Source organism: Anas acuta, chromosome 2 (assembly GCF_963932015.1).
Source record: "Anas acuta chromosome 2, bAnaAcu1.1, whole genome shotgun sequence".
In the NCBI taxonomy this organism is placed as follows: Eukaryota; Metazoa; Chordata; class Aves; order Anseriformes; family Anatidae; genus Anas; species Anas acuta.
In genome coordinates, this window is record NC_088980.1 from 130,740,317 (window position 1) to 130,812,405 (window position 72,089).

The following is a 72,089-nucleotide window of genomic DNA, read 5'->3' on the forward strand; positions in this document are numbered from 1 at the left end:
TTACTTTGGACAGCTGTGGGCAAATTTTCTTGGGGATGGAAGAACATTTTCCCTGACACAAATCTTTATCTTGGCTCTGTAGTGCAGAGGTGTCAGAGTCACTTACTAAGGTCTCTGAACAGGTGGTCAGATGCAGAATGGTAACCGTAAGTGAGGGGAATTACTGTTAGCTCCTCACTTCAGAAATATGACCAGACCTTTAAAAAGGTCGACATGTCTGTGGTGTAGCATGGGAAGGAAGTCCAGCTGGGTGTCACTAATTCTTTTGTGATCTGGAATATCAGCCTTTCTACCCTTCTTTCCTACCGCTTTGCCACTCAGTTCCTGTGGACTGCTCTGCCCTCTAGTGACAGTCACCTTGTTTAATTGTGTCTCACTGCCAATGAAGTGACACTGTGGCTCAGAGCAAAGAGAGGTTGGGCGCCTCAAGAGCCTTCATAGCAGAGCCCAGGGCACAGCAGCTGTGATGCATCACCCCTGCACCTGGGGATGGTGGGTGCCTGGAGACAGAGCGAGGAGAGAAATATTGGGACGAGTAGGCTGTCAGGAGGAGCATGGCTTAGGGCTAGCTTTAGGGTTGAAAGAGGAATAAAGGGTGAACCTGCTGTTGGAGTGAAGCTGCAAAGCTTCAAATAGAAGGGGTAGGCTGTAAAAAGTTTTCTCCCTGGAGAACTTGTTCTCACGTCTTTGGCTAGGAAGCTCTGTGTGAAGCTCAATAGAAGCTAAGACCTAGGGTGAGGGTCTTCTGCTGCCTACATCTTTCTTGGCTGCTCCATTGCATCCTTACTCCAATAATCTATGCTTTGTCTCTTTCTCAGCCCTGCACCTAACCTGGCCCTAAACCTTGCACTTGGCTTAGCCTTTGGCCCAGACTACTGTACAAGAACCTGGACAAGTTGTTCTTGGAGAAAAAGAATATTTTTATGGTCTACAGCTTCCACTGGCATCCTCTAAGCAACTCCACTCAGACAAGAGTTTTAGACTAAGCCTATATCCTATCCTAGAGTAAAAATAAAAAGTAAATAAACAAATAAAAATAAAATAATAATAATAAACCTATCCTTTCTTTCTATCCCAAACTTAACCCTAACCTGAATTCTAGACTTTGTCCTTAACTGAGGCTTAAACCAAAACCCCATTATATGCAGCCCAGGTGAAAAAGTTAATTGGGAAGAACTTTATTTATTTATTTATTTGTTTGTTTGTTTATTTATTCAGCCTTCCTCTTCCATTGGCAGCTTCTATGCAGGCCCACTTCAACAGTATCTCTGCGCTTTTAATTTCCCAACCTTTACTTTCATCCTTACCAAGAACTTCTGTCTTGGTGCTTTTAAAAAAGTTCACAGGGAGAAGTCTTTTGGGTCCTTTGCACTAAGTCACTGTTTTTGGCAGCAAAAATCGTTCTCCCTCATGAACTTTTGCACTTGGGCTTTGGGTGAACAAATTACAGTGCTCAGTGAAGGCCAGAGTCTATAGCTATGGCTGAGAGAGAGACAAAGAGTAGACCTGCCATTGGAGAGGAGCTGCAAAAAAGCTGCCAGTGGAAGAGGGAGGCAGCAATAAGAGTTGTCTGCCTGTTATTTTTTTCATTTGGGCCAATGTTGGGTTACCTAGTAAGGCTCGGCCAGCTGAAGGTCTAGCTTTAAGGTGTTAGATCTAGGATTGGGATTGGATTAGGGTTAATCATAGGCCTGGGAGAGAGCCAAAGCCCATAGCTCTTGTTGAAGTGAGAGCTCTGCGTGTGTTGCTGCAGCATCTTCTGTATGTGGAGAATCTGGGACTCTTCAGCCTGGATAAGAGAAGGCTCAGGATGATCTTCTTATCAATGTATACAACTACTGGGTAGGAAGGAGTCAGATTCTTCTCAGTAGTATCTATGGACAGGACAAGAGACAACAGATACAAATTAAAACACAAGAATTTCCATCTGGACACAGAAGAACACTTTTTTACTGTGAACATGGCTGAACCCTGGAATAGATTGCCCAGAAAGGTTTTAGAGTCTTCATCCATGGAGACATTCAATACCTGCCTGGGCATTGTCTTGGACATCTTGCTTTAGCCAGTCCTGCTAGATCAGAGGGATTGAACTAGACGATCTGAAGAGGTGCCTTCCAACCTCAACTATTCTGTGAGTCTGTGATTGTTTGTTTTAATCACGGCTAAATTTATTAACATCTATTAAAGATAATTTATATCATCCCATTTTCCTGAAAAATTCTCTCAGCAGCATTTGTATGTATGTGGGCGCTTTTGACTTGGTGCGCGTGTATTTTTTGAGAGATTCCTTTTAGCCTTGGACCTTGTGTATCTATAGAACCTGTTCAGGTTTCTTTATTCTACTCGGTATGGATTACTTGGTTTTCTCTTGAGCTTTGTACTAAGAACATAGCAGTTTAAGAATTTTACTCCAGGATCTTAACATTTTTACTCCGGAGGCTGGAAGAATTTTTATTTATTTATCTGTATTCTGGGCACAATTAACAAGATGGCTTATTGCTATCAGCTCTTGGGACCAAGCTGTGGTTCCAGTATCTTCCACATTAGAAAAGTTTGCAGAAGGTGGTAAGTCTTCAACCTCACCTTTCTCTCCCTATGTCGAGGCAGTACCAGCAGCTGCCAGCTAGGTGTGGGAGGTCTTTATGAAAGTATTCATTCTTTTTTTCTCCACACACACACACACACAAAAAAAGACAAAATAAACACACATCCCATAGACCAGATGAATTGGATCTCACTGTCTAGGTATGATGTTCTTTTTTTGTTTGTTTGTTTGTTTGTTTGTTTTGTTTTTGTATTTGTTTTTCCTCCTATATCAGAAAATGGCCACAGCTGACGTATGATGACAGATGTGCTGAACTACCAGTGTTCTGGTGAGACACACAATTTCCAGTTTTGTCTCAAGAAAATCAATCTGAAGTAATTGGAATCTGTGTGATGATAATAATGTGTGAAACAATAAACCTGTAAAACTAGATGACATAATGTAACACCGAAGTCAAATTTGTAATAAGAAATTCAAGTATTTTATACCCAAGCAAAGCATTATTCTTAGACACAGGTCACAAAGTCACAAGCAAACTTTTATTGCTTCTGTCTGAAATCAAATGAAATAGGAGCCCATGAGGAGTAAACACATATGCAAAATGACTAACCACACAAATAGTTTGTATCATTGTTTATACTTGTTCTCAACAGTAAAGTTTATACCTAAGTCCTTTCATTTGCTTGCATGTAATCAGTGGCAAAAATTTACCCATTACCACAATGCCACGTGTTCATTTGTGTGACAAAGTTTATTATGATCCTTTGCTCCTGCTCTGGTTAACTATGATCCCAGTGCAACCAGGGCCCTGCTGAACAAGGGGAGATATAAAATTGTATTTGTTAGCTCCTTTGACATTTCAAGTTACTTTATCTTTACTAAACATTTTTTATAATAATTTTGGGAGACAAAGTGCCCCCTGTGTTCATAATTGCAACAAAAATTGTGGTGAGACAAATACTTACTCATTTCTAAATTTTAATTGTACTAAATTAACATTTTTTAACTCCTTTAAATTATCCTTTATCACATTGTAAAGGAGCAGTGCAAAGACAACATTGTATATGCTGAAGAATCATGCTGCTTTATGTGTGGGCTATCACCTCTGTCTGCAGAGCTAGTGTCTGGTGTAAGATTTAACACATTTCTGTGAGGACAAGAACAGATTTCACATCTATGCCTAACATCCTTCTACCACTGCCAAGCAATCAGTGAAGAGCGCCAAACAAAACTATCTTGTCTTTGTTGTTTCACCTTGATTAACCTTTCTTTTGGAAATATTGCTTTCTTCTGCCTCAAATGCCTCCTCTGGATGCTCAGAACTTCATTATGGTGAACACACCCTGAAACCTATAAGCAGCACTAACTTTGTTCTTGCTGTTTCTTTGCAGATCATAATATCAGTCATGTTGTGACTGAAATGAACTGGGCAGCAGAAACAGGTCTCAATTTTGCAAAGTAACAGATGGTCCAATATGAAATCTTCCTTTATTTTGCCACCAGAAAAACGACTGTTCTCACTATGCAATTATTTGTTTATATTTCTTGTTGGTCTACGTAAAATTATATGAATGTTCATAATTTCTGGAATTTACTACCACGGGAGTTAGACAAATTCATGGACAGAAAAGGACAATAGAAGCACTAGGCAGGGATGTGTCTTGTAAAATATCTTAGGAAATAATTGTGGATGCTGCCCACAATTCAGCTGTGGATGATGAATAGAAGGTGACCTGGCTCACATAAAATTTCTAAATAATATTTCCTTTGTCATTGTCTGAGACAAAAAGGTTAACAAAGATGGGATGAAGGATATGATCACTCACCATGCTCAGGGACATGATTTGTGGGCAACAGTTGGGGGAGTGAGGTTGAGCAAGGGAGAGGGGCTGGAGCTAGGTCTCCCAAGATACGGAAAGCTCAGGGACATTGTAAACATTCTTTTGAGATTTAGGGAAACACAAATGTTAGGGAACAACAGCTCTCACCAAGCCCCTGTGGAGTAAGTGCTAGGGGTCTGGATTAGGTGTAGTGTGGATGGAAAGACAAAGTCTGGAGTGCAGATTTCTATTGGACCATGGAGGATTAGAAAAGGTAGGATGAGGGATGCTTCAATATGAGCTGATTATTTTTACTCTCTCTCAAAGATAGGACAGGTAAAGTCAGCAGAAGTTAGGAATTGGGATCAGGAGGGTTAGGATTAGGGCTAGACAGGGGAGAGGGGACGTGGTTGGATTTTTCCTCAGTCCAAGAGGAAAAGAAAAGCCTGGAGATGGCTGATGTTCCACCTAAAATATTCCCTCCTACTAAAACACAGGGGATACACATTTTATTAGGTAAAATATTATCCAAATACTTTTGGAAATCACCTTAACTAATTCTAAAGAAAACAATGTTTTTGGGTGACTTTCAACCTGCTAATTGGGACAGTAGCACAATGGAAGCACTTGTTTTTGGTCTGTGCAAATATCTACTGTAAGTATACATAAATGGAAGAATTCAAAAATCACAGCTTCAACCTAGGGGTATTTAATGTCCTTCAGGAAAATGAACAGCGCTTAAGACAAAGTTTTATTATAAGTTATCCTAAGGCATACTGTTTCTCTTCACTGCCATTGCAAGGATACTGAAATTGTTGAGCTTCTGGCAGTCATTTCTCTTATTTAGATAATTCTTGTCCACATAAGTACCCAAAGTTTAAATACTCTTGCACAGTGAGAATGTGAACTTAAATTTGTTTTTCAACTAAAAGATGTTTCATATGCTTCTGTACTATCACACATATAAAACTTCTTAGGGGTTATGATGATTAATATATATTGCACAAACAAACTAGAATAAGCATTTCTGCCACTGCTTAAAATTATTGGCTCGCACTAGTATACAATATTAGTATGTCTGGTAATTGTTTTATGAAAAGATGGACAACAATGATATCACTTGCAAATATGATGTGATCCATACTCTTTAGGGTAAAGTTAACACAAAATATTGCACAGCTGTGTTTAAATATCAGCACTCATATAGTTCATTTGAATGTGAGGCTACCTGGAAACATCTTCTCCGTATCTTATTCTCAATACTAAAGTTATCTGATATTTGGAAACTTGTCTTTGCATTCAGGTGTGATTGCAGCAGCTTCTGGCTCCAAAACACAGGTCTGTGTTTCTGACCTAGCTATCTACGTTGCATAGCATCAGCTACAAATTTATCTGTGGCTCGGAGGAAAGCAGAGTCATTACTGAGTCACTGTTGCCTCGGGGATAAAAATGTCAACATGCTGTCATTTTGCCCACCTTCATATGTTCATTTTAGTATAAAATTCATTCAGAATACAATAGATAAGGGCTGACTCATTGGTTCAATTTTCTGCAGCATGTTTTTGATCTCAGCTGGAATTCAGGCAGTGCTCTTTTTTTTTTTTTTAATCTTTCTTTCCTTTTAGTATTAAGAAGGTGTGAAAGAGGAACTGATCATTTATCTGGCATCTAGCCAGAGTTACGCATAGTATTCAGCTGAACACTTGGCCTGATACAGAGAGTACAATGACCATTTTGATGGAAATATATATGTGTAGGCGGCACTATCAAATTTATTTTGGGTTTCGTTGTCTCCTGGAACAATGTCTTCACACCAGCCATGGTCAGCCATTCCAAGTGTCACTGCACCCAATCTCCAGGCTATATGTTGCAATTTCATCATTATGTGTGGCACTGGTGGCAATGGCAGGTACACACACTCGTGAATACCAGCTAAATATGTCTGCAAGTGGATAAAACAGGCATGGATTACACTGAGAATTAGACTTGAAAAAAATGTAATAAGAGTCATAAGAGAGAGATGCTCTTTCTGGCATCCATCATACCAGCTAGGGAAATTTACACTTTCCTGTAAAAATGAAATAAACTGGTAGCTCTGTTTACAGCTGCTCAAAAGCTTGATTGAATTATTGTTTTGCTTTAATGCTGCTGTCAGTAATACTGGATATATGTGCTACACTGCAATACAATAAATAAATTATCTCGGCTCACCACTGAAGTGAAAGATTTACTAGATAATTCTGGCTTAACCCTTCTTATATGTGAACAATATTTTTGTTTTCTGCTACTTCCTTAACTTGTGTCTTATTTTTGGGTAGAAAGAGAGCATAACAGCTAAGACAGTACATCCTGCAAACTCTATTTCTCATATGCCTCTAGAATTTTGTAGCACCATCCTACTAGATCTCATTCTTGAAGCAAAAACTGGAGAAAGCACCACTGCATTTTCATTGGAGGTCTTAGTAGTTCCAGGAATTTCCTGGATATTTGGTGTACAAGCATAGAAAGAAAAGACAGACCCTGCTCCAAAAAACCTACTAATCAAATCTCTAAAGAAAATAGTAGTTGTCTGCCTCATATAGTCATGGAAGTTTGTTTTCCCATTGATGTGTTTTTCAAGGTTTATCTTTGGTTTGGTCACAAGTAAAGTGTGTGCTCCAATTGTGTCATCCACAGATGTTCTCTAACAGATTCGTGTTCTTTGGGACCTCAAAAAGATTCATCTCACATTGTTTTTTTTTTTTTTTTTTTTTTTTTTTTTTTTTTTTTTGTTGTTGTTGTTGTTGTTGTTGTTTGTTTGTTTTTTTTTTGTTTTTTTTTTTTCCCCTTTCTCTGTGGGACTAATGGTTACCCTCCACAACAGAACAATGAATTTTTAGATAGATATGACTGGAATCAGTCCACTGGGTCAGACATTACTGCTGTGGAAAAGACAGATGCATATACAAAGGCTGATTGGATAAGCTTTTTATATGACACGAAGGATTTACAGGTTTTTCTCCAAGTAAATCCAGATGGAAACAACAACAAAATGATGGTAGAATATCAGAATTTTATGAAGGTAGTATTGATTACCCTCAAAACCAAGGAAGGCTGCACACTCTGTTATTTAGCCACTGTCAGCTTCTTTTTAGGCACCATAGCAAAGCAGAAGCTTGTAAAGCAATCAACGACAACTCTGCAGGTATTTCCAGGGAACTCCTTACAAATGTAGGACTAAATATAGGAGACAAGAGTGAGACATTTATGTGTGAAAGTGATGCAGACCAGTACCATAACCTCATGGCATGCTAGAGCTGGTGCTAGATAATGAATGAGGTGCAACAAGAAGCACAGCAAACAGTTGTAAATATGCAGACCAGTTGCTTATAGCTCATGAAACTGAAAAAAGTAGATAAAAGTAGTGATGTAGTGGAAACGACTAAAGTTAATAAAAAAAAAATCAGTAGAAGAATCCTTGCCTGTTCACTGTCATAGGATGAGTGCAGCATGCCTCACAGCTACTCTTTCATCATATACAAAATAACTGTCTTAAGAGTCTTTGGGCTATTTTTATTCATGAAATTTCATCTCTTATATAAATGCCATTAGTCTTTGTCAGTGATTATAATAGATGGCCTGAAAGGACTAGAAAATAATTGCATCTCAAATTCAGCTATATGGTGTTTGTTGTTGTTGTTTTATTTTTTGTTTGTTTGTTTGTTTGTTTTTGATAAATGATGCATAGCAATTTATCCTCATGAATTGTCATCTGCTTATAAACATACATAATTGCCAGCCCTTGAACCACACACATGTATTTTCATCTGTGGCTTTGGAAGAAGTTATTTACCAGAACACAAGCTCCACAATGAGGTGCTGAACCCTGCATTTGCCTACTGTGGCTTTTTTTCTTGTAGTGAAAGTGTTTCTTGCACTGATGCCTTACTGATGTAACACATTGAAGGTTAGGAGTGCATGTCCCAGGACTGTTAATTTTCAGCACTGAAATGAGCATCTACTATACTGCAATATGGAATTATAGGATTTATATATGAACATATCCTCCTGAGGAGTGGTTTTGAAAAAGAGTCAGTTTAATAAATGCAGATGCTTCATATGGCAAAGCAGCCCTATCTCTGGCTTAAAATGGTGGTCTGCCCCACACGAGGCTATGACAGTATTGAACAAGTCTTCTTATTCTTGATGATGTTCATTGCAATTTTTTTCTACCTGCTTATGCAGAAATATTTCTACTTATTTATGTTTGAATTTCAGAAATAAAGGTGTTGGTGCTCCTAACAGAGGTATCTCTGAGAGGCAGAATTTGCTACGGATCCAACCCAAAGCGGAGCGATAAATGACGGGCAGCTGGGAATCCCATCCTTCCCACAGAAAGAGATGCCATTATAGGGGTTTTCCTGTCACACCCCACTTCCAGAGCCCTCTGAGGAGCCCCGCTCGGGCTCCAGGCCGCGGTTGTTCCCCGGCGGGAGGGCAGAGCCGAGCTCCGCCCGCCAGGGGGCAGCAGCAGCCCAAGGGCCGCCGCCACCTGGGTCCCTGCCCGGCATGGCGGCGCTGAGGGAAGCCTGGGAGGCCGGGGGGGGGCCTGGTCCTGGCGCCTCCTGGGCCCAGCGTCACGGTGAATTGTTTGGTTAGCCTGCCTCACCCGCGGCAGTGCTCCCGACAGTCCGAAAGCAGCACCAGTTTCCCGTTATCACAGTCTATGTTGGTTTTGTGTGGACAAGTAAAGGCAGGGATCAGCAGATTGAGGTGCGAGTGTGCTTCCCATCTTGCACGTCTGTCAGTTTTCGTTGCGTGTCATGGGTTGCCTGATGCCGAGCTGTGCGATTTCATCGCAGTGGCAGCAGTGAACAAGCAGGATGTCCAAATCCCGGCCTGTGCTGAGGTACGGGCTTTGCCGTCTGCCACTGGTTTGGAAAGCAAAGTGATCTCCGGCCACGCTGAACTCAGCATCCATGGCATGGCCAAGCAGGCGGACTCAGAAATGTGGGGCATGAGGAGATGTAAATTCAGTTCTGAGCTGAAAGCAGGGAGCAGATTAGTGGGGATTTGAACTTGATAATGTGTACTGGCTGTTGCAATGTGTTTATGTTTGATATAATCTTTCATCTCCCCTCTATATGCAAGTTGGATTTAATTGCACAAATGTAGTCCTTTGCCTTCACCTTACAGAGAAACTTCTCAACATCACAGAAATTTTGTCATTGATACAGCTCCATACAAACACAAGACCCACCATAATAGAAAACCAACAGAAACTACTTTTATATGCACATTTGCAGTACAGTAATAATGCAGCCAGCATACAGGCAAATGAAGCTAATGTTCTGCCTTCCGAATACACCATAGTTTCAAGCTCCATTTCTGGGGGGCCTTTTTGGGTGAGCACTATCACGCATTTCCCTGTGAAGGGCTCTTCACATGCTTGCTCATAATCTGTATGCGTTGTGTTATGCATACTGCATCCAAGTAATTACATTTCCATGATGATATAAACCTTTTCAGAGGCAGGGGTAAGACTCACTGTTGTTAGATGCAACATGGAAAGCCTTAGTCAGTAGAACAGCTATCGAGTCCTTTCCAGTAAAGTTCAAAGGGCCAAAAAGTTTCAATAGTTCTGAAAATCATTCTGTAAGTCTTGCAGGGTGACGCTTCCAGAGGTGGATATCTGGCACGTCTGGCATGAAGTTCTGCTATGTTTCTGCTAAAAAACAAGAGGCAATTTTATCTGTCAAATTTATCCGAGTCCTTTTGTCTTTAGGTGTCTAAAGAGGGAAAAATGTATCAAGATGAATCCCAAAAGGATGAAGGAACTATTTTTATCTATACTAGATAGGTCATATTTTCTATAACCTCAGGAATAATTCTGACTCATCTACTTTTCATAATATAGATTAATTTAAACTTGATCTAAATTGAGGAATGTCCCTAGTAAAGAAGTAGGAAGAGTTTCACTCCACTTCTTCATTGGAAGACTCTGGCCTCAGTATCAGTGTGATCAGAGAAGCTGTCCTCATGTTACCTTTGCACAGCCCGTGGAGAAAATGTTCAAATGTTCTTTCATTCTGCGAGGTCTCAGGCAGGGACAAAGTAAGCCAAAGAGAGTTAGATAGCAGCCTGGGGCTGTTCAAGACACTACTGTTGTTTTGTTCTTGTTTTTCTATTATCAGGGGTAAATGCTAACATGCTGTAAAACTTAAGAGTTGGAGCTCTATACACTTTTTCTAATGTTGCATTTAATGACTATTTTTACAGAGCATGATTTCTTGTGGATAGTTTCTTAATCTACACAATGTCTCCCCTAACTCTCCTTAATCTGTGACTTTCTGCCTCAGTGTGCTTATTATCCCTGCTTTTACTTTCCTTGTCTGTGAGACCTGATGGAGTGTGTAGACCAATAGTTCTCAAGAGCGCACCCAAGATACTGATAGTAGCACTTGTTAAAGGCCAAGAACAGAGATAAGCAATGTAAGAGGTGTCACCACAAGTCTCTAAGTGACTGAATGCAAACATGTTTGTATTGTCAATGGACATCCAATGCATTATTTTATCTGTATGTTACTTAGGACTAGGCATGTCTTTCCATTCTTATGGCAAAAGGTCTTTTTTTACATTTATTTTGTATCTGCATATTACATTTTTTTTTGTCTACTATAATCAATTTGTGTTACTTTCTCTTACAGACTTTGTATATATTTTTTCCTTAAATTTTCGTGAAACTCCTATCTGTAAGTATTGATATTTATTTCTTTGTAAACTTAAAGCTATTCAGGAAAGCAAAAGATATTAAGCAAATCAATATAGCAAGAGCAGCCAGGGAAATAACACAAGCAGATCAGGACATACAAGAAATTTCAAAAGTGAAACAATTAACCCTAAGTTCATGAGACTGATGTTCAACAGAGAAAACAAAAGGCTTGCAGGCGGCCTGCCTAATAGCAGTTATATAACAGCCTGCCTGCAGAGCTCTTCCTTTTTTAACCCCAGTAAAATGGTTAGCACACCTTGTATAGCGCAGTAGGGGCTTGTGCTCGTGAGCTCATTGTTTTGTTGTTTGTACATCCCTTCCCCAAATTCCTGGAATTTCTGGTTACCCAGCAACCCCAAAGGCGTCCAAATCCTGTGCTGATAATGTCTGCACGATCTAGCATGATCTTAGGCTTGAAAAGCCACGATGCTTGGACCTGCAAAAAAAGAACAGAGAGTGAAGCCTGCAGAGGTTAATACCCAAATTGCATGAGAGTGGGTCTCAAGGAGCAGAAAAATTGGTCGTAGGGCACATGATCCTTGTAAGAAACAGGCATTTGACTGATGCCCTAAGCCTAGACCTGTAGACACCCAGCTGTGCCTGCTATTTCAAGGTCATGGCATGGTGATGCCTGGAGCATCTCCTGATCTAATCCTCCAAGGCTGCTCTTTCTATCTGTCTACTGGAAGTCTAGTATACTTACTATGTCACTTTCAGGTTGGGAATCTTCTTGATTTGAGAGGTCAAGAATTAATATTAATGATGGAAGTCTTTGATGAAAGTGAAGGTTAACCACCACTGCAGTATGGCTATACAATTTTCAGAAAACAGAAGAGCAGGAGGGAAAGGAATAACCAGTTTGTACAAGGCCTGGAGGACACAGGAATGTGAACATGGACAGCTCAGCCTAAGCCTTGTTAGTCCTCACTGTTTCATTTAACCTGAAAAATGATAGAGGTAAAAGGGCAGGTTTCACTTCTAACTCAGGTTGTCTTATAGGATGTTTTTGCCAATTCAGATCTTATTCTGTAAGATAAGTCTGCTAACTCAGGCTATTATCACTGTAGACATATAGAGACTCTGAAAGCTTAGGTGTGAGGATGGAGTACACCTGTCACCTAACAGGAAAAGTGCTTGTAATTAGACAAGTTGTTTATCTGAAGAGTTTAAATGTCCTGTCACCAGACTGAAAAGCTTCACAAGCACTGTGGAAAGTGTAAGGGAGATATGAGGGAGCAATCCATATTTAGTTCTCGCAGACTTCACTGGAAAACAGCCTGGAAGATCAGAAGCCATGCTAACGTTTGAAAAATAAGGCATGAACTGATATTATCACAAGTTCATCAAACCATGGTGCAGAACAGAGCAAGATGAACTGCTGAAAATATACAGAAAAAACAAAGACAAAAGGACTGGATGATTTGGATGAATTAGGCACAGGAGGAGAGGAAAAGTGGAAGAGGAAAGAGAGAGAGTCTTGAGGGAGAGAGGTAACAATGAAACGGAGAAGTTGGAAAAAGGGAAATCATTACTTAGATGGCTATGTCTGCTCCAAAAACGGTCCTTCTAGATTCTAGAATGAGGATAAAACACATCAGGAGTTCAGAAAGATTGATTCGGCATAGGACCAGGAAAAAGACTGTGATGCTTTAAAATAAATTTGGATATCTGGTGGATATCTGGGGGGGGGGGGGGGGGGCGACACACAACAACATTTACTGGAGTAAATATCATTTATAAATAGAAAGGGGGGAAGGGAGGGGGAGGAAACAACATTTACTGGAGTAACTATCATTTATAAATAGAAGAAATTTGGATTGAAGGACAATATTCATGGCAAACATGAAATGCTGCCAGTAGCTTGTATTTACATAGACCTGGTAGTTTATGAATGCTGGAAAGTAAAGTAGGAGCCAGATAGGAGAAAAGATAATTAAACATCACATTGTGTGTCTATGCTATTATGTTAGTAATACCGACTTTTATATTAAGGACACTAAAGCTAAAAACCTTGTTCATTCCTTGTGTAAATATTAACATAAAGCAGAAGATGTCTCAGACTGATACCACATCCTCAAGCTATTACATGCCTTGTAACCAAACAAAATATTTTGTTTGTTTCAGAGCCAAATCCTGTGCAGTCAAGTTTGTTTAGCATTTTATTAACATTAAAGGATACCCTATCTTTTCTTGACTGTCTTTTTAAAGGAAAAATAAATCTTTATTGTTTTTTTTTTTAATGAAGTCATTTCAGGCACGTGCTGTTGGCATCCTATAAACTCTCACTAGTATGTAATCATAGATAAATGTAGCATAACATTTATATGGGCTTCATGCTGGCATGAAATTCTAATATGCAGCTTGTAGAACAGGTAGAGCAGATGATTTGATGATACAAATTCCTTTCCTAAGTCTCATCTCAGTTCTGACCAAACCTAAGGCTGGCAACATTAAGTTATGCTCCCTTTTCTTAAGTCTGACATGTAAGAGGACATACACTTATATGAAATGCCTGCATATGAGCCATTGAATAAAATATACTTTCCCGTGACTACAAAATTCAGTGACCAGAATTTGACTGAAAACCACGAGACTGTTACTATATACATCTAATATATATCTAATTCTGAGCTATCCACACCTGCTACCTTATTCTTCTATACACAGAAGTGGGAGGGATTTAAGGCTGATGTGTTCTCCTGGAAAGGAGATTCTTTCCGAGAAAATTCAGTTTGTTTATCAGTTAAAGGTATTTATTAGCAAAACCTATACAAAAATACATAAAAATATATTCAGGCAGAAAGTTGAATGAAAGTTGGATGTTGAATTAAGTCTCATTTAAATTTACATTTTTTTTTCTGATAAAATTGTTTAGTGGTAGTTTTAAAACATTGTGTAAATAATACTTTTTATGCATTGAAATATCACAGTATGTTTTTGCCCTTAATACAGAACAGAAAGTATTCTCATTATATAACAGACATAATAAAAAATACATGGATTTTTTATTACAATTATTTGTTAAGCACAGTTAGAGATTATTCTACAAATGTAATGATAAGATCAGTTCATTATTTGTGTGGACCTGATGCTGCTGCTGGGATGTTGATGTCATTTGTTGTTGAATTTACTTTCCAGAGTGGTTTTCAGTTTCGTAGTTAGCTTCTTGGGTCTGGAGTAGTGTAACTGTCCACAGTGAATCCTGGTTTCTTCCAGAACCCTTTCTGTTGTGAAATATCAGGCTGTTGTCACTGTACATCACTGGTAAAGAATAACAATGAGGCAGAGCGGGTGGGTTAACGAGGTCAGTGAGTACACAAATGACTGTGCAGCTCCACATGCAATAAGCAGCCGCTATTGCACAATTTGCAATGGTGTTCAGAGCCCTTCTGTTTGCTGCTGCCGTTTCTGCTGGCAGTATTGATCAGTCCTTTGTCTTGTGTGCTTTCCAGCCCAAACGCAAGCTGTTCCTGCTCAGAGGAGTTTCTGCATCATCCTACTCTCCAGTGGTCTGTGTGCAGCAAATAATTCACATGAATTGGTAAGTGCACCTAGCCAAATGTGTGTTCAGGGCAGAGGTGGCCATACTTTGCCATATAAGCTCCTTGTAACATGCAAGCAATTTAAGCACAGCTTCCATGTTAGACCAGTATGTAATGTGACCAACAATGAGTCACTGCAAGCATAAGGTCTGATGAGTTGCTTCTAGCTGTAGGAAGAAGTGAGCTAGTACAGGCTCACTGAATCTGGAGTCACACCAGCACACAGTGTGCTTACAGCATGCACAGCCTGGCCCTGTCCACACTGAGAAGCTGTTGCCACCGAGAACCATCACCAGAATTATTCTTCCCTCAGCTTCTCAGAGGATCTGCTGCTTCTCATGGCCACAGTCAAGTAACATTTTGGGCTGTGGCCCACAACTGCTTGGAGCTCTTTCTTAACAATTACAGATCATCTTTTCACATTCTCATTTTCCCTAACAAGAGCTGCTTGGTCCTTCAAGCACGTAAACGTGTTTTGCTTCTCATGGTGGAACTATCATGAATAATGTCTTGATGAAAACACAATCAGTATGCTGTTTCATCATTGATTGCATTGTAAAATATATGATGTTGGTTGTGAAAAGATGTCTCTTCTGTTCAATAGCCAGGTTTTATCCTGTCCAACAGAGAGGTAGGTACAATAGCCGTGTATATCTTTACTCTAGCAGAGAGCTTGATACCGTTTGATGACATATTCACTGTGAGAGTCTGCAGGTGCTTTTAATGTAAGCAAACTCAGCATTGACTTAAAATTCAGTTCTATTGATGGATACAAAAAGGGAAGTACACTCCTGTCCAGAGGTTTCTAGCAAATAACGTTAGTAATTTCTTCAGAGCTGTTTCAAAGCAAGAATAGGCCTAAAATAGGCCTAAAATGTTGCTCAGAGTAGTCTGTCATTAGCACAAACAGTTTAATCCATCCTACAAAGCCATACAAAAAAATGAATTTTCACATTTTGAATTGAGTCTGAGGATCTGTTTTGGAGGTTACAGATCATCATGCCTCATGTCCTAAGGAGGACAAGCAGAACATTCTCTAGTATGCATCCTTTTTTTTTGTTCATTACAACAAAGAGCTAGAAAAGGCTTGACTGACCTTTACTCTACCGTACATCTCGTCATGGAGATGCTTCAAAGTTGATAGCTGCTGTTGGACATGAGAGACTTGCCAAGAGTCTTCGAACTCCAGATTTCTGATTTCATCACAGATTTTAATAATCTCATGGAAGCTATGTAAAATCTAGGTTTTACTGCTCCCTGTCAATGCCTCTATATAGTGCTACAAGTGGTATGAAAATTGCTCAATTGTTCACCTGAAAACTGTTTTTTTGATTTCTTAAAATAAGTATTTGCAGGATATGAGTGCATTATTTCTAGCTTTCCACTACAGAGATCTTTCATCGCCTGTAATTTGATCTCCATTCTTTGACAAACTGACCTTAATCCAATCCGTCAGTAGGTAAGTCTGACCAAGACAGACAACACAGTCTAAGGAGTGCTCCTTTCCCTTTCAATCACAAGCTGACTGGCTTGTGGTGGCTTATTGCCACCAAATCAGCTAGAATGCTCCCATTTCTTATTGTAAAACCAACACACACACAAAATGACAATCCTCATCTGGGCACTGTCTTTAAATAAAGTACATCTTATGTGACTATGCACAGCCTCACTAGCCAGTTTTATTCAGTGCAGCCATGCCAGTTGTCTTCAGTGCTACTTTTCATCCTGAAAGGCTGCTTCATAATTTTCTCCTCTGTGTGTAGAAATTTTAAATAGCTGCAGTTGACTGCCATAAGGCTGGTTTTTGACCACAGTAAGGAAGAATTCAGCAGACACAGCGTGTGATGTGTTGTAGGAAAACAACCAATTTTTAATTCTTTCCCACTGTGAAACATTGCTCCATGGTCCTAAATCACAATACCAAGTCATAAAACAGTGCTGTTGTCTTTTTATTAATTTCATTACAAAATCCTGTATTCTGGACTGCCTGTTATGCATCTTTATCCTCACATTAACACACTTCTCTCTACATCCCTTTCTACGAGACTTGTCCTCAGCACTGGCAATTTCAACACATCACTGCCACTGAAAGAGCTATAATGGCTTATGCAACACTACGATGGACCTTTTTCTGGGTCAATACACCATTGTGCTAAGTGTCTGCTCTGCTATGAACTTATTATACCGTTTTTTTTCAACATTTTCAAAACCATCAATTTGCATGTTAAAATTGAGCTTACTCAAAATATGTCAGCAACACATTCTGATGAAGCCACGTCCATAGTTTAACTGGTTAGGCAAGCCTTTTTCCCAGGGAATTAGCAACAGACAAAATCATGACTACCAAAAGTTATGTGCTTGATAATGGAATGAAATGTGGAAATCAGCTTTTGTAAGCAACAAGACCACGAAGATGAAGGTACAGCTGTTCTCAGTGCTGGTAATTATTTCCTAGAAATCTTTGTTTTCTTTCAGGGGATCAGGACTATTTCTCCTCTGAAGTCTGACAATGAGGTGTAATTAATTACTATGGTCTGAGTTCAGTTTGAGTTCCATTCTTTGAAGCATATTAAACAAGTGGTGGGAAAGAGTTTATGCCCTGTTGCCAGTCCGATATAAAAAGATACTCAGAATTTAAGGGCAAAAGTAGTTTACATAATAATTTGATTTAAAATAGGTAGTAGTTGCTAATCATTTACTTGTAGCCACTCTCTGTAATGGCAGACAATTTTGTACACAATGTATGGTTACTTGTACATTTGGAAATTTTTTTTACCATGAGCTGTGTTCACAAACCAGTTCTGTGTAGTGTATCAGTCCTGGGAGAATACTAATCCGATCAGAATCCTTAAGAAGATTGAGAGATGCTAATGCTTACTGCATAGAAATTTTCAGAGCTGCATGTTTGAGAAATATCATGAAAAACAAGATGAATTACAAAAATAGTAGCTACATTACTCAAATTGAATTTCTGAATTGAAAAGTCCATTTTGTGAGGCCTGTCATAAATCAAAATATGATAAATTAGAAAAATTCAGATGTGATTGTAATTTTCAATTTTGCTTAGTTTAGATAATCCAAATTCAAAACTTCTACTTTGTATTTGTTCTTCTAAAGGGCCAGGTGCTTGCATTCTGCCTCAAGTGGGGCTGTAAACCAGAAATAAATGTTGTAGTCATTCTTCATTTTCCTCTGTTGTCTACTTCTGAAAAATTAAAATGTATGGCTCATATCGACACAAAGAACAGTTAATGAACCACAGGAAGTCTGCAGAGGCAGTTTACTCTCCCTGATTTTGTAGACTGCCTGAAACATGACTGACATGAATCTTTGCATTGTTTTCAATGGGTTACTCACATAAAATGCTAAAAACACGAAAAGTCATGAGGAGTTGTCCTTTTCTGCATTTTCCTATGTTCTTTGAAAATGTTGTCACCTCACTGCTTTTTTTTTTTTTTTTGCTTTTTTTTTTTTAATGGAGATAATTGCCATTTTTCTCTGATGGCAGAAGCTACTCTGCTTCACCTAAAGGCAACTTTTCCTCAGAAAAGCTGTGGCAAAGGTAACTTCTGTCATTTGCATGTTTTAATCATTCACAGGGAATGTGGTAGGGTGACACTCCATTATCTTTAGTTGGATTGGCTCTTTGCAGCGTAACTGCAGAGTAGTTTTCATCCTAGACAAGCAAAAGTGATGTCTCTGTGAAATCTGCATCACTGCGTTCCAGGATAGATGGACACATGGAAGATTTTTGTAGAAAGGAATACAGTGGATTGCAGACAACATATATTGCAACATAAAGCTTTGAATGTAGGTAGTTTAACTAGTGATGTTATCCACTCACCAGGACTGATATTTTTCAATAACTTCTGACAGCTGTTACAGAAATGACTGAAAACTGGTTCAGCCAGCTCTAAGCTACATTCCCCATCACACCACCTTTGGCCCAATCTGCAGAGGACATTTTGGGATCATACTCTGTCCTGAGTAGGAGATGAAATATTACCCCCATTTGAAAGTGTTGGATACAGATCATGCCTGAAATAGCGATCCTGGTACTTTGTGTCAGTGGGTGGGGAAGGCCTCATTAACCACGTGGGTCAAAATTCAGAAAACTGATATGAAGGCACCTTTGCTTTACATTTCCACAGCCTGTACTGAAAACTGTTTGGCTAACCAACCCTGTAACCAAGCCTGGTCTTACAGTTTGCGTTGATTCCACATGCCAGTGAAAAAGGTGAACTGATTTGAACTTTTGAGATGTATAGCAGCTGTTATACTAAGCTATTTAAGAGTTTTTGTGCTTCCAACTGTAGTTATTTAAGAGAGCACCATCAGCAGAGGGAAACCACAAATTTAGGCTTAAACCTTGGCTGAGTAAATGCAAAGCCGTAACCATACATAATACCAGTAATGAGCTTTCCTTTTTCAATTTCAGTGGACATAAATTATTTCAAAATCAGTAATATTTCACTTCTGGATTTTCCATACCAATTTTTCCATTGACATTTACTGAAATATCCTACCAAAAAAAAAATAATATAGAAATGGAGCAGGTGTGTTTATGTTCATTTATCATGAGTTGAAGTCACTATTGATTATTGCCAAATGCAGTGTAGCTCTTCCTTACCAAAAACAGAAAACAAAGACACAAATAAAAACACATTAGAGTCATAGGACAACCTAAAACATTTTGTGTGTGTATGTGATGTATTTTTGGAATTAAGAGAAAGGAAGATGAAGTGGGTGAGAGGAAATGTAAACAAAACCAGGCTATGATGATGTGTGTACTTCCTGGTGGTTTGCTTAGCCTTTAAAAACCAAAAACCTGCAACATAAATATAAGGATAGGAAAAAGTCAGCATCCTTTCTAAAGTCAGTAGAGTGTGTTCATATTGCTGAGTAAGGCATCTAATACAATGCTGGTAGCAACAGGACAATTATATTAGTATGTTACCCAGGAAGAAAAGAGTATAGGCATATAAATATTAGTTCTGAAATAGAGGTTTGAGTTTTGTTTGTTGTTACAGTCCTTATGTTATACAATCCCAATTATACAATATACAATAATATGCAATATAATGCCCAGGGAAGTGGTGGAGTCACTGTCCCTGGGGGTGTTCAAGGAAAGGTTGGACATGGTGCTTAGGGACATGGTTTAGTGGGTGATACTGGTGGTAGGGTGATGGTTGGACCAGACAATCTTGGAGGTCTTTTCCAAAGTTAATGATTCTATGATTCTATATTTAAACGTTAAAATCCTAAAGGTCCTTTTATCAACAACTCAGCCTCTTATAGAATTTCTCAGGAATGAAAAAGCTGTTTTTTAGTGGAAGCCTGACATAGAAACATACAGCAAAATAGATTCCTCGGTATTGTACCACATGCTACTATGTTACTCCTAGACAGAAACCTAAGTGAACCAACAAACATTTCATCAAAACAAAGCTTAATTATTTTCCCAGGAAAGAAAAAAGAGGTAGGTATTATGTGGCTATTTCACTGATATATGAAGTATTTGCAAATATTGGCAGATTGTATTACTACTTTGAAACCACATCCAGTTCAGTGACATGTTCACCCAGCTACTGGGATTGCCCAGTCCAACTTGCAATTTTTTACTAGAATTAGAAGCCTCAGCTGCCAGCTTTGGATTGAAGGCTACAGCTCATATTCATCATTCTTGTTTACAGCCATTAGTGGCAAAAATCACGGATTCATATGAATGGTTTTCCTTGACTCTTAGACAAAGCTAGGTGAAGATCTCTTGTTGTTAGTAACTTTTGCTCTGCAGTTTCCTGTTCATTTAGATATGAAACTTTAGCAAGATAAACTAACAGAATCAATAGTGTGTGTATTATCCTGACGCTTGGAAGTTTCACAGTGCAGTCATTGGTGTTCAGGCACTATCCATCCCTGTGCAAAACAAAAGCCATTTCTGAACAGCAAACTGGGGCTTTCAGTGTTAAATCCTATCCTGTGGGCAGCTCACAGAGCTCCTGTGCAATCTGTGGTCACTGCTCTACATAGAACAGTCATAGTCCCTTTGGATGCCCAGTATAGTTTTTTCCCAATCCATGAACATTTTCATGACATCCTGTTTTTAAAATAAGGTCAAAAGAGAAAGTTCTTTCAAAGAGTAAAAGGAGCGGATCACCTTTTTTTTTTTTTTTTTTTTCTCTCTTTTTTTTTCCCAATTGCTGTATGATTGGGAACAATTGCTGCATTGAAATAAAGAGCTTAGCATAGGATCTAATATAAAATAAATCTTAGAATGTCCCTTACAGGGGTATTTGATTGAATACCACTTTCAGTGTCCTCACTGGACACATTCAGCAAACAGAGTGTGCCATGGTTGGTGATTACAGAAATAGAATGCCTCACAGTGCATTTTTTTATTACAAGAAAGAAAGGCAAGAAGTTGTCACAGAAGTTCAAATCTCAGCTCTTCATCTATTCCCATATGTTACATTTTACATTTCACATTAAAGTGAAAGGTATACAACTATTTTTTTGTAAACACAGGTGATTTAATTGATTTTCTTTTAGCAAGGCAAATGGCATTAATAAACTTGGCAGAGAACCCAACTCACATACATAAAATTACTTAAGAATATTAATATTTGTATGATTATAGTTGATACCAAGTTATACACTAAACTTTCCGACAAAACGTCTTTTATATTATTTCATTCAGTTGTACTTAAACTGAAGGCCATATCTTTTTTCCCAGCTCTCTCAGCCTTTATTCTTGGGTACTCTTCTCTTTTCATTCCTGTTTCTCTCCTCTGGAGTCCAACTATGAGCACTTGTGTGCCTCTATCAGTTTAGGAACACAAAAGCTGAGAGAAAAGAAGCCTAAGATGCAGAACATGATCCAGGAGGTAGTACTGCTGAGACACTTTACACTTTGTGGATAATCATTCTGGGGGTAAAGAAAAGCTTGGCAAGTTTGGGATTTGCTTACTCCATCAGTTGAAGTCTCCTCCTCTCTACTTGAACCAAGACATGGCATTTGTATAGAGAGGTTCTTCTGGTCTGCAAAAGTCCCAGTTAAGCACTGTGTCAAGTGCATTATCATTTCTGCGTGTTGAGTATAGAAAATGACATGAAGCTAGAATTTCCAGGCTCTCTTTTGCCTGAAAAGCTGTGTTCACCTTCTCAAGGTGGGGGCTCTGCTTTGGGCTGAGAATTCTGAGGATCTCAGAAGCAAAAAAAAAAAAAAAAACAACAACCTCTGGCTGCTGGAAACTTACTATGGGAGAAATCTTTAGCCTTGGCCCCATGTGGGTTACCTCACTCTATCTTACAAAAAGCATTGGCGTCTCTTGCCAGGATTTTGTCCTCAGAGGATAAGGAAGAGACTTGCTTAGTGAACAGCAGGAACTTAATGGATTTTATTAGTTTATAAACCATTTTAAACTCATTTGCTTGTGCAGTGTTGTACTAAGTCATGCTGGTGAGCTTCTGCTACTATTTCCTTTGCAATACTTTTATGTGCAACCTGTAACAACTTCCAGTGAGAGTTGCTACAAATTCACCCTGTGGTGCAATTTTAATCACAGAAGTCACAAGAAGGCACTTTGCAAGACTAATGGAACATATTTGTAAAAAGATACACGGGTAAGAGGTCAGGATGATGACACATCCACATGTATAGAGGAAGGTCCGATAGCACATAAACAAGAAAATAACATCTGGAACTGTAAAGAGAAGACAAGTAAAGGCCAGGTGGTAAGACAGTTCAAAACATCAAGGAACACAGTAAGCATATTAGCCTGGAATGAGAAGGTGTGTACACAAATATTTCCCTGAAGTTATGGGACTTAGCTAAAGCTAATAACAAAATGCCTTTGTTGACTTCAGATTTACACTGCATAGGGCTTTACCGAGTGGATGTAATTTCATTGAATCATGACAGATAGCTTTAGCCTGGAAACTGAGCTTATTTATGTAGTCAAGCTTGTTCATCTTCATATACTACATTACATATATGTGTATTTCAACGTTGCCTGTATCAATAATAGCCAGAAGTCAGTAGATGCAGGCAGTCTTTTTGTACTGCACTAATATGTCATGACGTTGATACACTAATATGTCATGATGTTGATACGTACATTAATTATCTCATTAGAAATTACTAGTAAAGGATCATTTCTGTAATACAATGAAGAGCTTCCCCCAACCTGACCTTACTGAAGGACCAAATATTAGCTTAACTTCCATAATTTCATTTAACTTTCACAGAATAACTGGCATGAATCAGAATGTTGCAGGATTCTTCTGGATCTTGCTCAGCACTGAACAGAGACATGGATGTCATTCACATATATATATATGTATATATATTTGCAGGTAGATTTTCAGGGAGTTGAAAATCCACTATGAAAAGTAAAAGGTGGATTTACAACATGGTCATTGTATGCACTTCTGCTGAAACCATTCTGGAGGTTGGTGCATGCTTTTCATGGCTACTCCTTCAGTCAGAATGCTGACAGAATTTAGCAAATGACTATAAAAAAGAAAAAAAAGCTTTGCTATGGAAAGGCCTGGACCACTTTTCCATCCGTACTGACATTTGTAGTGCTTCCACAATAATAATCATAATCATCACAAAAATGTGTTTTCAGGAAACACCATATACCATAGATAAACAGGATGCATTCCTGCCTGTGTTCAGGGTCAACAACCACACTGTGACAAAAAAGCTTTCAAAGCAGGATTCAAATGGGACTGAAGCAATGTGTAGGCTTTGCATTGTCCTTTGCCCAAGAACAAGTACTGTAAATGGTGTGCAGGTACCTGAGTGAAAAGTTCACATTTATGGAAACTATTGATGCAACTCCTGTTTGCATTTACTGGTATGATTCTAAAGTACCACAATATCTACAAATGTTTGTTTACTGTACTCAGGTATGATCTAACTCTAAGAAACAGAAGGGAGATGAATTGCAATGGGTTTTTATTAGTGTCTAAAAACTTCCACAATGTGTGGGGATTGCTTAAACAAAGGAACAAATGCACACAGTAATTGTTGACAATGGTATCAGTAACGACAGAAACTGGGGACAAGATGAGATCTTTTCTACTCAAAATGTTAATGTCAGAATCGTGAGTAATCAAAAGGCTACATTAATTAGATAATCTGTTCTCTGTATTTGTATTGCTTGAAATGTATTTATAATGCTTCTATCACCACAGGATTTGTGAACATTTGCTTTAGGAACTGCTCCTACACATTCTGTATGTGCAAGTAGGCCTTACTGGTATGCGTCATTCCATGGATTTACAGAACTGTGGCAGAGGGGCAGGTTTATGCAGCATCCTGTAGATTTATGTGAGATGTTTGAGCTAGCGCAGGTGCTGTGCTGATGTATATTTATGTATATTATGTCCTTTTGCTGTTGCTAATACACCTCGCTTCTTGTCACCACTAAGCAGCTTCATCAGTATCATCTTGACTATTCTGTTTCCAGCACCCAGCTTCTTCACTCAGGGCTACCCTACGGCTTTCTTTGAGGCACTGCCATGAAACCTTACTCACAGAGGAGTCTGATGCAGGCAAGAGATGGAGGAAAAAGAAGCTGGAATCCACGAACCCAAGTCAATGCCAGGCTCTCAGTGGCAGCTTCCTGGCATGGGTGCAAGCCTGCAAGTACTAACTGTGCTGAATGACCAAAGAAATTTGATATGTGACCTTCTATTTGTGGATGGGTGTTTGTGTGCTCAGCACGTACCACATACCTACTGGTAGAAATAATGTGACAAAGATTAATATAATTAAAATCCTAGTCCCTTGGTGGTGCGGGTAATTTCCATCTCCCTGGTAAGAACCCTGTGCCAGTCTCTGAGGAAGCCAACCATCCCAAACATCACGTCGTGCTTAATCCTGTACTTGTTCTTTATCTGGTGCTCCCTTTGACGTCAGTAGAAACTTGACATATAAGAGTGCAGAGGAATCTGGCTGAATTGATTTTTTTTTTTGTACCAAGATTAAATGGAAGGAAGCCTTCTGAAATGTACAGAAATCTTATCCCTTCCTACAGCATAAATGGATATTTTCTGTTTCATTCTTCAGGGATTCTTACCTGTATGGGTTTGTGAGTGTGTTTATGAGAGATTGCTAATACACTTGGACAGCATAGTGAGCAGATTTAGAATGTGACTGCCAGAAAAGGGTCTGTAATGAGTAAACAAGGCTTTCCATATAATTTCTAACATGCATTTCTATTTTCTACATCACATACACCACAGCATCTTCCAAATAACTTCTGCATATACAGTTTTGCCTTCACATTTCCATTTTGCAGTTACTAAATCATCTTGAATAGACAAATGCAAATGCTAGAGGACACACACTGTGTTAATCACTAATAAGATTTAAATATTTTCTGCTTATACTCGAAGAGGTCTGAGAAATGCCTTTTGATTTTTATATGGAATTTCCCATCTGGTAGCTTTTGCTATTAGCAACAGTAACCACATTGTATGAGTAGACTTTTTTTTTTCTTTCCCCCCCTTAACAAATAAAAACAAATGACGCGCATCTTACAATGCCAAATGTAAATGATGGAGGCATTCTGGGGGTGTTACTCGGGATGTACAATGACCTAACTGACAACAGGATTCGGATCCCACGGCTGAATCACAGCACAATACAAATAAAAACATATTTCGCTAAACTTCCTTAATGAGAAAAGGGAATAAAGTAAGATTTCCAATGTCACTCCCGTATAAACAAATAGAAATTCTCAAAGGAGGAGGACACCGAAAATCATCGCCAGCAGCCCTACTCGTGTACGAGTTGCTTCACCTCGCTGCGGTGCAGGAATGAGACTGGCCACAGGACGAGACGTAGCCGGCTGTAAGGGGCTGATCCTTCCAGCGCCCCGACAAAACAGGGCAGCGTTGCGCAATATCAAACCATTTAAAATATGCATTGCTCAATCTTCTCACACGTCCACCCGTGGGAGCGGTGCCTGAACCCCTCTCACACCGAGCCGGTGTTTCCTAAATGCTCCTCAGGAACTGAGCACAGGCGCAGCTCCACCTGCCTTCCCCGAGCACCACCACAAGAACGCACTCTCCCAAGTAAGGACCAACACCTCCCCCTTTCCTCCCGCACGCCACCACCGCTCCAAACCCCGGCCCCGAGGAGGCGACGAGCCGGGCAGGGCCGCCACACGGCCGCGTGTCCCCGTGTCCCCCCCCAGCGGCCGCCGCCGCCCGCGCCGCCCTTCCCTCAGCCCCCGGCAGGGAGCAGCAGGGGGCCGCGGGCCGGGCACGGCGAGGCACGGGGGAGGCACGGCGAGGCGCACGGGGCCACGCTCCGGCTCCCGGTGCCGCTCCCGGTGCCCTGGACCCCTCGCAAGGGCAGCGGCCAGGCACGGGCGGGCTCCCCGCAGGTGCGGGCGCCATGCGGGGCTCAGCCGCCCCGCGCTGCCTCAAGCCGAGCCGGGGCGCTCCCGGCCGAGCCGGGCCGTACCGGGCCGGGCCCGGCGCGGCTCCGCGGGCGCGGATTATAAGGGGCCCGCTCTCTCCGCCCCCGAGCCCGGTCTCCCCCCGCCCCCGCCCGCGCTCCCCACCCCTTCCTCCGGCCGCGGAGAAGGGCATGGAGTTGGCGGGAGCCTATAAAAGCCCCTGAGAGCCCCGCCGCCCGCACGGCGCTGCGGCAGCCAGGGCGCACCGAGCCGGCGGGGGGGGCACCATGTCCCACCACTGGGGATACGGCAGCCACGACGGTGAGTGAGCCGCGGCCGTCCCGCTGGGCTGGCACCTGCCTCCCCGAGCGGCAGCGAGCGCTTTTTAGTTGTTTTTCTCCTTCCTTTTTTAATTTTTTCTCTTTTAACCTTGAGATGCCACCTGCGCTCGGGCAGCGAGCCAGGCGCGCCCCGCGGTTCGCATGGAGCATCCTCAGGGCTCCCAGCACCGTGCCCGTGCTTGGGTACCTAGGGGGGCTCTGCAAGGCGCCCCGGGATGACCCCGGCATCCCCCCTCCGAGGCTCGGGGGCTGTCAGGTCCCCGCCTCGGTCCCCAGGTGGGATTTCCCCGCAGCTCCTTTGCGAGCACCCCCCGGATAGTGCGTTGTTAAAGCGCCGAGGTTTGTCCAGGTGCGGGTGTCCCCTGCATCCCCTGAGCTTCGTGGCCGTGCCCACCGAGCCGCTTTGTGCTGTCCCGCAGGACCCGCTCACTGGCACGAGCACTTCCCCATCGCCAATGGAGAGCGCCAGTCGCCCATCGCTATCAGCAGCAAGTCCGCCAGGTACGACGCCTCTCTGAAGCCTCTCAGCTTCAGTTATGATGCCGGCACTGCCAAAAGCATCGTCAACAACGGGCACTCCTTCAACGTGGAGTTTGATGACTCTTCCGACAAGTCAGGTGAGACCTTGTCCTTGTGTGTGTGCAGGGGTAGGGGTGGGAGAAACATCCACTAACACTGCTACTAACGCGAAAACTAAAATACCTGCTCAGGCCACAAGGGTTTTTTTTCAAAGACAAAAAGGTACCAAGGTCAGGATTCAACCCTTAAGGATTCAGCATCCCGCACTGGAAGAAAACTGAACTCCTGTTAGAAGAAAACTAAGTCTGTCTGGGTGATTTTTAGCTGCCCAGCTCTAAACTCCTGAGAAGTGAATTGCTTTCTTTTTGTTTAAGTGAGAAATATTTGGATAAAAGCATGGATGTGCAGAGCTAAAAAAAATAAAAAATAAAAATTATTTGGCAATAACAGATTTAGGCATAGTTTGTCATAAGCTACCAACCAAATGGTTAAAAAGGCAAAATACATCATAGGAAGAAACTGGCCATAGAATAACAGAGGATTGCAGTTAACAACTTGAAGTAGAAATAGTTTGGAAATAGTTTCGTTGGTTATCAAAATATTATTTCACATTTCTGAAGCCAATATGCTCCCAGGTTAGTACAGAAACAGAAGAATGATTAGAAAATACCTCTTTGTTCTTATGTAACTCAAACAAGCATTATCCCTGGCATTTCTTGACTCTGGGCTTTCTAGATAAGGTTAATATGTGTATGACACATTCTTACAAAGTTTACTAGGAGGCAGTCCTTCCACAGTGTCTTATAGTTCTGTAGGGTGAATAAAATTAAGCATGGAATCCTGAAAACCTTTTGGCAACATTGCTGAAAGGAATGGCCGTATTGATGGACAAATGAAATCTAAGGCACAGTTGCAACAAGGGTTTTGCAGGGTGTCCATCCATAGTTGTAGTTTTTCAGCTGGCTGAACTTGCAGAAATGGTCACGCTGCTACAGTGAATGTGCCTCTATTTTTAATTTAGACAGCAAAAACAATCCCATTGTAGTCACTGCCTTCTCTAGACACTGCCCGATTTAACTTGCTTGAGCAAATGCCCTATTTTGCTAAACACTTTCTTGGCAATGTCAGTTAGGGAATGGTGCTGAAAACAAATTAAGCATGCCTACAAATTTTTTTTTTTTTTTTTCCGGATAATGTAATACAAGGGTATAACACATTCAGCGCGGCACTGAGAATTTGACTTTGTATGTTATGATCTTTATACTGAACAGTGTTAGCTGGTCAACAGTGCTTCACAGTTGTATAGATATACATTGGTCTCTACATAAATTTTTCAGAACATCCACATTAATATCTGTATGTTTAATAAAAGCAAAAAAAAAAGTTCTGAATTAGTGTTTATTTTTTCTGAAGCACTGAAGAACTGTAGTTAAAGCACGTGTTTTTGCAGTGTTAGGAGGAATAAGGTAAATGATTCAAAGTAGAAAAAATTGATTCTGATTTCACGAGATCCATGCAAGTCTGCTCTCAAAGTCTTCCTACTCTCACTGAGCCCAAAGGAAGCAGGTTCAGGTCCTCATAGTATAACAAAACTATTACCTGGTCACTTTGTGCATGCATAGGTTTGGAATGACGGTGAAAATTAGCTTATATCTGGCAACTTCAGAGGAGAAAAAATGTCAGAAACTTGTATTAAAGAAATGTCTGTAGGAAGAATGCTCTTTATGAGAAGTCAGTGCTGAACCAGAACATCTGTGACAGGGATCCTCTGACAGATAGGCAGTGACACAGCTTTCAGAGTGGGAGGATAGGAGATGCATGTAGAAATATTCTCAGTAGATCTATTAGTGAATCAGAAACTGAGTGTTTAAAAAGAAAAACAACATTAAACATATCTATCTGAATCCAGGTAAGGGTGGATCCTTCAATATCACACTTCCTATTGACAATTATAGCGCATAAAATCTAACTGGCAGCACAGTTATTGACTTCATTTGTATGCAGTTAACTAGGTAACCTACTTTCTTTACAGAAAATAAAGCTGTCTTTGACTTGACTGTGCCTGATTCACTCCAATTTCTGAATTTTGAGACTAACAGTACAATGATCTCTCAAATTCTTGGTTAGACATTCAACAACAGTCATGATGAGAAATTACATGAAATTATATGATGTTATATCTTACAGGAAGCAATGGGACCAAATCCTGTAAATACTCCCGATAGGCTATAGTGCTTGCTTCCATGAGCTGTCCCGTATGCTGTAAGGAATTATCTGTGGTAGTAGGCGTAAAATGAAGTAATAAGATCATTGTTTGTGTATAATGTTCAACACATGAGTAATAGCACGCAAAGAAGTAGATCCATTCATTAAGAATATTCAGGCACATAACCAATGACACAAAAGTAAAATGAACAGCAGTTCTGTGTATTTGATGTCTTTTTGAAGACTTTTCTTCCAGGGTATGCAAAATTAGTTCTTGTTATAAGAAGTACAGGTAGTAATAGTATAGTAACATAGGCAAGACAGCTAAAATGTGTTTGGATAAAACTCCCTGAAAATAGTTGTTACTGATTTCTTTGACTTAGAAAATACTTACTTTGAATACTGTTGATCACAAGTTAAAGTCAAGGAGATACCAGAATATTCAAGACTTCTGTATAGAATATCCCCCTCCCCCCCCCCCCCCCCCCCCCCAAAAAAAAAAAAAGCTTGTATATATATTACATATATTACATACATGTACACACAAGTATGTATAGCCTGTAGCTTCTGTTTGTATCAATGAGAAATAGGAAGTTTAAAAGGTAAAAAAACAAACAAACAACTTTTTTATGCAAAATATTATGTGTAATTTATGCAACTAATGTATCTTCATGGAAGATGTGTTCCTCTCTGCCCTTTTAGAAGATCTTTACTAATTTTACTAATAAGTGGAGCTCTATAGATGTACCTCTTGATGCAGTTTAAAGTTAACTATCCTTATGACCTATAAAACTTTCCTTTACAAAGATATTTGAAAAATAAAATGATGTTAAAATTGTGATAGCTTTAGAACCTGACTTTGTTCTACTTTCTTGTTAATTTTCTTAAATACCCTTAGATGTTACTAAGCATGCTTTAAAAAAATCCCTATTCCTAAGCAATTACACACCAACCTTCTATTTCAGTTCTTATAGTACAGCCTTTGAATTTCATGGCTTATGTGACAGCTGTTATATTCCAGAATACAGTTCTAAAGCCTAAGTCAGTTCCTGAAGTGTGTTCCCTTCATATTTCACAGCTGCTAGTTGATAGAAATGGTGTATGGAACATAAACTGACAAATCAGTATTGCTGTTTTTAAACTTTTTTATTTACTGAACTTCCATGATTTTCTCTTAGTTAAAATAATGTCTTCTATTGTGTTTCTGTGCAGTGTTTTGGAATGGTTTTGGGGCTTGTATGTAGAAAAGAATGAACTTCTGCCTTTGGTTGTTACTTAGTTTCTCTTCTCCTTCTGCTCTTGCAGTTGCTTTCTTAATTCTCATGTCTTGTAATAAGTGTGAAAATTAAAGTATTTGCAGGCATTTTGATTAAAACTTCTATAATTTTAATTAAGAGCAAAAATTCTATATGTTGCTAGGAATAAAAGTACAAATTTAGGCCTGTCCACTCTTGTATTCTGGGACTTGGCCATTGGCTTATATGTCAAGCAAATGGTGCTGATAACCACTGAACTATAATATTGCAACTTATTTTAAAAGCTTGATAGCAAAGGAGAGATCTGTCTCATTCAGGGTACCTACTTAATGATACTAACTACTTTATATGGTAGTCTGTATCACTTTACTCACCGTAAAAGATAGAAACAAACGGCAACTTCTCAGAGCTGTAAAACCACAGGAAGTGACTTTGTTCAAGAAAGCCTCAAGAGCATAAAAGCATTTGTGTAACGTACATATAACTTGTTCTCAGTAAGTTCTGTGGAAAACTTCTCACAATTCACCTAAAACCTGACATACAAGTGGGAAATGCTCACAGCAATAAGCTCGGTATTCTGTATCTTCTGATCTTGTGTTTGATCTTATGAAAGGAAGAAGTCAATCAAAAGTTATTCTGTAATAAAAATATTAAAATACCATATCTTAGTTGTAGAACCTGTCAGAAGTTCATTGCAACTATGGATTAAGCCTCTGAAGACATTACTAAATGCAGTAGTCATTTTCACATGTGGACAGCACTTACTTGTTTCCTTTTCCTTGCTGCTGAGCTAGATATGGATAATACTGAAATCCATGACAGAGTCCCAAGTAAATGTAACACTTTTACAGAAATTCAGTCCTGGTGGAACTTCACAATTATGAAGAGACCTAGGGAAGTGAAACACTAATGACCTTGGTAGGTCACCCGTAGACGGACTCTCAGTGGTTGTAATCGATTACCCAATTCTTCCTATAATGGGCAATATTAATGAGGACACTTCAGCTGTCATGAATTTTGACTCACTGTAGGCAGATTAATCCATTTTGTTGTATTTGAGTTCAACAGTCAGTACAGTGGCACAGCTTGGTTGGCAGTGAGGTGCATTGAAAGTTGTGCCTCTGGTACTCTCTTCCTACACTTCCACCACAGCAGGTAGACTGAGCAAAAAACACTCAGGTCTGCTTCCTTTAAGGCAGAACTCTTAATCAAAGTCACTGCCACTGGTCTATTTTTAGGCTTCCCAGCTCTGAAGATGTAACATTATCCACACCAGAATATATTGCACATTATTGGTATACGGCCACAGGTTGAAACTCCACAATAAAATGTGGGCTAAGCAATGTCCTAACCCATCTGAATCATAAATCAGGGAACTGATTACTTATAGCTCTAGGGGACTGTTTTCAGACAGCTGCTTATGTGTCGTAAGTATTTTTGTGCATTGCTTGACAAGGAAGTCAGAGGTCCCAGAAGGTGTGTTATCATTAAGGCATTCTCTGTTCAACTGCTGTTGCTAGAAGCTGCAAAGCCTAAGCAAGCAGGTGACTTGAGTATAGCTCTGGCACTTCAGGGAACTGAAAAGGAAGATGAGAGGGCTTGAGGTCAGCCCTGCTGGATTCAGGACTTCATTTCTTTACAGAGCTCAAAAGTGCCCTTCTTGACTTATACCATTTAAAAAAAAAAAAAAAGCTTTAGAGCAGGAATTTGACATGGCTTGTGCATATAGGTATCCTGGCAACTTCCTTCACTTCTTCCAAATGACTCCTCTAAAGGTGTTTCTGTGCAATACCAGGAGAAAACAGTTAACTTAGAAGCTGAGTAATGGGGGACTGCTGAGTGCATAGAGGCCGTGCTCTCCCCTTCCTTGAGTTCACCCATCCTTTGTTACACCCCAAAGTAGTGCGAGCACTGTGTCAATACAAAACTTCCAAAACTGTAAGCAACCTCTGAGAGTGTTACAGTCACTGCCATCAGAAATTAAGTCAATTGTTACTCTTAAGAGAATCTTAATGCGTCCAACTCAGTACTTTTGAAGTCATTGTTGGCTCATAAGGGGTGACAGGTGAGGACTGAATGCTGATCAAGGGTTCATTACAGCACCTTATGACTCACACAAAAATCTCCATTTATGAGATGATATCAGAAATAAATTCCACAGGTCCCTGGAAGCAGTGGATTTCGCTGTGGTTAACTGAAGTGAATACTGAATAGTACCCTTCCTATATTAGGAACAATAAATACATCATATTATGTGAACAGATTATTAACATACCATCTAATTTTTATGTCATGTTTGATATTCACAAGCTGCATCTGTAAATGCACAAATAGCAACTTGTCTTGCCACTACTCCTTAATTCACTATAAGTAGTAAGTGGACATTTACATTTATGTAGGTATGTATGCACAAACATTTGGGTGCACACAAACACATTTACACTTAAATGTGCCACAGACTTTCCCACGTATCTATCTCTTTGAATCATGCATGCAAGGGGCCTTTTTGAAAGACCTGAAGGGCTGAGGAGGAAAGACAAGAACATAATTGCCGTTGGATGCTTAAGCAGGTCAGAGTCTGTCTGGCTGCTACCCAGCCTGTATGAAGTAGTTCAGCTGGGGTGAATCGAAATCACTGAGCAGCTGCTGATACACACGTATGCAGACCTGCTACGTTTTGGCAGATGTGTCATTCTGGTCTATCTCTCTGGAACATCCTCTCTGCCTTATCAGACTAACCCTCTAGCAAGGTCAGAGCAGGGTTTTTCTTAGGCGATACCAATTACGTAGGTTTTCTCTGGGTGAAGCGTATTACAGATGTATCTGCAAGTATGATCCCTACAGTTATGTCCTGTCTTACTCTCCTGCTTGCCATGATATAGTGTCCTAGGAGGACTGTGTGAAAGAGATAACGTAAAGAAGGAAACATCTCACAAAATGTGATGTTCTACACTCCACGTTTCATAGAAGTGACAGCTCACCCCAACTGAACTCTCCAGTCTGTCAGATGGGGAAGCCCATCCTTGCATAAGAGCACAAGGCTAATCCCTGAGCATCCTCCTAAGAGCCTTTTTTGTGCCATTAATAGTGCATGGTGCTCAAGATTATTTTTTTCTCAAGTAGTGCTGCTTCGACTTTATCTCTGCAGGGTCTAGCATAGAGATTTTCTAGCACAGAGATGTCTGCATATACACAAATGCCTACAGAACGTTAACATTAATGTATGTGCTGTGCATTAATTTATATGAGCATATGCATACATGTGCACATCTACTGTAGGCTGGTAGAAAGTCATGGCTTTCTTTATACCAAAGCAGTGTGTTTATAAGTGGGTTGTCCTCAAAGGTAGATGTTGTAACTGTCCTGCTGCTATGTTCTTGTTTCGTGGTATCTCAGTTAGAGCTTAACTTCTTAAGTTAAGCTTAACTTAACACATCCACATCCATCATGCTTTAGTGGAAGAAATTTTATTGTCATTGATTTCCATGTGAAGAACATTTTCTCATTCTGTATTTTCTCCGAATGACAAACTTCAGGGTAGCATTTTTTCTTATTACACTAAACCATACAGTGGGAGGGAATTCATTCTGACTCATGAAACAATCTTGAGTTCAGCCATTTATATTACCTCTTTGACAAGTTTATTGCCTTAATGAGATTTATGAGTCTCCTGTTCTGTTACATCCCTATACAGGGAGGTAACTACAGCAACAGTAATTCCACAGTATTCCTGCAAAACTTAACACGTGGCTGCTGCCACTTCCTGGAGGGGAAAAAAAAAGAGAGAGAAGCTGTTCACAGTATATTTTTACAAAGTCATCCTGTTCTACATGGAAAAGGTAACTACCCTGTGTCTCACCTTTAAGCACAACAGAGAAATTGTGTGGCCTTAGTAAACAGCTGCCCCAGGTGCAACACAATGCCCCCTTGATTTCTGTGCATTTCCAATATCCTATAATCACGTAATGGAGACAGACGTAGTTCATCTTTATCCAAGAAACCCCACAGACACTAATAGCACAGTTCATGTGGTTGTTTAACTTCCCAAATTAGCTCTGCTAATACTTATTTTCACCTAATTTAGATAATGTTATGAGATAATTTAATAAGAATGCAATATAATTGCTGGATGTTACTAGTATAATTTCTTCAGTAAATGGTAGAAGGTTGAAATCGTAGTTACTATTTCTTAATCTAAGCAAACTGGATCCAAATTTATGTCACTGCACCATTTCAAATAACTGTCAAATAGAAGAAAAGCTGCATTTTCAAGCTGTTACCTCTTATATTGCTATTATGTCTGTGGAAACCAGGTTACTGATGTAGATTTTGTTGAGAATGATGAAGCTTTAAGAAAAGAATGTGCTTTCCAGGTCAGCTGGTGCTGTCTTCACTCTGCATCTGAAGCTATGCTGTATAACAAAAGAGAGCATAGCTGCATGTGTATTTCCAGGATGGTTTTGAGTAGTACTGATTTCAAAAGGAAAAAGCTAATGCTCAGGGGCTCAACTGTGGAACAAGCTTTTCCCATCCTACGAAAAAGGAGATGGAAAGGTTATACATTTGTCTTCAGTGGGGCCTGAATCAATGTTAATGTCACATGAGATAGGGATAGGAAAGTTCCCAGATGCTGCTCAGGTTCTTGAGGTTTTGCTTTCCAAAAGCTGGTAACATTTATTCATGGTTAAAAACACTTGCACTAGAAAAAAATGAAGTTCCAACATTTCTGCTTCACATTTTAAGTTTAAATTTTGCTTCCTTGGAAAGGCTGGAGAATATTAAGGAAAAATAATAACTGTTTAATGGAGGATAGAACAAGAAGAGCTGTTGTGTAATTAAGCCTGATGAATTTGTATTCATTCCCACTAATCTAATTATTACTTTCTTTGAATGCTCTACTGTGAGTCAAAATAAGCTAGTGCTGGATTTGAGAACCACAGAATGAGAAAAGTAAGCAAAAACCACAACGAGATTTTTTTGCATCTTTTGAGTTTTATGGAACTATAGCAAACTTTATGTAGAAATAACACTGCAAATGGATTTAAGACAATTGCATGGTTCTGCTCTTCAGCATGCTTTCCATTGATTAATAATGGCAGATTAACCTGTGCTGCACTAGTGCTTTCTGAGGTTCAGGAATGGTGAAACCTCAGTCCATTTGTATCTGCAACAAGCCACAAGTCCATTAGCCAAAGGAACTGAAACTGAAACCCCATGGCATTGTCTTTTAATGAAACATGATATTGTGTGGATTAAATGATTTTGCATCTGTAAAGACATAACAACTGATTGCTTCATTTCAAAGTGGAACTAACACACATTCACAGTAGCTGTTCTGAAAAAAACAACAAAAAACAACAACAACAAAAAAAAACTATTAAAACCCAACATCTGTTCTGATTTGTAGTACTGTGTCTGAATCAGTTATGCTTTGTGGCAATTAGCACATGCAGAAACACAGAAGTAGAATAAAATATGTGCCTATTCAATTACTTCAAGTAGCCATTCCTCTTCGTATCATGTAGCTTGGTGGTAGGTAGGGTAACTCTTGGTCTGCTGGCTGTTCAGCATTGGCTACAGTATCTGAAATTACAAGGACTGCATCGGAACATATATTCACATTTTTCAAACAGAAATGCATGTTGGCAGACTTCTAAATGTATTTGCCAAAGACGGAGCCCCAGGCAAATGCTAAATTTGTCCACTGAAACAAATTTTGCATGTGTAATGCACACAAGTGGAAACTAATGTGTTTCATACATCTTACGTTTAATTTTCCTGTATTCCAGATTTTTAGTCAAATCCTTCTCACCACTTTGAGCTCCCCCATTGCCAAGTAGCCACGGGTATGTTTGTCCATGCTTGCGTATAATCAGAATTATTCAAACCTGAACAGACAGTGACCTTTCCCTATCTGCATTTGATGTATATTTTCACACATGCACGTGTGATACTTACATGTCTAGACTAATTGCAAACTGAGAGGCAAGCATCTTTACTCCACAGAACCATTTTGTTTGTGGCACGTAAACAGAACACACTTAAATGTAATAACCGATGTCAACACTCTTCTGTCACTCTGTTATTTATATATTTATTTTCTATATTGAAAGAGAAATTGATCTCTTAAGATATATAGCATTTCAAATGATGTTTTAAAAATATTTTTGATTTTTAAAATATTAATTCCTCAAAGATTTAATCGTGAATTTGAGACTTAGAAAAAAACACAAACCAGTGTGAGATCTTGCTCTAATAACTTAGATAAATAGCTCTATTGAACAGAACTATTTACTATTGTTTTGTGCTCTGCGTTGCACTGGAGGAGACATTGTCTGTGCCTTGAGCATTTGGCAGTAGTGAGGCTCGATCCTGCATATCATAATGGTGGTTGGTCACAGTTTAAGTAAAGGTTAAAACTAACAAGCAGAATAAGGGTGCCCAGGGGAACTTGCTCCTGTATAATGGAATGTGTGGCTGGGCACTCCACTTACCTCAGTCACGTAGCAAGAATAATGACAAATCATGGAGAGCATACGCTAATGCCTTATTTCCAAACCCTATTTTAAAAAATTGGCCTCTGCAGGTGTTGCCATTCTCAGCACCATTTTTTAAACTCACTCTCAAGGAGTAAAAGATGGGATGGACGAGAGATTTCAAAGTCACATCTCTGCAATTCCTTGCGCTGTGCCCAGTGCTTTACCTTGCTGTATCCCACAGCTAACAGGTGTGAGGGTTTAATTTGGAGCCAAAAGCTTTTTATTCAATCCAATTCACCACAGGATTTGCAGGATTTGCCTAAATGGATAAAGAGTCCAAAATAAAGGGACCAAGGACATTAGTAAGTAAAAGATGATTTGGTCTTCATCTGTGCTTTCATAAAATAAATCTACGTAGGGCATTTACAATGGCTAGTCTTTGGACCTTTGCTTGGATTTTTTCTTTGGTGACAGAAAAGTTACATCCTTAGCTCTTCCCCCGTCACCTGTAATACTAGCATGCCTATTAAATTGCTGATGAAACTCACTATAAAGTCACTTCTGTTTTTACATGTTTATTACTGATTTTGGCTTTTTGCAGCAATGTGCCATTGAAGATGATCTGGAGTAGCATGGCAGCATGCAGATCAATAAACTGTAATTTACTTGGAAGATTTGAGATGGATTTTCCTCTTTGAAGTAAGACCTGACAGCAAAGGTTATGGGAGATGCTAACAGAGTCCCTTTGCTTTGCAGTGCTGCAAGGGGGAGCGCTGGATGGAGTCTACAGGCTGGTGCAGTTTCACATTCACTGGGGTTCCTGCGAGGGCCAAGGGTCTGAGCACACTGTGGATGGTGTGAAATATGATGCAGAGGTAGGACATGCTTTGCCTTTCCAGTCTTTTGTGTGTAATGAGCATGGTGGTAGCAGCAGCTCTGCAAACCTTCAAAGGGCAAGAAACTGTGGGAGTTACCATAAAAGATTTTGGTACAGTTCTGCTTGCTCCAGGAACTGAACATAACTGTGATTTGCATTGATAGATAGAGGAAATGGTTCTACAACTTTATCAGCTTTGCTGCTTTTTGATAAGAGTTGGTTTATTCTTATCCAAAAAAATCTCACCATTGCCTCACATCTGTTCACAGTACCATAACTACTTGCTCAACTTCAGTTGCAGTTATGGGGAGACAGACAGATGTACTTCAATTAGAAATAATGTTGAAATAAAAAAGAAAAGAACATCCTGGCTAACATGACCTTGAGATTCTTTTAATACTCTTTTCAAAGACTTTCCATGACAGGGCAGGATGATATTTAAAAAAAAAAATCAAGAGTGGAGGTCAGATCTGTAATTAATGTCTATTCTGTCCTGACACTGGACAATCATGTCTTTGATAAGAAGTCCAGAATACATAGCTACATTGAAAGTACTATATCAAAATCCTGCAGGCTGCATGCAGGAAAAACTAATTCTGAAGATAACAGGAATTTTACCAGACTAAAAGCAGAAAGATACAGCCCAGAGTTTGCATTTAAAACTCATCTGGGAATAAAAGTCAGAAGCAAAGTAAAATGTATGACAGAAATCTCTTTGCATAAATGAAACTTCAAAGTTAATGAATGATTCAACAAATTCTTAACTGTACACAAAAGTTTTAAATCTCAGCAGTAAAACACCATCTGCTCTTAATGTTTAATAAATTACTTCCCTGCATGCTCATTTGTAAAGTATTATGGATGGAATCTAATTTTCATAGTGCTTCTTGTTTTCTTGCTCCTAGCTTCATATTGTTCACTGGAATGTAAAATACGGAAAATTTGCTGAAGCTGTGAAACATCCGGATGGTTTGGCTGTAGTGGGCATCTTCATGAAGGTTAGTTAGACTTTTTTTTTCCTATTATTTGGATTAGTCCAGTATGTTCACTGGTCCAGGTGGACCCAAGAGCCTAAAATACAGAGTAAGGCAGCATTATGCTATGCCATGTAAGCCCAGAACAGATTAGATGGTACTCCAAATTCTTGGTTTTCTGTACATATGAAAATTGTACACCTGCAGTGGAGTATGACTGCCATCCATAGCTGTGGCAACCCTCCAGCAGCATGCTAGCCTCCATCATGACAGTGACACTGCCATAACCCTGTCAGAGAAAGATGATATGCATAAATGACTCAGTAATATATGTATGAATCTGCGGTATGACCAGCTTAAATAGCATCTATTTTCTTTTCACTGCTATTGTTAAACATCCAGAGCATTTTTACTCAGCTGAATTGTCTTCATAGCTGATTGAAGAAGGTGATTGTGACCCAGCAGTGTGCACTCTGTCCTGGCTTCACTCTTCTATTACGAGGGTGACTTATGTGAAAAAAGAACAGCTCAAGTCCAAAAATAGACCACATACTGTAAAAGAAAATAACTTATTCTGTCCAGTGTCCTTGGCTGACCCATTTGTGCTGCCTGTCAACTGGAATGATTTTACAGAGACAGTTCCAGTCACTTTTGCTATAATACTCTGTTATGTAATGAAATGGTGCTATGAAAATGTGCTACAAAATGTTTCCTTGAGAATTCTAACAGATAACTAAAAGTGTCATGAGACTGCATGGTTATTTTTTTTCATATGGTTTCTATTACAGGTAGGGAACGCCAAACCCGAAATACAGAAAGTTGTTGATGCTCTGAACTCCATTCAAACCAAGGTAATATATGCTGTCTTGGACACCACTAGTCACAATTGTATGATCCTCACAATTGTATGATCCAGAAAGTGGACTTCTGGATCAGTTTGCTTCTTCCCAGTGGATCAGTTCACTTTTTTCCAGTCCACTGCATATATGGGAGTAAAATAAACCTTCATGCCATCAGCATGGATGCTCCTGTAATCCTAAATGCAAAAGGGATTCAAACTAAGTTATGATAAAGGACAGATAATACTACAGATAATAATAATAATAATACAGATAATAATAGAAACCATGATCATTTTTTTATTTCCATGAATCCATTTTCTGTCTTTTCATCAGTATTTAAACCTATAGGGTAGGATTCACCTTCCAGATGCAAATTTTGATCAGGATAAAACTCTCAGGAAAAAAAAGCCTTTCTGTATTTTAATTACTATGAAGCACATATGTGATCTTAATGAGCAAGTAATGAGTAACTAAAGGTATTTATTGAGTAAATAGGTACCTTCATAATGGGTTAAGACCTTTGCCAATGAGATATGTGGACAGGAAAGGCAGAACGAGACTACACTGAAATCTTAGTTATCAGACTCCCTTTGACGTAAATGGATGTTGCCATTTACTTTAGTGGACACTCCAACAGGTTTCCCAGTTTCTGTTTTTCCAGTAGCATCAGTGTTCATGGTATCTGAAATCTCATTGTTACTTCAAGCAGGGACAGATCATATCTCTAAAGGAAAAGGCCATTAAGTTCAACATTTGAGATACTGAACTGTCTTGATAGTTTTAAAAAATGAGAAAGATAGTGCTCAAAGTATAGACTCCTGGTACATAATTCCAAGTGTACTGTAAGAAGCACTCAACACTGTATGCTAAACTCCATTTCTCCCTTCCTCCAAACATGTAGCTTCTGTAGAAGACTTTACAATGACAAGTTTGGTGGGAGTATGTTGTCTCTCCCTTGACAATAGCCTGCCTACTTTCCTTATTGTAGGGCAAGCAAGCTTCTTTCACAAACTTTGACCCTACTGGACTACTTCCTGCATGTCGAGACTATTGGACATACCCTGGCTCCCTGACCACTCCACCACTGCTTGAATGTGTGATCTGGCATGTTCTGAAGGAGCCCATCACTGTCAGCCCTGAGCAGGTAGGTCTCCAGGGGACTGTGCCAATAGGTGTGTACTGACTGGTATCATATCGATTGCTTTGGTTCAGCTGTCCAAGTGATCTTTGAAATGGCAGTTTATGCTACTGCAGAGCTATGCAGGCTAGTAGCTAGTATCACATGTCAAAAATATATATCTGAGCTGGTTATGCTCTTCTGGCAAGCTCTACGATGTGTGGAATTAGAGGAAGATGTAAAATGTAAGGTTGTCCTCCATTTGGACACAGTCCAGGCAAAATGTGAGGGGTTTTAAAAATTTAATCAGGTTGGAGCTGTCATGTGGTAAAAAAAAAAAAAAATCTAGGAAAAGCGTAGGATGCATGAGAGGACTGGTTACACATGCAGAGTAAGTCTAGCATGTGTTGTGAGCATCAGCAAGTTTGCTTCACACACAGTTACCTATTTTATTGTACTTGCCCTGAAAATACTGGGTTTACCAAGCATCTGAAGAGCATTTCTTCTGCATTTGCAGTCACACACTGTAGATCTGTAGTTAGTCTGTAGATCTTTGAGATCTTCCAGCAATTCCAGGATACACAAAACTGATTTTAAAAGGACTATTCATCACAGAACAGACTGGGAAATCCCACGCAGAATTGTGACAATCCTAACAAAACTGCCTTGTTTGGAAGAGAGAAAACTTGCAGATTCCAAAGCCTGCTGTCTGAAAAAATCCCATTTTCTGTTGTGCAGCTTGAAGAGGATAGAACCTTCCTAGTGGGAAAGAGCTTATGCAGATTAAATCACTCCTGGCCCTAGCTTTCTGCACCATCCATTAATGAAATTACATAGAGGCAAGATTCTATCCTCGGGTTTGCATCTGTGTGCTTGGAAGATATAAATAGAATCTGGAGCCTATAAATATAAGCTAGCCCCGAAGGGCTTTAGTTTACCCTTCAAACTTTTAAATCCCTTTTATGAATGGCACCCATGCTAAAACTATACACATAATTCGAGGAGTTTTATTTAGCTGACGTGAAAAAACTGCAACTGATCTGTTGGGATATAACATGATAAAAGATAGAATACACAACAAGGAAGAACTATTGGAAATAGTAATTGTAGCAATGGTTACTATTAATAAACTGCAACTTTTAAGTTAACACTGTTTGATTATTTTAAACTATTGATATTGATGATCCAAGGCTTGCAAATATGGTTTTATTATAGGGCAGGAGCACATACACCAAAATAAAGTTGTTTTTCCTACTACACCTACTTCCACCACCTACAAGTGGTAAACGACACCACTTGTTTCTCCCACACAGACCCCTCCATATTACAATCGACATTTCAAAGATGAATTTGAGATCAAAACAGTGCGTGTGGCAGCTTGCCTTTTCATTACAAAACTGATCAAAACAAGAAACCATAAAGCAAAGTACACAAGTGTACACATGAGTCCATTATCATTTGCTGCAGTGATGGTTCCTGGTAGATGCTGAGTTCTGAACTTCATTCCTGTTAGGTCCTGAAAGTAAAGGCCTCCTGGGCTGGTCACTGCCTGGGGTCTGCTCAATAAAGGAAAGCCTGATTTGGAGTCTGACTCATACAAAATCTCTCCTACATGTTTCTGTCAGCAGTTCCAGTTGGCTTGTGAGATTACATTTGGGGCAGGTTCTTATTTTGACAGTCTTTTAAGTAGTTTTGGATATGGTTGCTTAGACATCAAGGTGCTTTTATTACGTTGCACTATGCAAACACCAATTTCAGTTTAGCACAAGCACCTTACTCTAAGACATTGCAGTTTGCTCCTGTTGATGTGGAATAGTTTCCCTTCTCACAGTATTTGAAAATCAAGATATCTTGAATGAATTTGGTTGTTCTAATTTGTACCTAAGGATAAGGATAAGGTTTTTTTTGTTTGTTTTTAAATATCAAGCAGACAAAGCAATTCAACTTTCAAAAGAGCTGAAACAGTACAACTTTCAAAGGGCTATGAAATGGTTTCAATTCAGATGTAGACCAAGGACAAACAGCTCTTTGTGCACAGAGTTCTGAAAACATGTGCCCTAGGTCTTTGTTTTATGCACCACCTTAGTTCTTTTTAGGATATTCTGTTGACAGGAGAGCCTGTGTCAGGCAGGAAATAGTGTGGATGACATGCAAAGATGTCAACTCTAGACCATTATGGATAATGAAACTTTGAATTGGACCTCTGGCTCAGGCCCATGGTGTATAGTTCAGGTAGTCCTGTTGAAAGTATGCATTTGAGAATGTTTGTGCCTTTTTCCACAGATGTGCAAACTCCGTGGCCTTTGCTTCAATGCTGAGAATGAGCCCGTGTGCCACATGGTGGACAACTGGCGCCCATGTCAGCCCTTGAAGAGCAGAGAAGTCAGAGCTTCCTTCCAGTAACTTCAGCGCTCAGTGTGTTAGGAATTGCTGTGTTTGTGAGGAACCTTTTTTGCTAAGCACAAATCAAACCTTTGCCATGTGTGCCCTGGCAACATCTTGTCTCCCAGGTCCATTCTTTCTTTCTCTCTGCATCTAAAATGCCAGCTAATGAAATGTGAAGGGTTCTTGGCCAAACAGGAATAGGTTCTTTATGTGTGGGGCTGTGGGAAGCCTGGGGGTGGACTGTGTGCATTTTGATGAGTTACTGTGACTGAAAACTTTGATATTACAATACATTGGCTTTTTTGGAGAGCATATGGTGATAGAAAAATAAGCCATTCTAAGAAACCTCATCCACAGGTGTGGTAGTACACATAACTAATGATAACTTGAAGCTTTGTCAAAAGCACAGGAATACAGAACATAGGTATGTTTTAGGAAAAAAAAGTATATTGAGGAAGAAAAGTAAAATGAATATTGAGAACTAGATTTAGATTTTAAGCAACTGACATGTAAATATTTTTAAGACCGTTTTACATTTTTACCCATGCTATCAACAACATTATGTCTTAATGGTAGTATGTTGAATTTTTTAATTAAAAATGTCCTAAATTAAGTATTATCTTTAAAAATTGTTATTACCATAGAATACAAAGTATCTTTTCATGAAATAATATATGCTCTAATTTAAAGAGGGAAATAATAATGTATTTTAGATAACTTCTCTAATAAATCTATACTTATATTTTTGCTTCCAATCTGTTATTTTAATTCAGAGAAGGAGTTACTAATCTGTTCACACCATTGCATATTAAACATAATTAATAAACATATAGTATATCAAGAATGAGTTTCAATGATACTGGATGTTAGGACATTTTCTCTAAGTAGCTGTCTGGTAGACAGCAGAAGGAAGTAGTAGTTTTGAGCCACCACTACAAATTTTCATTGAAGTTGACCACATAGTAAAAGATCCTCTCACAAGAATTATGAGCAAAATCATACTGCAGAACGGGCTTCTCCCTAACTGGTTGCATAAATGTTGCTGCCCTTATGTGACAGCAACAAAACAAAGAGTCATATATTTATGCAGAACATCAACACAATACTTTTCTCTAACAAAACCAAATTGTTTCAAGACTGCATCCCCAGAGTTTGCTTTTTAGCCTCACAGTACTGTATGTGAATGATTTCAACAGAAGAATTTTCAACAGGAAAACTGCTGAGTAAGACAATAGCTTCCAATAACTTCCATTGATGTATCAGCTGAGTTCTTTTGATGTCATGAACATGTATGCAATAAATACCTAAATGTAAATCTGGTCTAAATACATAGGATCCAAGCAATACTGTAAGAGGCTATTCTCCTTTTCAGGCTTCTGGCCATTGTGAAAGAAGGCATCTTCAAAACTCTAATCTGACTGGATTCTGTTACTAGTTTCTAAGACAATTTATTGATGAGCTTCCTACCACATCAGGGATAACTTTATAATTTATAAGGTATCAGATGGAAAGGCGAGGTCTCCAAGCAGCTATGATCTTAAGGAATTGAGATGGGAATGAAGCCTTCTCAGAGTGCATCCAAAAATCTTCAGAAAATTCTGCCAAATTTCCCTCCTTGAAATGCTTTCCTATTTAAAAACAACAACAACCAATCCCACCCCACCTCCCCTCAAAAAAAAAACAAACAAAAAAACACACCAGAGAAACAAAATCTCTCTTCTCAATAGGTCATTTTTTCTATGATCAGCTTTTCTGAATGTAGCTCTGGAGGTACTTGTCTCTTCCAAGCACAGCTATGTTGAGTAATTGAAATTTTTTGTGTTCGGTGGTTTGAATACCTTTCTGACTGTCACCCAGATTTTTGAGTACTATACTCGTGTCCCTTAAAAATGCAGGGGACGTTACACCTCTGAAAATTAGAGTTTCAGATCCAACACATTCTGTTTTAAAGCTGCTGAAGCAAGCTGATAGGAAACAGAATCACAAAATTACAGAATCACATTAAGGTTGAGGTTGGAAGAGACATTTGGAGGTCATCTGGTCCAACCCCCCTGTTTAAGCAGGGTCACCTAGAGCAGGTTTCCCAGACCTGTGTCCATACAGCTTTGGAGTATGTATGGATGGAGACATATGGGCTTATGACCCACTTATGTCAGCAATTTCGCTGAAACTGCAGCAAAGTGCATTTTTTGCTGTCACAAACACTAACTTCCCGTTTTCCTGGAATTGTGCATGACAGAACTTGCACTCAGAGGTGGCAATCCTACTCTCTGCATAAGGACTACATGTTATGGCATTTCCAACATTAAAAAACAAACGTACAAGCCTCAGAGATTCAAATTTGAACCTGTATCCTGACAACTGCGATATCCTAACTGGTAGGTAATAAAGCTTTCTGAGAGGTGGTATTCTCAGTGGTAGCTGTACAGCTTAAATAGGCCGATGCATGACAACGAATGTGAACTTCTGCCTAATGGCTAGGGTAAAAATCTGGAAATGTGAAGTTCTAACAAATGCTGAAATTACAAAAATAAATCATAGAATCACAGAATCATAGAATGGTTTGAGTTGGAAAGGACCTTAAAGATCACCTAATTTCAACCCCCTGCCATGGTCAGGGACACCTCCCACCAGACCAGGTTGCTCAAAGCCCCATCCAGCCTGGCCTTGAACACCTCCAGGGATGGGGCTTCCACAGCTTCTCTGGGCAACTGTTGCCTTTGCCAGTGCCTCACCACCCTCTGAGTGAAGGATTCTTCCTTACATCTAATCTAACTTTACCCTCTTTTAGTTTAAAGCCGTTGCCTTTTGTCCTATCACTACACTCCCTGAGAACGAGTCACACCCCAGCTTTTCTGTAGGCCCCCTTTAGGTACTGGAAGGCTGCAATGAGGTCTCCCCAGAGCCTTCTCTTTTCCACGGTGAACAACCCCAACTCCCTCAGCCTGTCTTCATAGGAGTGGTGCTCCAGCCCTCTGAACATCCCTGTGACCTTCCTCTGGGCTTGCTCTAATACTTCCATGTCCTTCATGTGCTGGGGGCCCCGGAGCTGAATGCAGGACTGGAGGTGAAGTCTCACAAGAGCAGAGCAGAGGGGGACAATCACCTCCCTCGACCCGCTGGCAACACTGCTTTTAATGCAGCCCAGAATGCAGTTGGCTTTCTGGGCTGCAAGCACACACTGCTGGCTCATGTTGATGTTCTTACCAACCAGCACTCCCAGGTCCTTCTCAGGGCTGTTCTCAATCCATTCTCTACCCAGCCTGCATTTGTGCTTGGGATTGCTGCAATCTACATGCAGGACCTTGCTCTTGGCCTCGTAAAACTTCGAGAGGTTTGCACAGGCCTAACTCTGAAGCCTGTCCAGGTCCCTCTGGATGGCATCTCTTCCCTCCAGTGTGTTGACCGCACCACACAGCTCGATGTCACTGGCAAACTTGCTGAGGGTGCACTCAATCCCACTGTTCACATCACCAGCAAAGATGTGAAATGGCACCAGAGTCCCAGTACCAACCCCTGAGGAACACTACTCGTGAAATCATATTTCATACTCAAAGAGTGAGATTATGACTTAAACCATCCCTCTCTTCTCTTGGTGCCAGATGTTACTATGTTAGAAAGTTACTTATTTTTGTATTTTTTGCTTTCACTCCTGAATTTGCACTCTCTTCTGCTGGTTCAGTGAAAATGCCATGCACATACTGACCTACCAAAGGCAAGACTAATGAAGGACCGTCTCAGCTTTGTAAATACGACATTACTCTGTAGATAACAGGACTAAAACTCCATCTGGAAGAGGACCCTATTACATACTCTAGACATATTGAATTGAAGAAAAAGTGAGATTGCCGTCATTGTTCTCTGATGATATTTGGTATGTGGTCCAATGTCATGGCCAGCACCTGTAAGGGGAAAGAGGTCTGCCTCATTTAGTCTAGATAGGATGGCAAGGAATACGCTCAGCTCCTCAGCAATGTCAAGATTCAAGTTGGAGCCTGTGCAGAAGCACATCTTTAGACACAGTGGATTTTTGTTGGTGGAAACAGACAGCCCTATTGTGTGGCCATTTGTGGAGGCCAGGTGACCCCAGCCAAGGGAAAATTGGAGCACTATTTTTAGAATTGGTGTAAGGCAACTGAACAAGCTACCTAAAATAATCCACCACATATTTTTACAGCATATAAATGTTGCTGGGGTGTTTCTTGAGGCCAACGACAGAATTAAGCCACCTAGCAGTCACTGTACCATTGCAGAGTCAAGAGAAGCAGCCATGTTCCTTGCCCTGAAGTTTATACAGTGACAGCTTTAGTCAGATGTGGGGATACCAGACAGTGCTTGATAACCACCCACGCTCTTAGCTGTTATAGTGCTCTACATCTAAGTATCCCTGTCCCAGCTGGAATTCCAAAATCAGCACTTAGATGCTTTGTAAGTGTTATGGTGAATGTGACTTGCCTCTAACCTAATGATAAGGTGAAAATTGTGAATCCTTGTCTCCATCCTGTAACAGTTCACTCAGTTGCATAACACATTCTTTGTAACATGGACAGGTATTCCAGCCTCCCCGGAAGGTGTTTTGGCATGTGTGTGTGCTATTTTTGTTTTATTAATTATTTTGTTTTGTTTTGTTTTGTTTTGTTTTTTATAAGTCAGGCAAGCAATAATGACAACAGCCATGATTTTATTTAAAATCCTTCTGGAGTCGACCTTTCCACAGGGCTCATAAGAAACTACCCTGAAGAGATGATGAGGCACAGAAGAGTGTAGGTCAGGCATAGGTGCACGCTGATGCCTGTGGAACACGCCCTCAGGACAACTCAGTCACATTACATGACTGAGTTCAGTATGGGTGCTGCAATAGGGAATTGCTGTTGCAAAAAGCTGCTGCTTATAAGGCTTGCAAAGTAGTTTCTGTAGGCCAGGGTGTGAATCATTCACTGAGAATGAGACCACTGTAGGTTTTTTCTAATTGTAAGAAAATAGGCATGCCTCTAGTAAAAGGATGGACAATTTGATTTCTGTAATTTTCTGTCACCTTAGTGCAGTCATATATCAGACTAACTTATCATGTGATACCCTTATTTCACACCAAAAATCAGCTCACTGGGGCAGAAATACTGAATGCAATCTTCAAAAGTAACAGAGGCTGGAAAGAGTCTGGTCTTTCCAGATGTGGCTCCATGTTTTTCCATTTGTTCTGATCAACTTTTGTCACACTTCAAGTTTGCTCCATAAATAACAACAGCAAAGACAACCAAAATCAGCCGTATATTTATCATCTTGTTTGCATGAGTCTGTGTACCTGGAATTTTGCCAGTGCTGTATGTTCGCATCTGCTGGTTATGAAGTATATTGTGTTCAAGCAGACAATGCAAGATGGTGTTTGTATGTCATACACATGACATACATGCAGAGCCTGATGAATGTCTTACTTGTGTAGTCTACCAGGGAACAATGTTTTTTTTTTCTTTTTTTTTTTTTTTTCTTTTTTTTTTTTCTTTTTTCTTTTTTCTTTTTTTTGTTTATTTGTTTTCTTTCAAAGTGGATAAAATTTGAGACCCTCCCTCCAAAATCCTCACAAAAACCTTCTCCAACATAAAACAGTATGTGGTCTGATCACAAATTCACTCCTTGCAGTTACACTCGCATGATGGGTGGTGTTTTCAAGGAGGACATATATGCTAAGGCCAACTCAGAGATGAAGAAAGCAATTTCCCTAGCATTCCTGGTCCATTTCCTGAATGAGTTTGATAAAGATACATGTGAATAGAACCATCCAGCTCTTCTTCCTGACCTCTATTCTCCTTTATTATTGACTTACATAAAGAAGTTATAATTAGGCCTCTGAACTGTTGCACAGTCAGACTTTAAAACAACACCCATTCTAACACCATGATCAGACCTATTTAAACTGGAAAACTGTTTATGAATCCATAATGAAAAATAGACCACTTTCATCATGAAGCAGAATTTGATGTTTTGTCCACTGCAGGTAATTGTGTTACAGTCAGATAGGCAGCTCTGATGAAAGGGAAATATACTTTAAAAAATAAATAAATAAAAAAGGAAAGGAAGAAGGTGTCTACATCTATGTGTAGATGTAGAGCTTAGTGATATGGTTTAGTGAAGGGTTGGTTAGTGTTAGGTCAGAGGTTGGACTAGGTGATCTTGAAGGTCTCTTCCAACCTAGACAATTCTGTGATTCTGTGAAGGCCAGCGTTAATTTGAAGTCATAGTCACTCAGCTACCACTTTGATGGGGGAGAAGAGAGAAGCACGTTCAGTTGCAACTGTTCATTTTGCACAGTTTGTGATCTTGTCTCGCACTTGTCTGCCAGCTCCATGTGTTAGAACATTTTATGATTTCTCCACTGCTATTTCTAAGGGTTCGATGTGTCCTAGATTGACAAGGGCGGGTAGACTGTGATTAGAGATGTTCCCTGGGAGATTAGATAATAATGCTCTGCATGGAGTCAGCAATATTTATAGAAGTCCAGACAGTTTATAGAAGAGTATCACTCACTAAATGACAGCTTTAGGATTTCCTAACCCTTCAAAGAAAAGCCCTGCAAGCAACAGCTGTGTCAAATCAAATATCACAGAAACAAGCAGCGATGAAAGTGCAGGCAGTGGCTTTATTGAAAAATTCCCATGGACCCTCTAACATCAGCCACCTCCTCTTCCAAAGCACAGCATCTCACACAGACAGCATCTGGTGGCGGCTCTTTGCATTGACTGATATATTTTTAATCTACTTTGCAACTGGAAGCTGTGGTGCTGCCCTGCTTCCTCTTTCAGTATGACGGTGAAGGGATGAAGGGCAGCTGTGCTGCCTGGATGTCACTGGTGGTTTGCTCAGGCAGAGCTCAGTGCTGACGCGGTGTAGCAATGTTGCTCCTAATCCCAGAAGAGAGTCAGTTATGATCAGCACTGCACCATATGAAACAATACAAAGATATCCTCAGGACCTTTTGAAAAAGACAGTATATATAAGCACTGTTTTTATAACATTGCATTGTGTGCGGCATCATGTATGTGTATGACAAGAAGCAATCACTGCTGTTTTGAGCTCATACCCTAAAACAGAGAAGTAATACATGGAGACAATATGTATTAAAAAAGTGTCTAGAGCAGACAGGTGGATATTAATACTTTTTTCCTGAGGGGCAGGTTTTAATGAGTCTCGTAACATCATTCAGCATTCAAGGACCTGGAAAGTTTACTGCACAGCCTTACTGACCACCTTCTATCAGTGAAGCCCCAAGATCAAAAGAAAAAGAATGTGTGGCTTGATACCAGTAGAATCCTTGGACCAGGGCTAATGCAGACAGAAGAAGATTACAAGAGGTGTCTCTGAGAGGCATGACAGACATATCAAGGCTGACAGGTCACAGAAAGCAGAACTAGTCTCTCTCCTGAATGCCGATCTACTAGACCATAACCAGCTAAAGGCCAGCCCAAAGGCTCAACTCACTCCAAAACATGAAGGCTTAGAGTGATATGGAAGGACTCCACATTCAGGGTACATCAGTGGAAGACGCAGAATCCATGACTAACCAAGACTCCTCTTTGCTGACCATGTGCCACCCAAAATGTGGAGGAAAAAGCAGGCAAATGTAAGGATGTCTCTCTTACCCTGCTCCACAGCTGGCCTTCTACCACGTACCTAAGCAGGGAAGAGACCATGGAACTGGAGTGCCCTTTCCAAATGGAAGGAGCAAGGACAGCCAAAGAGCTCATTTTGCATGACTGTGTAGCAGCAGAATACTTTTTGTAATTACTCAAAGGACAGACAAGAACTTCCTCTTCCCTCTGCCTCAATTCTTCTTCAACTAGCTTACTAGAAATTAATACAGGAAGAACATAAGACTATTTAATGGGATGATCACATGACATTGCAGGTGGTGCAGGATGTTGTAATTTGGACAATGCATTTCTTAAACACTTTATTAATTGTATTTCTTCAAAAAGTCCTCTATAAATAGTTTAATTACATTAATTTCAGATGCCACTCTTAAGAAATATATTCCTTGAATCTAAATCAAAATTGAAAGACCTCTAGATACTTGCACTGAGCATTTTTTTACATTGTTTTTGAGCCATGAATAAACATGCCCAGAGAAGAAAAATAGATATATTGAAGAAATGAGAAACAACAGTGTGTGTGTGTGTGTGTGCGTGAAAGGTGGCTTGAAAACAATCATCCCCACTCATAACATCTTCCTGGAGAAGGTTTGAAAGGGTAGCATTTTGCAGATCAACTTAAAGGAGGGTGGTAAACATATTTTCCTCCTACTCTGCAGAAATGCATCAGATTCTCCTAAATGCTATGACTAGTAACAGAAATCATACCCAGACAGCATTTGGAAACTGAGGTATTTTAAATAATTTTAGAGACATAAGCAGCCATTCAGCAAATGAAAAAAAATAGATATAATATGCAGTAATCCCCAAATGAGTAAAATGTCCCTGGTGTGACTTCTTAAATATCACGTTCTGCTCTGCATTTCCTAATGTTCTCTCTCTCTGGAAAAGAACTCATCACTTTACAAGAGTGTGGGGGAAGAAATATAACAAATTAGGGCCTGATCATGAAAACTCTGGTGTGGCTTATCACCGACATGAGCAATTCCACCCATCGACCGAAATTCCGTTGTATCGTTACACTCCCTTTTCTCTTCCATGAGAGGTGGAGTTAATACCTGAAAAGCCAGGTGTCCCATTCCTTTGGATTTCAGGTTAGGGTTTTATCATGAGGAACAGTTGGAAGAGAATAGGATGGAGGAATCACCTATAGTAAAGGTGGCCAGAAGAAATACTCTTTGTTTTTACTCTAGCTTCACAGAGGTTCCCTGAGGACATGAACACAAAATGAGTACTATGTTGTACATCACCATATTGTTCCCATTACCATGCGTAACAAGCTGTTTTCAGGACTTGTGATTCAGGTGCCTGTTTTCACTTTATAAACACAGTATAATATATATATATATATAATATATATATAATATATATATATATATATATATATATATAATATATATATATATAACCTAAAGGACAAGAAAGCCACAGGTAGTACAGATTCCCGCTTTACAAGGCAGCCAGAGTACCCTATATAGGGTACTCTGAAGTTATGATTATCAGATGATGTCTGCATGACCTCGACCTCCATACTAGGACCTTGAGTTTCCAAATGTTTTCCAAGCTCACAATCTAACAGGTAACAGGATAAAACTAGCCTTGCTGAAATCTCTCCATTTCTTGATTCAGAGATGGCTTCTGTCTGAATAGGGGTGAGCTGGGCTGGTGGGACTGTTGATGTGAAGAGACCTAATTATGCTCTTAAGCAATATGCAGGATCCAGTTCTTGATTTTTGTTGAGTAAATCTCTATTTCCATCTAGTTATCTAATCCTTGTAAAGTTCCCAGGTAAATGGAAATAACAGATCATTCCCACATGAAAATCCATTTTTATTTCTCAGAGGATTTTGCAAGCACTGCACAGCTATCTAGGTTAAAGGAAGACAGACTGAAAAATCTTCACCTTTCAGAAAGAAAAATAGAAAACAGGAAAAAAAAATCTAATCTTGTGGGATACTGAGATGATTTTCATTCTGAGGAATACTTATGTTAGTGTAATAATTAGTGTAATAACAACAGCACAATTAATAATTATGTTATATGATAACAACAACATATGAATAATGTGTTACTAGACTCTGGGCGTTGTGTCTAGCTACTGAAATATATCTGTCTGTGTGATAAATGTCAGCTCCAGTTCATAAGAAGGAAAAGCCTTTTTTTCTGTCAATGTGTTATACTTTCAGTAATATAAATCTTTGATAAGTGTTTATTTTTTTTTTTCATTCTGAGACCAAAATACAAAATCCATATACTACTTGTCATGCAAAACAAATAATCCATACCAAGCCAAGCAAAATATTTTGTATTTAGTTAATAGCCACTTTAGCTTTGTCTTCAGTCATTTTCACTTTGATCAAAACAGTACCTTCTGAAATGTTCTTTACTAATAATAGACAGTGAAATATCTAAAACTGGGTCATATGTCTGCTCCAGCAAAAAATACCCTACATCTCAGAAGCCATACATTTGCCATTCAAAAAAGCTTTATTAAAGGATGTTTCAAGGACTCAAATGAATCTAATTGCCCAAGAGAGATAGGAAGCTAAGTAACAAGCAGTCCTGTCATAGACAACCATCAGTCCTAGACATTGCCTTCCCGATGACTGAAGAGCTAATGACGCTAGACTCTTAGGAAATTCACAGCCTGCAAACTTGATTAGGTAAGACAGCAAGTCTAATCTGCATTTAATGAATAATTCAGAAATAACTTTAAGAGCCCAAATTTAAGGGAGAGGGGTTTTGATAGAAATAGGTATGTACTCTACATACATACATCTTGTGACCTAGATCATTATGGGTATCTAAAAAAGTTACTATGCTTCTTTCATCCTGTCTCAAAACCTGTTTTCTGCCTGTTCTGTCAGGTAAGGAAATCTAGCACTTTGTAAAAACTTATGCTACCATGTCAGCCAAGGCTAGAAAATAATCAGAGAAAAAGAAAAACTGACTAAACATGTTATTTCTGCAGTGCAGTGTAGGCAGACAAATATTTATGCCATTGGCACCCCAGTGTTATTAGTAATGCATTATTAGTAAGTGTTCACAGTGATATCTGCAAATCAATAAAGCAATTTTGACCTACCTTGGTCTGAACACCCCAAATAAAGAGTACTAACAACATACAAGTAAATGCAAAGAAAGTGATCTCACCAACCAGAAAGAGAGGTTTAAGACCTTATCTTCTTTTTAATCCCATCAGTATTTTCTCTTAAGACAAGGAAAAATAACAATTTCCTCTTGAGATGTTTTTAGATATATTATTTTTAAGCTGGAAATAATTTGTGAATGTTGGCAGCATTGCAAAACATCATGAATGGAGAACTATACTGACACACACAACCTGCAGTGACACCATCAAAGCATCAGTCCCTCTTGCCCAGCACCTTCCTTTTGATTTATCAGGAAAAATTCTGAGGCATATTTAAAGCTGACAATATGCTAAGATTCCAGCAGGGAAAATAATTGTTTGTGAGACAGATAATTGTCACCCACACTTTTCACACCTTTCTCAATACCTTAGTTCTTTTTCCCTCTGTCACTGAGATTCATGTGCAAAATTCATACAGCAACAACCACTGACACTTTCCTCCCTGTACCTTACTTCAAATCTCATACAACACGCACTTTCCCAACTCCTACAGGCTCTTACCACTTATCTCTTATCCTCTGCTATGACCCCTGTAAAATCTACCTCTCAATATACATTCCCATCTCATGTTCCCCATATCAAAAATACAGAGCCTGGGATAAACTGGATGCTATGATACAGCCCTTGCACTATTCATGACAGGAAAAAAAATAAAATAAAATAAAAGCTACTGCCAAAAAACTATTGCCAAAAGCAATAGAGAAGCAAACCACAGCAGAGCAGTTGAGGGACAACAACTTGCTTCCATGTCATGGTTAGGAGACTGACTCCCCTGTCTATCGTGCTGTCCTTTTTCATGTAACTGAGTTGCTTTAGTTCTCTGGACAGCAGTGTGTACAAAATCAAACACTTTGTAGAATCACAGAAGCATAGAACGGTTTAAGTTGGAAGGGACTTTAAAGATCATCTGATTCCAATCCCCCTGCCATGGGCAGGGACATCGCTCCATAGACCAGGTTTTGTAATAGCAAGCACAGAAATAAAAGTGATTTTCAAAGCTGCACAATCAGAAATAAAACCCAAGGCTCATACATTAACTATGACACTATTTTTACTTTCCAGCAGTCAGAAATGAGACACTGATTGCAAGAGCAACAGAGCCCTGCTGGAGAGAATGAGGGCTCTTGGCCCTTTGAAACTGTTGAGGGAATCTGGGTTAGAGCCAGGTGTTCATGTTAAAGTCAGCTTTGCAGCACAGAGCTTTCCTCCTGCACACTGCTGTACCTACCACCAGCCCTGTGAATACCATGACTCAAGATCTCTGCAGGCTTAGAAGGTTGAAAATATCCTCAGCGGCTTCAGTTCTTGCACGTAAACCTACTGCAACAAACCCAGTCTGGATACACAGTTGACGAAAGTAGCACACTGCACAGTATTTCTATTATAAATTCTCAGTTCCAAAGAGCTGAAATTCAACTGTAATTAATCACTGCAGGGTGAAGGTAAGGAAGAGAGCATTCTGGAAAGGCAAGTGTTGTTTTCTTTCAGCAAATCTGAAAATACGGCATGTGTACGTGAGACACTGAACAGATTACTCCTGGGCCTTGAGATTATTTCATTTTCCACATTAATAAAAATAGATTTAACAACAAAAGCTGGAACACAATGAGGATTTGTTGCAATGGAATTTCACCAAATAAAAATCCTATGGACAAATTAGAGTCTCTCTACCTCCGTTCCCAGATGTCCATCAAGGGTCCTTTATTTAGTCTTTCCCTGGTTATGAGTTCAGTGGGATATTTTTGCACATGAAATCTGGGCTTTTTCTCATGATGATAAATGGCAGCAGTGCCACAAATTTCCTTCACAGAGAGACATTCATAGTGCTCTATAATTTAGGGTTTTAAAACACGGGCCAGAAAATGCATGCATCCTGAAGTCCATTTTATGGTTGTATTTCTGTGCTTGCTCTGAATCCTGCTGGTGTTCAGGCAGGAGCTGTGCTGTCAAGGATTTCTGTCAATATTTTTTTTTTTAGTGCTTTTTTCCAGCTACCCTCATTGTTCATCTAAGACCACCTAACTAAATCTCTTCCTACATCCACAGTGTCAAGAAGATACTCTGCAGCCAGTTCTAGTTTATTTTCCAAGGGGTTGACAGATGCTGGGACTGGGTTTCTGGTGGAGATTTACCTGAGATTTTGTGCATAGTTTTTCTGGATAGAGAAAAATTCTGAAAAGTTCACTGACAGAAAAATAGCCACAAGACAAAAGCAATCCAGATGGTGTAAGCACAGGGAACATTTGGTCTGTTGTATGGCACATAAAGAGCTACTGTGGAAGTTCACAGTCAGCTCTGTGAGTATTTACAGCGTGTATAGGTAGACCCTGGATCTGAAGCAGCAGGCCTCTGAAAAGTGGCACACACTGTGGACAACATGGAGTATGACTATGCACCAAGTCTTTTGTCACTGTTTATGTGCTGTTTATTTGGTTACATAATACTTGAAGTGTCATGAGTCATATTCATTATTCCTATTTTTGGTAAAGCACAAGCTTTTTGTCCAACAGATTCATAACACCCAATAAAAACTCAGTCATCCGTGTTTTATCTATTCAAACTGAATGTATTGTTTTAGGTGGGACTCTGACAGTGTCAATCCTAATACTTTATTATCATCTACAGAACTGTATTGAAAGGTTGATGTTTATAAGCTTTAAAAAGATGTTATGGAGCATCTTATCTCTCTCTTTTTTATTTTATTTTATTTTATTTTATTTTATTTTATTTTATTTTATTTTATTTTATTTTATTTTATTTTATTTTATTATTTTATTTCAGTTTAATGTTCCACACCTCTGCTTATTATTGGCTAGGCCATGGTTTTATCAGCTCACCGAAAGTAAAATAATGACAAACATTATAGAGAAACAAATAAAAATGTTTAATGTATCAGTTACACAATAGCAGCTCTTGAATTTACCACTCCAAATAAAAAGGAACTAACTGAAGTAAAAGATAGCAATAACTGCCAGGAAGATAACAGACAGGAAATTATTTACTCTGAGATTATTCTTTTTGTTGATGAAGATAAAACTTTATCAGTGTTCTGAAAAACTCAGGAGACTAACTTTCCATGGTTCCTCAGTACTTGATGGTATTTGTCCCAGAAATCAAGAATAAAACTACAAAGGAGCTTATCACACTATCAGCTTTTGAGAGTTCTCCATTGACTTCAGTAGGAAATCTAAAAACAGATAGTGTTACATTGCTTAGTGTGTTAAACTGATAGCAAAATAGGTGATCTATCACTGAAAATAAATGATCTATCGTTGGAAGTAAATAACTTTTTTTTCCATACTATTTGTCCTTATCTTTTAGAAAATGTATGGGCTGCAGTAACTGCTGCCTGGGGTTTGATAAGGAGCAATGGAGTCTTGTAGCAATTACTGAAAGTTACTAACTTAAACCCAATTAAAATAGATAAAAAAGGATAAAATAGGCACCAGACAACATTTTTTTTTCCTCATCTTACTGTTCTGCAGGTCCTTCTTCATCACTGTAGACTAATTTCCACAGTCTTACTCAACATTAATTCAAATTTTCTGGTGACAGTTCCTGAGGTGGGACAAGGATTGAGATTCTAATTCAGTAATCCATTACACTATATAGACTTGTGCCTTGAATGAGCATGGAGAGAGGTTTAGCTCCTGCTTTCTTGAGGCAAACATAAAATCTATTTCTCACAATACCCTTTCTCCCTGGAATCCTATTCAAAATTGATGGCTGGTGAAGCTTTCCAAGGTAGTGTCTTCTACTAGTACTACACAAACTTAACAGCAGGTTTCAGGTTTCCATTTGAATGTAACAAAAAGTTGTGGTGGGAGTAAATTACTCTCTGTAAAAATGAACATGATGAGGCATGCGAGGGCTTTTAAAAGGGCTTTGAATCATTTTAGTCATCTTCACACTTTCCCCACTGTTTGGCAAATGGTACAAGACGTCTCTCGTTTTTAAAGGTCTGTTCCAGGCTGCCTGATGCTGCTTGTGATTCAGCCTCCTTTTTGCACAGCCAGGATTTTTTTTTTTTTTTTTTTTGCAACCTACACACCAGGAAGGCTGTGAAACAATTTCAGTTCACTGAGTCCTGAAGTTGAGTGGCAATTTTCAAAAATGTGTCACTGAAAATCATTAAAAATCTCAGGTATGTTGTCAAGGATTTACTTGATTTTGCTACAAACAAATTAATACAAAGTCAGCCAGCTTGTATTTGCCTTTATTTCTCTCTGTTTATCATCCATATGTGGCAGCAGTGAGAACTAGAGCTAGAACCAGCAGCTCTAGAAACCACAACCATCAGGCTATGACCTAACTGACAGTATCTTAAAGTATAGCTACTTACAGTAACAAAGTATATTAACATAGCAAACTTCATCTATAGACTACTTTTCCTCTGGCTTTTTTTTTTTTTTTTTTTTTTTCCCCACACATAAATCTGCCAAACACAAACTGTTACCCAGGCCCTAAATATATGCTTTTCTTTTATCAGTCCAGGCATCTGCTCTGTAATGGTCATAATGCTTCCATCTGTTTTCTGGCAAGAAAAAGGGATGTTCTTTAATGCTCCATACAAACTGGATGCTCTGATCATAGGCATAATAAATGAATATAAAACATCTGGGACAATTTTGGTCCAGGTATAGACAAAAGCATCACTCAATGGCTTGCAATACATTTAGCCACAAAAATATTCTGAAAGTACCTATTAGTCTAATTATGCTAATAGTCCATTTTATTTTTGCCAGATGGAGGTTCAGACATGCAATATTTTCTGAAGCTAGCATGGGATATGCTGGCATAGAGACCAAGACACTAGCTTCATGGTTCATCGAAATAGAAAACTTCTGCCAGCTACAGGAGTGAGAGAGAGCTGCGGTGTTTTAATTATGTGTTTTAATCATATTCAGAATGAAACAGAATTGCTACTGCAGTTTTAAAGAGAATAACACAGCATTATATCCATTTACGAAAACTGACAATTACTGGATACCTACATTTCATGCTACTGTCAATGCAACTTTTCTTCTTTGACTTAGCACATAATGGAAGCTATTCATACCTATACTGTCTATAGTAGCTCACTTACTCATCACAAGTAAATCAGCAAAAAATAACTACTTCTGAAAATTGAATAGTCATGGAATGAATGGATCACTACAGATTTCAGCTCGAAGGGGCATTAATTAATGGCCAGTTTTCCTAGTGTTGCTCATTATATTTGTTTTCTAAATTCCTAATATATTGGATGTTCATATGTTTAAGATGTTTTGAAATTGTGTCATATGTCTTTACATCAAGATTTCCACTTTTGGAGTCCCTCAATTCCCAGTCTGGAGTTTTAGCTATGTTTTTTATTCATGTCAGATAGCCTGTTATCTACTTTAGGCAGTCTCTATACAAACACCAGCTTCCCATTCAATCAAGTTAACAGCTTTTGTCCTGTTTTGAAATTTAGAGCATTTACATTCTAAAGACAGATATGCCTTCTATCCTGAGGTAATCTTCCAGTGAACAGACCCTCTACATCCATTATCCTTGTGGAATGGAGAGCAATGAAAGGGAAGTTATTTGCATTCTGGAGGATTTTGTCCTGTCTGATTCCACCTGAGCTTCTCATACATGCAGTAAGGGCCATCTCTTGCCATTGACTATCAAGCAGAACAGATGTCAGATGTCAGACAACTCTTGTTTCAGAACTGATCACACGATATAAACCAAACTAATCTCTAACCCTGATCTTGAACCAAGACTGTATTTTGACATGGTCCAAACTCATTGATATTGCTCTGATCTGTGAGACTGGACAAAACATTCTAGGGGAGAAAGAGGAAAATAAACAAGTAAACAAACAAACAAATGACTGTATACTTCCATTTCACTCACTTGACACACAGTTAATTCAACACTTAAACTCCAACGGTCCCAAACAGCTCCAAGTTTTGTCACACAATAATGAGTCCCTCTGGGAAATGTAATGACCAGAGACTGTAAAGCATGGCAAGATTCCAGGCATGATAATTCCTCAGGCATGGCCACAGTGGCTCCTAGTCAGAGAGAAAACCTGTGACTGGGTGGGAGAGGGATAATTTTGCCAGCTCTCTGCTGAGAATTCCCTCATGGCAAGGGATTTCCCAGAGATCTGATGGCTCTCTATTGGGGCCCCTGAGGACAGAAAATAAAGGGGGTGGCACAACCATGGACATGTCTTTGCAGGGATTTTTGTTGGAGAAAGGTCTGTCATGCTTTGCAGGTTTTACTCATTAATGATATGAACATTAATAGGGGTTGATGCCCAGCCATGCAAAAGCTTGTGCTTAAAACAAAGGGGAAAATCTTTCTCCTCCACACAAAGAGGAATTCTATCAGATCAATGTTACTTCATGAATCAGGGCCCACAAGTTATATGAACGAAAACATTTTCATTAAATGAACATCTGCTGGTGTTGTACTCATGCAGCATTAGGTTTCAAGACAGCCTTTCAACATATCTTATGGGCTGACTGTTTCCTGGAAAAAAAAATAAAAATGGTTCTTGCTTAAAACTTTCTGTAAGAACAAGGAAAGCTACTTCTCTTCTCTTGGAGGACATCAAATATTTATTGAAATCTTCATTTATTTAGTCATGTACAGTGAACCACATACAGGAGAGCTTAGTTGCTGGTTTGACCTTGACTATTTAATGAGATATATAATGATGCTATTGCAGCAAACAGAGCTCGGCAGGACAAATGCAAGCAGCCACTGCACTAAGGTCTCTTGTCTTCTACAAAAGCAACAGTGGGGAATAAGCGGTAATATCAGATGAAGGATACAAGTCTCAGCACATCGAATTAATATATGGTGGCACCATATACCAGATGCCAAAGGAGAACTAATGCTATTTGCTGGCCTATTTTAAGCCATAATTCTTTCTGTTGTGTAAGAGAGCTCTGGGCTGTACTGTAGGGAGCCTGCAAGCTGTATGGCAGCTGGTAGCAGCAAATTTGGCATTACTCAAAATAAAAGGTATTCAGCTAACTTCTTTTCTGCCTTTGATATTATTTACATCTGTACACAGTGAACGTAACACACATACAAAACAGCCATTTTGAGTTGCATTTTTCTAGCAGAGGTAAATGTTTATCTAAGGGATCTAAGCAATGAAGGAAAAAAAGCCCTTTCCAAATGTCTTTCCAAAAGCAGCAGTGTTAGAGGGCCATTAAGCTTAACACCACATAAAACTGCAAAATGTAGCTCCTGCTGAAAAGACAGTCTTGTGCTGTGTCTGTAGCTCTTGGTCTAGGGAATACTGCAAGGAACTAAGTATAATTATGGTCTCTTGCATTTCTTTATTGTACTAAGGCACACTGTTTAGAGTACAAAAATAGAGACGGAGTGGGATGTTTCACTTACTTACTTCCTTTAAGCTTATATCTTCAGGAGGACTATTTTTCAGAGCCCCTTGTATGTCTTCATCCCAAATTTTTTTACCTGACCAGAGCTGAGGATGGCTGCCTGCCTTCCCAATTCCCTGCATGCTCAGGTCACTGCTAGGAGGGGACAATGCTGGGTAAGGCAGAGGTGCCGACAAGAGCAATGCCGTATTTCATACTCTCTAAAACACTTTTCAGATTTTGAGGTCTTTTAAAACAAATGAATTGTCACAAAGTAGTTAGCTCTAACAGCTCTTTGTATTCACCCATAAAGATGGCCTGTGTCATGTAGATATCTTGGAAGAATTGTATATGAATGAGGGATGTGGAGGCTGAAAGGTCAACTCCTTTATTGCTCAGGTCAAAGAGGCATTTTTGTGAATAGGAAAGGCTGGGTTAAAGAAAGTTCACAGACTGATATGGGGGAAGGAGACCAGTACCCCTGAGGGATGCACATGGGCTTAGTAGAAGCAATCAATAAAGGTTTCTGAGACAAAAACAAAGGTTCATTTTTAAGGGAAAAATAAATCAAACAAACAAAAAACCTCAGTAAACTCAGATTTAAAAAAGAATCCAACTAGGTAATCAAGAACATTCCTCTGTCTGAGGAACACTCTCAGCCGGAGGTAGGTTACTGAGGAGTGATGGAGAAGGTGAATTCACACCTGTCTCACCCAACCCCCCCCCGCCCCCCGCCGTGTGAACAACTTCACCCAATTGTTGGACTCTCCCCATCTCTCTGACCGCTCAGCCAGGCGCACTCTACTAAAAACATGTTTTTAATGCCCAGTAAGCACAGACAGTTTGCCTTCAAAGCAGAGTAGTAAACCAACCCGTGGGCCATGCCTAACCCATTGGAAGCTGGCAGATTTCCTAAAAGGATAAACCAAGGGCACCAGGTGTAGATTAAGACTATCAGCCTTGGGAATGCATTCGCTCTGCAGCCTCTCTGTGCAGACCTGCCTGCATCCTTTCCTGTTGAGCTGCTTCCCCAAGAAACGAGCTCCTTCTCTGTCACTCCCACAGCACATCACATAACACAGCGCCTTCCGCACCACAGTACCAGCTCAACTTTTCTCTCCAAATCTCTTAGTTCAGAATCCATCCGGAATCAAGCCCCACTGTACCCATCTCTGTGAGCAGCAGGTAGTTTATGGACACAATTACAGACAAGAGTTTACCCAAATCCCAGTATGACTGAATTACCTGAGAAGAGAGCTTTCCTCCAGGCCTATTCCTGGCAATGTATAGCTGTACCTACCTACTTTGGCGCTGGGAGATAGGGACAATTACAATCAAGGATCTAATACCTACTTAGTCCTTTTGAACATTTCTAAGAAACTCTTTTCATATATGGACTGTAATCTCTGATACACACTGGCAGTACCGAGGAGAGAAACCATGGCTTGTACATTCTTCTTCTTGCACAGCTTTGTAAACTAAGCCAGGCCATAGAGACATTTTTCTTCTTGGCCTGCACAGTTTCATGTCAACAACTTTTCAAGAAGACTTACAAGAGATATGTTATTTCTTCTGCAGTAGAGATTGGAAAAAAAAAAAAAAAGATTTCCATTATAAAGTAGACTTTTACAATGACTTTTAATCAGATTTTCCCCTGACATCCCCTTAGTACCTCAAGTTCATTCTCTCACCAGAATAATAACACTGCGGCCTCATCCTCACCTAGTGTTCACTGTGTATAGCTCCACAGGCATCTTACAAAAAACAAAATAAAATAAAATACTGTAATCATATCTGTCTATATTCAGTGGAATTTAGAAGTGCACTTAACAAGAAACTTAAATAAAGTTAAATTTTGCATTAAGTTGATCTAATTTATTTTTATAATTTAATTTTGATAAAGTTAAGTTTTACATTACTAAAATGTACTTTTTTTTTTTTTTTTGAGTTATTTTCCCTAAGAAGGAAAATCTTAGAAACTAGGTGGTATAGATTAGGATAAATAGATATTGGAGTACTAGCATAAACCTCATGAAGCAATTAAAAAGACAGTTTATTAAGACACCTATTGTGATGCAACTGCTAAGGACAAACGGTGCAAGAACACTAAAATGAGTTTCCCTAGTCATTTTAAGCCAAAGTTTCTGTACAATATGGGAATGTTCTGCTGGATTAGGTAGTCTCTCATGAGGTCTGTCTATAATACATATATTCACCTGGAAGAGTTCTGTTGTAGGTTTTTTGGTTGTCAGCCTAATGGCAGAGATTCTTTGGAGTGTAACAGCCTAGTAATAATCAACCCGATGGGCTTCATAGTGTATTATCCATTGCACAAACCACCCAGAAGACTCAAATCATAGCCAAAGAATGATATATTTCTTAAAGAAATATTTAGATATTGTATAGGTATATAATTCTTCAATATATATGTGCTTGGTATTGAGAGGTGTATTTCACTCCCCAGAAATGCAGAGACAGTTGCCACTTTTCCACTTTTTACACAGTTAAATGGTGGAAAGATGAAAATATATCTTTGGTAAAATTTGATGAAAAGACTAGCTTTCATTCTTGAGGAATACAGAAGGATCCCCCCCCCCCCCCAAAAAAAAAAAAAAAAAAAAAAAGGTTCAGGACTTGGACATTCTCCTTTTTCCTTTACAATACACAGAGATAAAGAAAACAGTTAGGCTTCATTGTAATAAAAATTACATCACTGTCTGGTTCTTGTGGATCAGACTACCACAAAAGTTTGAATTCTGGGGAAGAATGACATGGGGGATTCCAGCTGGCAATACACAAGAACTAGAGTCATTTTCTGTTTCTTCAGGTGAAGGTGCAGGGTTGTTAAACCTGTGCATTTCCAGGAATGCAAGGCCCTTAGAAGCTGCTCTCATGGGAGTGGCTAGAGAGAAACTCACAGATGCAGCTGTGCTCTACTAGCCTCTTTTCCCTTCTGCTCTGACATAAATCCAGAGACTTTCAGGAATTGGAATCGTGTTTTTTTTTTTTTTTTTTTTTTTTTTTTTTTTTTTTTTTTCCATTGACAGAGGAAAGAGGCCAGGAGACTGTGGCTTCTTTTCTGGAGACTTCCATGAAGTAGCTGGATTTTGTTCAGGACAGTAACTACCAGAAAATCACAGGATCTAGCCATTCAGCATAATTTACACCCACTCAGCAATGCATAAATTACGAAACATCTTACCTCATCCCTGAATATGACCTAACTTGCCCACACCCTTTGCACGTATCCCAACTGACTTCTTGGAGTCTCCCATAAAGTGGAGGAAGGGAAGGTTATACACCGACTTTTCCACAGGAGTACGACTATCACATGATTCAGCAAACCTAAAGAACATGTAGGGACATATCATATAATAAGCATGTATTTGTATATTTCCACAAGAACATCTCATCCTAGCTGATTCAGAATCTTTCTTTTGGGAGCTAAATACCTCGGCCCTATGCAGAATTAAAGAAAATTACAATTAGAGCAAAGCAATGAGTAGGTGCATTTCTGTTATTCTATAGCTAACTGAAAAATAAGTAGATTTTCTGCATTAAATTTCATTTGGAGAATAAATTAAGGAAAAACAGAAGCTTCTTTAAAAAAAAAAAAAAGAGAGAGAAAGAGTGAAACACCTCTCTTTTTGGTGCTTATTTATTTATTTACTTATTTATTTTAAAGAATTCCCTAGACTGTGAGATTTTTCACAGCTGACAGTTCCCTGAAACCTGCTGCTCTTTGGTTCTTAGGGTAGTCCAGTGCTGGGTGAAACAGAACGACAACTTAAAGACAGCACTGCTTTGCACAGTGAGTCACTGGGATAACTAAACAGTTCAGCAATTTAATCTCAATGTTAAATGGGAACTGACTTCAATTCTTTTGATCAAACTGATGCTGGAAGCCTCCCTTTGTGAGCCATTATTAACACATTTTGTCTTCTTGCATATTTCCCTCAGTGTTGTTACAAACAATAGTCACTGGATTAGGGAAGCAAATGTATATTTGAGGAAATCAATGACATACAGGGCATTTAAAGGTGATTTTAATTTAGTGAATGGGCTGGTTCCAGATAACAGAGATTTCTTATAATTTTAGATAGAGTTAGCAGTTCAAAGTCCAGCGTGTTCTATTATAGGGAATAATATATAGAAAGCTGCTTGTCAAGCAGGAAGCAGGTTATTTCAGTCAGACAACTTTCATCTCTCCATTTCAGGTGATCTCAGATAGTCACAAAGAGTGACTAGGCATGTTCTCACTGACTTCCCATTTATTAGGACTTTTAAATGGAAATAGTACCTCCAAATTACCTGCTTATCAGAACAATTAAAATAATCCTGGGTTGTAGGATGGATGTAGGAGAGCCTTTTGGCTACAAACACTACAAAAACACCAAATACAGTTAGTACAGTGGTTCTGAATACATAGCAAAGTAACAAGACACATTAAAACCATCATCTTCTCTTGCAATGTATTCCCTTATGTCATTAATTTCTTAATCTATTTTAAATCTACCCACTCACTTCTACTCTGCAATTCTCCTTCACACAGTTTCCAATTTATAAGATGATGTCCTAAGAGCTGACATTAATGGAAAATGCAAGCATTCAGTTTCTCTCCAGTTAGCCACACACTGCTGAACAGCCTCTTAGAAAACATGATATTTTTTCCACGACAGTTACTTCACTTTAGTGGATGGCTTATTTCATACTATAAAATTCCTAGAATGTCAGCTTCTAGTCTGGGGATAAATTCAAAACCCTTAAGAAAGAAACCATGGAAGGTTAGTGACTCTGCAAACAACTCAGTAATGGAAAATGAAGTGTGAGTAAACATTCCTGTTTGGCATCCGTGAAAAGTGAGTAAACGACCCAAATTAGAAGTGAGAAATAATCTTTGCTAGACTGGGTTTACTCTTGATTTAACCTTTGACTCCAAATATATAAAACCTCTATGTTTCCTGCAAGAACTCCAGCAAGTTTCCACAAAAATTCCTCTGCTGACCACACTTTTGCATCACAATCTTCCCCAGATCTTCAGAAAGTTTAGAAGACTTTTTCTTCAGATATCCTTATTTCTCAAACATCCTGCCTTCTCTCTCCCTCCCCCCTTCCCTCCCCCAAAGATTTTTTATATTCATCTACTCTTATTTTGTCAGAGAGCAGAGTAAATGCACATTGCAGACATGCTGTTCCTTATTTTAGCTAAGGCCTTCAGTATGGAAAAACATGCAAACTGGAACACAGTCCCAGGAGATGTTTGGATGCAGTACACCAAACAGGACTGTACACAGCACAGATGATTCACCCTGCTGAGGCTGACTGTTTCTCAAACTCTGGGGAAGAGTCAGAAGTGGCATTGTGGAAGAGCTACTAAAGATAATGTTCTTCTCCTTGATACAATATTTTGAATCAGTTTCAGATAGCTGACTAGCTGAAAACCTTTGTTCGAGCTCATTTTCTGAATGGAAGATGGTCTTTTTAAAAATAAACATTTTCCCTTCTTTCAATATTTTTTCATTTCTGACAAGGATCTGTTTGTCTCCTCTTCCTCTGAAAAGCTGAATAAACACTGGCAATGCCTGTCTCTGTGTCTGAATACTCAGTCATGGCTAAGAAAGACTTCCTTTCATGTATGAATACATACACTCTTCTCTAACATGGACTTGGCCCCACTTGTGGCCACATAATTCTGGGGCTATTGAGGATAATCTTCTCTACATAACACTAAACCCACCAAGTTTATTGGTTTCAGACCAACTAGCCAACATTTACCAATAACAAATACTGAGAGGGCTCACTTGAGAACTTCCTTGGTATCCCATTCAAATTCTCAACTGCCTGGATTCATGTTACCTGAAGGGCAGTGTAAGACTGGTCATAATCTCTCATGACAGTTACATCCATTGAAATAATGACAACATGAATCACAAGGGTAAAACCTGTATGTACAAGAAGCAGAGTTTTCTTGGCAACTGACCGACTAAGTGAACAGTCATCTCTGGAAGATATCCAGAAGCCTTGACGTCTTTGCAACAATATAAAATAGCAACATTTCTTCTGGCTTTCTTTCCTGAAATATTGCCTTCTACAGTGGTGTGATGTAAAATCCAGAGCTAGGCCCAGAAAGAAGTTTTAGCTTGCTATTAAAGAATTTGGCTATTAGGATACTTCTGCCCTAAGATACGTAGCTAGTTGCATGCATTGCTTCCCATACAGTGCATGTAAAGATGCAGTATGTAGGCTCCCACAAAGCCAGAAAGCCAACTAGGTGGCAAGCATTAGCCAACAGAAATGGGTAAGATTTGTATCACGGCTCTAGTCTGTGGGGAGTCCATTACACCCATATTGATTTCCAACCATCCAGCTCCCCTATGGTGTTAGGCCCCTCTGCCAGTCCTCAAAAAGCAGGGCCTTAACAGTGTCTCTCTTCCATAGGTGGACATATCTGACTATTTATACAAAAAAGTACTACTACAATTGATTCATTTTGGTACTATAGGGTGCTAGAACCTACATTTTCCACTCCCAGACCACTGGAGCAGATGGTATTCTGTGATGGAAAAGAGTACCATACAGCTTCTCTTGCAGAAGCTGCATCCATCCTCACAGACTTGTTAAATATTCATTGGAACCCAGAAAAAAAGACAAGAGGGAACATGTCACAATAACTCACTGCTTCCTTATGACTGTCATCTGGGAACAGGAGAATCTCGCTTTCTACTCTCTTCTTCAATTAAAAATTTAAATATTTGAAAAGTATTCTGCTCCACAGGAAACCTAAGGCTTTCTTCTACCCCCAAAGCCTTAGCCACTTAGTGTTAATCTCATCTTGTTCTTTCCTGCCTCTGACCTAATGAATGTTTAATTATTCCTTGAAAAGTGGAAGTTAAGAGAACTCCACTCCAGGCTATTATCAGATACAGTCCTATAAATTTGTTCTGAGCTTTGTTCTTTCTTCTATGAGTGCTCAAACTGTTGAATGTCATTAGAGGTCTGACATGCTGCAGCTGCCACCAACCTCTGTATTTTTTGCAAGGCTTTATTTAGTAGATGTGCATTGAAAATACTTGTAAATTGAGCAAGAGAGATGGAAAGGACCTCATGGGAAAATCTTGAGGGAATTATGCATGAATGACTTCCTGAGAATTGGAAGTTGTTAGAACACAATGCATTTCCAGCACACTCAAAGGTAAAATTGTAGGGATTTGGCTAATGAGCATGTAAGCAACTGTAAATTTGGACAACTCTAAAATAAGGTAAAATGAAATATTACATCTTTATGACTAAAGTAGCAGACAGAAGCTGAAGTCCAAGATTCTTCTGCACTTTCCAGATTGAGAGTCTTATTCAGGTAACCTTGCTGGTTACCATAACCTATTCTTAGCATTGCAGTGATGTGTGAGGGGGTGCAGACAGTAAGGAAGAACATCCCAGGTGTCATCTCTCCATGGATTTACCACAGATCATGCTGAGCTGTCATCATCTGCACCTCCACTGTACAACATATTATGAGGTAGGGCAGATATGTAGGGCTGTCTCTACCACATGGTGTGAGGTAGCCTGATAGACCAGTTCACAGAGGGCCTACAGGCACCACACAGACTGTGGCAAATTATAGTAGGAGCTACTGTAGCACAGTAACACATCTAAAGAAGTACTGACATGTCCAAGAACCTTTTCCCAAATGCCTTGAGGAGTTTAACTAGCAGTTTCATACTTTATGTCATGATTGTATTACAGGAGAAACTCTGAAAATAGCACATCCCTTTTGAACCTGCTGCCAAAAGAAGAGATGGGATATCTGGCAGCAGAAAGTTGCTGGTTCTGGCACTAGGAGCATAGTCAGGAGAGAGGCAAGCGTCAGCACTTGGACTGGACATCAGGGCTCTAAATTACTGCTTACTTTAACTGTATCACAGTTCAGACTTGACACAGTGAAAGACCTTGTTTTTCAAATCAGTCTTATGTTTGTAACCACAAAATTTACAAGAGATCCATTTTCCTAGGGGGTTAGATCAGTTAGATGGTCATGACTCACTCCATCTTTATGTTTTTCAGGCAAGCCTGTAAGATGCATGTCTACAAACAGCTTAGCTACTGACTGAATATAGGTAGTTGTAGAGGGGCACTAAAGTTTGTCCCCAGAAATGCAGTAAAGAGAAGATTATTTGAATAACAGGAAGCTCATTGAATCCCTCTACACTAATACTATTATAAACATGAAGTTTGTACAGCAAGAAGGAAGTTTATGCAATGAGAAGTGTAACATGTAGAGATGCAGCTGGTAATAAACACAATCAGATATTTCAGACAGATAGAACAGCACAAATAGAGAACCTCAGAGGACTATCTAGTCCAGTCTGATGGTCTGAACTGTTCAGTCTGAACTGAGGATGGTCAACGGTCTACACTAACATCACTCCTGACAGATATTTGTCTAAACCATTCTTAAACTCTCCAGTGAAGGAGATTTCACAGTTCTTATAGAACACTTTCAGTGCTTTAACATCCAAACAGAAACCTTCCGTTATACTTAGTGAGATCATATTTGGTGAAATTTAAGCTAAGTTATGTTTCTTCTTACCCTATTGGTCCTGAAGAACAATTTATAATCATCTTCTTTGCAATAACATTCTATAGCAACAGAAGGCAGAAATGTTTCCCGTCTTACTGGCATAAGGTGGAAGGAGTAATTACCTCCCACATCAGTTCAAACTCTAGTGAATGCAACCCAGAGTAAGATTTGCCTGCTTATCTACAATCCCAGTTTTTTTTACTAATATTTATTCTTTGGTCTATTGCATCTCTCTCTCTTTTTTTTTCTCTCTCTTTTTTTTTTTCCAGATAGTTCTATAATTAAAGGAAAACACCCAAATTTGGCCTTCATCCAAAATACATTGTGTTATTTTTGCATTTTTTTTCATGAGCTAACAAATCAATTGCTAACAATATCTAATTTGTTTAATTAATTAATTAATCAATTAATCATTTAAAGGTTTAGTCTAAGGAAAAAAATAGAAACCATTGAAATTATGCAGCAGATATACATGTACATATGCCTTTAATCTTTCTTTCTGAGACAGACTTTTTCCTCTCCCTTAGGAGTGGAGTTCCCAGCTCCCCACTGTGCTGGAAATTACTCAGCATAAAGTGTTATGAAAATTAAAGGGTAAATTGTATAGTCACAAAACTTTTATTAAAGATGAATAACTTGGATACTTGCAACCTACTTATTTATGAAGGAAAGTTTATTAATTGATATGAGAGGCATCAACTTTTGTCCACTTGCTTTAGATAAGCTCGAGGAAAATGTTCTGATATATAATGCCACATTAGATCATTAGTCACCTCATCAAATGGAAACTTGTTAAAGAAAAAAATAATTTTTGGCTTTTCACTAGTGGTACCACTATGGTACTGAATTAGTCACCATGAGCTCATATACACTGTGATTTACAAATGTATGCAAGAAAAATATAGTATAACTAGTAAAAACACTATGTTTAAAATGTTAGACTTAAATACTTCCTTCCTTCCTTCCTTCCTTCCTTCCTTCCTTCCTTCCTTCCTTCCTTCCTTCCTTCCTTCCTTCCTTCCTTCCTTCCTTCCTTCCTTCCTTCCTTCCTTCCTTCCTTCCTTCCTTCCTTCTTCATTATTTTGCTCCCAACACAGTAAATAATGTTTATCTACAAATAGGAGGAGATAGGCAGTTGAAAGTTTAGTACACAGAAATTCTAGTCTTAGTGTTTACACAAGATTATATATCCCAGTATTATTAACACAGTATTATTAGCAGCCATGCTTTGGTATTCAACAGGCTGTTGTATAGCTAACAATTTAATGTAGTCTATTTTAAAACCAAACCCATTTTTCATTTAAAAATAACCCATAAATGTTTCCTCAAATGTTTTGTAAGAAACTTTAATATGCTTTAGCAGATCTCTCCTAGCTCATATGTTCTGTACACCTAATAATGAAGTGTAGACTTTAAGAATTGGTTTTATCTTCTGTCAGACTCTTGTTTTCTGAATATACATTTCTACAATTAAAAAAAATCTTCTTGATATAACCCTGTTGCATTCCCCAACACAATATAATCCAACAATATATTTCCATAGCCAGAAAACAACAGAATTTAAAATAAGCTTAAGAAGACATGAAAAATTTGTTGCTGTTGTGTGAAAAATGGGCTTCCTCTGCTGTGGTTCAGCATAACACATGGAGATGAACACTGTCTGACTCATCACTTTTAGATTATCAGACTAAAAATAATTAAAGAAAAATCAGCTGCTGATAAGCATAATACAGGATGCAAATTAAAAGATAACTTAAAGGATTTTTTTTTTTTAAATGATAGAAGCCTCTGTTCACAAGGGTTTGTTCTGGTGCCTGAGAAGCTCTGCATGAGGAGCAGTGTGTGCTTGTAGCCCAGAAGGCCAACTGCATCCTGGGCTGCATCAACAGAGGAGTGGTCAGCAGGTTGAGGGAGGAATTGTACTCCTCTGCTCTGCCTTTTTTGAGACCCCACCTGGAGAACTGCATACAGGTCTCGGGCCCCAAGCACAAGAAGGATGTGGGTCTGTTCGAGCGGGTCCAGAGGAGGGCCACGAAGATTGTCAGAGTGCTGTAGCACCTCTCCTGTGAAGAAAGGCTGAGAGAGCTGGGGATGTTCAGTGTGAAGAGAAGGCTCCAGGGAGACCTTCAGGCCTTTCAGTATTTAAAGGGGGCTCATAAAAAAAAAAAAAAAAAAAAAGGAGAGGGACTTTTCACATGGGCAGATAGTGACAGGACAAGGGGGAAATGTTTTAAACTAATATGGGGTAGAACACCTGCAGAGTTGCCCCAT

At 39.3% G+C, this 72,089-nt stretch overlaps 1 protein-coding gene across 2 annotated transcripts; it reads left to right on the forward strand.

Moving 5' to 3' along the window:
* The first annotated feature begins 26,239 nt into the window (after positions 1-26,239).
* On the forward strand, positions 26,240-43,815 carry LOC137851254 (carbonic anhydrase 2). Of its 2 annotated transcripts, XM_068672208.1 has the most exons (7): positions 26,240-26,399; positions 26,839-27,036; positions 37,635-37,753; positions 38,661-38,753; positions 39,518-39,580; positions 40,560-40,715; positions 42,972-43,815. In XM_068672208.1, the coding sequence occupies exons 1-7, from the start codon at positions 26,366-26,368 to the stop codon at positions 43,089-43,091; spliced, it is 783 nt and encodes a 260-aa protein (XP_068528309.1). In that variant the 5' UTR covers positions 26,240-26,365; the 3' UTR covers positions 43,092-43,815. The 2 variants fall into 2 exon arrangements, with proteins under 2 accessions (XP_068528309.1, XP_068528310.1); XM_068672209.1 differs by lacking the exons at positions 26,240-26,399; positions 26,839-27,036 and adding an exon at positions 34,156-35,349.
* Positions 43,816-72,089: the final 28,274 nt, after the last annotated feature.

What these genes read in the sequence shown, in the direction of transcription:
- LOC137851254 (XM_068672208.1), top strand. Translation starts at nt 26,366, where the DNA reads ATGTCCCACCACTGGGGATACGGCAGCCACGACG. An exon ending in GGGATACGGCAGCCACGACG is followed by an intron (nt 26,400 to 26,838) that starts GTGAGTGAGCCG and finishes GCTGTCCCGCAG; the next exon opens with GACCCGCTCACTGGCACGAG. An exon ending in TAGTGGGCATCTTCATGAAG is followed by an intron (nt 38,754 to 39,517) that starts GTTAGTTAGACT and finishes TTTCTATTACAG; the next exon opens with GTAGGGAACGCCAAACCCGA.